At 35.8% G+C, this 72,089-nt stretch overlaps 2 protein-coding genes across 9 annotated transcripts; one reads left to right on the top strand and one right to left on the bottom strand.

Moving 5' to 3' along the window:
• The first annotated feature begins 26,234 nt into the window (after nucleotides 1-26,234).
• LOC114315526 (uncharacterized) lies at nucleotides 26,235-52,309 on the top strand. Of its 8 annotated transcripts, none has more exons than XM_082924471.1 (9): nucleotides 26,235-26,703; nucleotides 26,830-26,954; nucleotides 27,096-27,133; nucleotides 28,965-29,075; nucleotides 29,235-29,314; nucleotides 29,396-29,432; nucleotides 34,243-34,284; nucleotides 36,943-37,045; nucleotides 52,049-52,309. In XM_082924471.1, exons 1-8 carry the CDS (start codon nucleotides 26,323-26,325, stop codon nucleotides 37,011-37,013), a joined length of 885 nt encoding a protein of 294 aa, XP_082780597.1. In that variant the 5' UTR covers nucleotides 26,235-26,322; the 3' UTR covers nucleotides 37,014-37,045; nucleotides 52,049-52,309. The 8 variants fall into 8 exon arrangements, with proteins under 8 accessions (XP_082780597.1, XP_082780598.1, XP_082780599.1 ...); XM_082924472.1 differs by lacking the exon at nucleotides 52,049-52,309 and adding an exon at nucleotides 38,365-39,211; XM_082924473.1 differs by lacking the exon at nucleotides 52,049-52,309 and adding an exon at nucleotides 37,303-37,357.
• Nucleotides 38,416-39,034, bottom strand: LOC145823650 (receptor-like protein 34). The gene is made up of 2 exons (XM_082923142.1): nucleotides 38,685-39,034; nucleotides 38,416-38,593 (listed from the first exon to the last, which is right to left on the bottom strand). Exons 1-2 carry the CDS (start codon nucleotides 39,032-39,034, stop codon nucleotides 38,416-38,418), a joined length of 528 nt encoding a protein of 175 aa, XP_082779268.1.
• Nucleotides 52,310-72,089: the final 19,780 nt, after the last annotated feature.

Here is a 72,089-nt window from a genome sequence, read left to right as displayed (position 1 = left end):
AGTTGGTGAGCTTTCAACCTCTGCAAATGACTTTCAAGGTACTGGAATGGATGATGGAGGTGTGGTGCTAAGGGTTGTAGTGCAAATGGACCAAGAAAGTGAGGGTTTTGGAGCTTTGAGTAGTGACAATGGAGGAGGGAGGTTATGAGCCTTAAGCAAAAATGTTAACCAGCTGATATGAAGAGGAGGGCCTCTCTTATAGAGAAGAAAGGCCAAAGCTTCTCTTGGAAGCTTCAAAGATCCTCCATACACGTGTATGGAGGATGCACCAAATGATCTCCAGCTGGCACAGCTGGATTACACTTAAAGAGGGGAAAAGCAATAAGCAGGCTGGCCAGTTCAAGTGGCCGGCCAGCCACTCCCCCTGGTCGGCCGACCAGGGGTCAAAAGGTTCAAGAACAATTTCTGGTCGATCTACCCAGAAAGGTGGCCTCCTAGATGAGTAGAACACAGTCCTGTGGAGAAAAACCAGAAAATGTGACCCAGGAGTGAGAAAAACCAGCTTTTTGTCAGAAAAACCGACTTTTGGAGAGAGAAAATGAGAAAACAGGCTTTTCAGGGGAATAGGTGGCCGGCCACCATCCTATCACCTCCCTAACAATGAAAATAGGGTCCTCACCAAAAATGGACCAAAACAGATGCAAAACGAAGGTTCGGGGGCCAAAACGCGTGGTGCGGGGCCTCGAAAACAGGCTGTTAGGCACCGGAAGTGGCGTATGACCATGAAGGTGGTCTCCAGGGCCACAGTGTTCCTCTAAAGGGAGGAAATGAGATGTGTGCCAAAAACCGTAGCAAACGGAGGTAGTTAAGCGGTCCCGAGCCGAGGCACATGGGCGACGGCTCCGAAAGCTGGAAATCGGGCTCCAAACGGTGGAAATCGGGCTCCAAATGGGAAAAATGGCCTACGACCACGAAACGTAGCCTACGGCCACTGAGAAATGGTCTACGAGACCTCTCCCTCCCTTCGGGAAGAGAAAACGGAGAAAACAGGACTCGATTCGCAAACCGAGGCAAGGCACAAAAAGAGCCCTGAAGTCTGGAGGCAAGGCTCGCAGTCGAGACTCTGAAACCTCAGAACGAGCACAACATGCAACATCACCGAGCGCTCAACTGGTGACGTCTAAGTCTTAAGGTCGGTCAAAAATGGGGTGTCTACAGTGGTATGCTACCTGTACCTGAAAATGATGTCCCATATAGAGTGAGCCATAGCCCAGTAGAAATACACTAAACCAACTATCAACAATGACTAAAAGATTAGCAGTTGCTAGATGGTCAACTCATAGACATCCACTTATATCACATTACTGTTCTATGATAATCATGTCCATATTACAAATTCACTTTCCATTTCTTATTCAACTTTGTGTCTGAAAACAAGGCTCAGTACCCTGGCCAAAACATTTGATGCAATTATAGTTCATCACTAAAACATTTCCGAAATTTATGGTGGATACACATTGTAATGCTGTATCACAGTCAAACAAAACATTCTTATATTTCTCAAATGATATACATTGTAGTGCTATATCAAATCACCAAACAATTACATACTTCACGAATAATAATGATAAACATTTTAGTGCTATATCAAATCAAACAAACACTTCTAATTCGCAGCCTGATACACATTGTAGTGCTGTATCACTGTCACAAGAAAATACTTCTAATTCGCAGCCTGATACACATTGTAGTGTTGTATCACTGTCACAAGATTCGGTTTAGAGGTTCAGCCCCGTTCTTCCAATAAACCGTGGAGTACAGCCCGTTCTCCTCCCACACAATACAATGCATATAAACAATTATCATATACAAATTCAACCTATCAATACGAAATTTTGATGTATTGAACCAATTGTCATGTTCATTAGCACACTCATAGATTAGCTTTAGATTGCCTAATCATCACACTTTGCCTAGTATAATCAAGACTATCCTCCACTGATAGTCCAATACAGTTATTTCTAAACAGGAAATAAATGCACCAATTTGATATATTATCAACAGTTTAACTAGGTGAGCGACAAATGAGTCCAACTACACCCTTTAACCCCATATCTTTCTAATTTGAATATTTCCTATTCAATTTCTCAATTCCCAAAATTACTTATGCAAATTGATTTATCAATGTAATTAGGACTTTACCCATAATCTACATATAACACTAAGGTTCCATTTTCCTCAATAGTTCAACATTAGCCTCATTTCTCTATACCAGACATGCATATAGGTTTACATGTGACAAACCCCCATCTTTTGTAAAATTACAAAAAAAAACCCAAACTTTCGCAAAAATACCCAACAACCCCCAACATATCAAAATGCTAAAATTCATAGACAAAGCTCATAAGGAGGAGTAGGATATCCCTACCTCGAAGTTAGAGCTCAAACGGGAAAGTTGAAGAAAACCAAAATGCTCCAAACTCAAAGATCCACGGATCAAAATGGAGCCCTCGACGATCAACACACTTTTTACAAAGGCCGGAGGATAGGGAGACACTCTAACTAGATCAAACCCTAGAGAGAAGGGAGTTTCTAGAGAGAGGAGCTCTCAAAATATCTTTTTAGAAAGTAAGAGAGAGAGAGAGAATGTAAAAAGTGATTTTAAAATGCCCAGCTGCCAACTGATATACGACATTCCCGCTCGAGCGGAGAACACAACGCTCGAGCGTCAAGAACAAAAAACTAGGTACGCTCGAGCGCAAGAAGTCTCGCTCGAGCGTCAAGACACAAGAATAAAGTACATCCGCTCGAGCGCGAAAACCAGTCCGCTCGAGCGTAAATTTCCTCCTCCCAGAACTTACACCAAAAAGTACTACTCGCTCGAGCGCCAGAGTACCCGTTCGAGCGCGATCGCTTGAGCGTAAAGAAACCCGCTCGAGCGTAAAAATCACACCTGCAGAAGTTTTGCAGGGACACGAAATACTGGGAGTGTGCAATCTCCGCTCGAGCGGAACGACCAAAAACTTGGCAACAAGATTTTAGACCAAGGTTCAACCCACCTGTTCGAAACACGCCCAACACATCCTAAAACTCAAACATAGAGAATTAAAGGATGTCAACAAGATATATATCTACCTACTCCACGGAACCTAAGTCCGGAACACTGTACATAAAGGGGACAAACCCGGGATCGCTATAACCTCCCCCCCTTAAAGAATTTCGTCCCCGAAATTAAGAAAACAACACACTTACGAGGTCAACCGACCACAAAGCACTCAATCCCCGAGCACTTAGGTAAGAAATGATTCTCCCAACAACTTTGTAGTTAACTCTCACAACAGAAAAGGCTAACCAAGGAAACACGTTCCACAGACAACACTCAGGCACAAAAGACCTCAACAAAGCCAAACTCTCCCCGGGATAAATCACCAAAACACCCGACTAGCGCTCCCAGCTAAGTCACTTCTCAACAATTATAATTCCAAATAAAACAACCAACACAAATCTTTTGTATAAATATAAGGGAAATCATTCTCTTGCTCATGAGACATTTGTCAAAGTAAATCAAATTTTCAACGTTAGCACTCTGAAGATTTTTTTTTTTTTTTTTTTGGCAATTTCCATGCGAAACTTAAAAATTTTGCAAACACTTTTCATAAACACGATGTTACCCATAACACATAACCATCCACAATTTGTTTGGCAAAGACTTCACATTGAAATTTCTCAACAATATTACCATTCATATTCAACAACCTGACCCATTACCGGTCACTACATCTCTATTCAAGAGACAGCCTACAGTATACATTATAATATGTATTATCCTCATGCATTTCTTCTAAATCCAGCAATTTCCAATATACATGATTCACAATTTCATATCATAGTCAATGCTCATGATATATTTCTAATTCTACAATACATTCTACATATGCAATGTTACATTAAACTTTCATTTCAAGGCAAGTTTCAAAGTACTTCTGTGAACCACAAACATATGCAATGTTTTTTTTTTTTTTTTCAACTTAAGACATATTCAATGCTCTCTAAACTTTTAACAAAACAACTAGAATACAACACATGCCCAAACATCCACAAATAGATTCGGATATTTCTCCCGGACCTGAAATTCACTTACCCAAGTGGTTTTCCCCAACCCGTTATGTTTCCACAACACCTCACTTAATGAAAGGGTCCCGTCCTCCAAGACCCGATAACAATGATAATAGTAAGCCACATGTAACCACTACAGTGTTCTGAGACATCCACTACGTCTCGACTACAGATAATACTCGAACTAGTATTTAGTACTTACTACCCCAACATATGAAATATGAGATCATTTTTACACAAGGCTTCTAATCGACTTTCATAAAAACAGGAACGCAAGACGAAGCAGGGGTAAGGAACAACATTACGGCCCATTTACACCCGAAAATTTTAAGGTCCTGCCAAAAAAAACACATAGCATATAACCAGCAACTCAGGCTAGGTCGAATCTAACTTCTCATAAAATATTCAGGTTTATAATGCCATCACTAAAACACGTCATTTACAATTGGCCACAGCCGAACTCAATGATTTTTCTCAAATTACCTTCTCGAGAATAAGGGTAGCAAATTTCCGTTTTGATTCAAAATCATATTAGTTTATAAAGAGTACTTAATGTCCCTCAAGCGAATCACAACGCAACCAATCCACAAAACCCGCCATACTCACAGAGTCACAGCGATGACACAATACCCAAAAACAGAACCTTCAAGAAGGGATTCCTAAACATTTGAAGTTCCCAACAACGCAGCGAACTAAAGGATATCATTGCACACCCTCGTGCCTTACAACGCATGAACAAGGACCTAACAAATCAAAATGATTCTAACAGAGTGCCTCACTCACTCTTCACAACCTTACCACCTCACTTGTGTCACCACCATCCAAACTGGACGACGGGCACTTATAACTAAGTGACTTGGCTTAACCAAACATCCAACCTCTCAATTTTAGTCAAGAACCACACTACTGCCTTAACAAGGTATTCACCTGGGATTTCTAAGACTGATTCCCCTTCTACACATCATCTAATAACAACTTATGAACCACACACTATCACGTACCGTACTAAGCAAAACCTCCATACTTTACAAGCTATCTTGCTCCCATACCGAATCCCTCAATAACCCATAGGGTCCACTCTTTATTCCAAATCTTACTTGTCATTCATCCCTAGTGTACCATCAAGAGGCTCAACCTCCATGCCAAACTACTAGCCAATGCTACTGCTAGACAATCACCATGAACCAAACCCCGACACCGTCACATGTTGCCGACAAGGCTTTCAAAAATTCACCATTCTAACTTTCTAGAGGCGCAAAGTCCTCAACCTTCTCATTATCATCCCAAACCTTTCCTTGCAGAGACCATACCACAGTGACTCTACTCACGGGTCACACCCAAACCATGGGTTATATACTCGACCAGTCCTACCGCCGGTATCGCCTAGTTTACCCGGTATTAAGGCACAAACCTATCATATTCCACCATCATAAAGGAGCCTGGAAACTTAAGAGGCACCAATTATACCACCACTCAGGACATAACACTAGCTGTTTACCACACACCACCCCCAATACCGACAACCACTATCTTACGTAGGGTCTCACACTTCCTCTGATAAAACTACCAATCGGTACACATGCAAATTTGGCGACGTTACCTATCATGAAGGGATAAGTCTGGTCCTAACGAAACTGTGCACTATGTCTCCGTACAACATCACGTTAAATATATACAACACCAAGTATTAATCACACACTTCACATCCCCTCGAGGAGTTCTCCCGACAAAAGATCAAAAATCTCTACCGAACACTTAGGATTACAAAAGTAGCACCCAAGAAGTTCCGTACACCCGGCAAGTATACCTACTCTAGCCCCATAATAGCCTTGATTAGGATACGCATCCCTCGATAATACTTCCAAATTTGAACGCATGGCTTCTCAGCCCTCATTTTCCCAAACCAAGTTACACGCATATAAATACATTATTACCAAAAATTTTATGGTCACACAACTACTTATTACATTAATAAAACTTTAGTGCTACAACGAGCTTCAATCCACCCAATCCAAGGAAGTTAACAAACAAAGCATATTGATAAATATAAACATACGGTTCAGATGTTTCAACAATCCCAAAACACATTGGTTACACAACAGAACCCAATGATTACAAAATGATAAACCACCGATTACAAAACGGACTAGTCAAAAAAAAATCAACCCATCGGTACTACCACTACTGCCGTCCCTCACTGGACCGTCAAAGTTGGTCATCCCCAAACATAAGATAACCTACGAGCTCACAAGCCACGGACAAGAACTACTGATGTGCCCCAACTGGCCACACCTGGAACAACTGCGGACTTCCCCAAGTGGGACTTGGGAACTCGACTCTCCTGAGGCCCTCGAAATCTGGCCAGATTGTCCCCCAAAACGATATTGCCCTTGTCCAATCAAATAAGGCTGGACCCGACTAGGTTGTAAAACCCTCAAAGACGCCCCTCGCTGAGTACAGAAAAGACTGATATGACCTGGCTGATTACACACCCAACAAATAAACGGCTCCTTACCACAAGACTGGTTCAAAGTCTGAGCTGATGAGGACCCCAACGACTGCTTCCCTACCAAACATTCGATCGGCCCAAAACCCGGCTGATTAGATGATTCTGATGGTACAACTACTGGTCGGACTGCCAACCCTGCTCTCTTCTTCTGTGGGCAAGCTAGGGACTTGTGGCCCAGCTGACCACATTTGAAACAAGTGACAACCTTACGTTCACTCTTTCCCAAACCTAGACTCGGCACTGGGAAAGTAGAGCCAGGCTGAGCTCTCTGAAATTGTTGTGGATTAAAACCCTTCTACCTCTTAAAAGGCCTACCAACACTCTGAATCACAGGAGTCGCCGAAGTGGCCTCCTCCCTAACCCGACCAACACTCAAAACCGTGGCTTCTCCCCTATTTTGCCCCAGAGTTAGCACCGCTGCCTCCACATGAGTTGCAACACGGACAAGCACACTATAACTCCTATGCCAAGACCCCGCAATCCTTTCACGGATGTCGTCACACAACCTACTCTCAAATTCTGAACAACGTAATTCCTTTGTCTCCATCAATTCTGGAGCAAACCTCGACAGGTTAGCAAACCATCTTTCAAACTGCACCAAGGGTATAGTACCTTGGCGTAACTCCACAAACTGTCTCCTCAACTCTTCCCGTGCGGAAGGGGGGAAATCACAACTCCCTCGTCTAGGCATCCTAGTAAAAGTAACAAAGGTATTAGTACAACAACAAGGGTGCCGAAACTATCTCACTAGCGTCCTAACACGATGGACGACTTTAATTCATTCCACGTAAGCACATAACCACATAAGCACTTACGAATTTCATTTCCGGATAATGATAGTTCCGAGGCGTTACTAGAGTTCCGGTTAGAAACAGCATTGATCAAGTGCTTTTCTAACAAGACTCACAGAAACCCAAAGATCCAATCACCATCCCGGAAACTAAATCCCATACCCAAGTAGTCACATAAACATGTTATCACATAAGCACATAACATTACATCTAAGTCTCTAACAAGCGAGACAAACCCATTGTGATACTAATCACTTCCTACGTACCCAAAGTATTCGAACCCGGTACACTCTGATACCAAGTTGTAACGCCCTCGAAAAATTAACATTAAACCCACCAACATTGACATGCATTGATATAAAAGATAACATCCTTCTGTTCATCAGAGTAAATCATTAAAAAAAAATATTACATGCTAGTAACCAAAGCAAATGCCCTACGGGCTTACAGCTTTCCAAGTTAACACTTGGTTACAAAAGAGAGTACTAACTCAAATACACATTAAGCCATTGGCTTGATTTTACAGGTAATACAACAAAGGATAACACAACAACAAAAGTTTGTCTGCCTCTAGCCTCCCAAGCTATGTCCTTGGAGGTGGCATGCTACCTGTACCTGAAAATGATGTCCCATATAGAGTGAGCCACAGCCCAGTAGAAATACACTAAACCAACTATCAACAATGACTAAAAGATTAGCAGTTACTAGATGGTCAACTCATAGACATCCACTTATATCACATTACTGTTCCATGATAATCATGTCCATATTACAAATTCACTTTCCATTTCTTATTCAACTTTGAGTCTGAAAACAAGGCTCAGTACCCTGGCCAAAACATTTGATGCAATTATAGTTCATCACTAAAACATTTCCGAAATTTATGGTGGATACACATTGTAATGCTGTATCACAGTCAAACAAAACATTCCTATATTTCTCAAATGATATACATTGTAGTGCTATATCAAATCACCAAACAATTACATACTTCACGAATGATAATGATAAACATTTTAGTGCTATATCAAATCAAACAAACACTTCTAATTCGCAGCCTGATACACATTGTAATGTTGTATCACTGTCACAAGATTCGGTGTAACGCCCTCAAAATAATAACATTAAAACCATCAATATAGGCATGCATTGATATATAAAAGTTCCACAATTCTACTATTCATCAGAGTTTCATTACATAAAGTATTACATGTTAACAACAAAAGCAAATGCCCTAAAGGCTTACAGCTTTCCAAGTTAACACTTGGTTACAACAAAAGAGTACTAACTCATTTACACATTAAGCCCTTGGCTTGAATTTACATGTAATACATAAAAAGAGAAGAGACAACAAAAGTCCGTCAGCCTCCAGCCTCCCAAGCTATGTCCTTGGAGGTGGCATGCTACCTGTACCTGAAATGATGTTCCCATATAGGGTGAGCCACAGCCCAGTACAAATACACTAAACCAAATATGGACAATGACAAAAATTTAGCAGTTTGATAGATGGCCAACACTGATACTTTCTCTTATCACACTTTACAGTTTCATGACGTACATGTCCATGTTACAATACGTTTCCCAATTTCTTTAGATTTTCAGTTTATAACCCTGGCTCAGAACCTGGCCAAACAACTCATATGAGACAATAACTCATATTAAACACTTTCTCATTTCACAATAGATAAGCATACTAGCTATATCATACACTAACAGATAAGCATACAAGCTATATCATCACTTCCATAGATATGCATAAGAGCACTATCACATTTCCAATGACAAGCATATGAGCTCTGTCAACACACTAATAGATAAGCATATGAGCTCTATCTATGGAGTCCATCCCCTATCTCCTCCCAACAACATCCGGTTTAGAGGTCCATCCCCTATCTTCCCCTAAACCGTGGAGTACATCCCCTATCTCCTCCAACACAACCTAATGCATATAAACAATAATTATACACATCATCACACAATACATAAATTTAATGTATTCTTTCAACCGTCATTCTCAATGACACATTCCAGTGATTAGTTTCAGTTTGCCTAATCATCATGCATTGTCTACAACAATCAAGACTATCCTCCACCGATAGCCCAAAGCAGTTATTTCTATACAGAAAAATAAATGCAACGAATGGATATACAAAATCAACATTTCCAACTAGGTGAGCGATATAAAATCCAACTACACCCTTTAATCCCATACATTCCCAATCTCAACATTTCCGCTTCCATTTCTCATTCCTCACAATTAATTTTACAAATTAATTAACCAATGTAATTAGGGCATTTTCCATAATTAACATTACAACCCTTAGGTTCCATTTTCATCAATGCCTCAACATTTATATCATTTCTCCATGCCAACCATGCATCTAGGTTTATCATAATTGAAAACCCAACTTTTATAAATTTACATAAGAGTCCCAAACTTTCACAAAATTACCAAACCAACCCCAACATCTCAAAATACCAAAATTTAAAGACAAAACCCATAGTAAGGAGTAGGTTATCCCTACCTCAAAGAATGACACCCAACCAAGAAGATGATGAAATGAAAATGCTCCAAACCACGAACTATTCGGATCAAAAGATAGCCCTCGACGATCAACAACTTTTTTGTAAAGGCCAAAGGTGAGGAAATCACTCCTACTAGATCAATACCTAGAGAGAAGGTAGAGCTCTAGAGTGAGAGGCTCAACAATGGTGTTTTTGAAAAAGTAAGAGAGAGAAGAGAAGTGGAAAAAGTGATTTAAAAGATCAAAACACGGAGCTTTAACCCAGTCGCCCCGCTCGAGCGTCCAACGCCTCGCTCGAGCGTCACTCACAGACTCCCGCTCGAGCGTCAACAATCCCGCTTGAGCGGCAGATACACACTTCCAGAACTTTTACAGAACCAGGTCTCCGCTCGAGCGTCAACTCTCCCGCTCGAGCGTCACACACAACATCCCGCTCGAGCGTCAAAAATCCCGTTCGAGCGTACAACACTACAGAGGAGATACTGGAAGATGGAAAACTACGCTCGAGCGTCGAAAACCCCGCTCGAGCGAACAGACAACAACGAAGGGCCCGCTCGACCGTCAAAATCCCCGCTCGAGCGTGAAGGCCAAAATCTGGGCAACTACTCTTGGTTTTCAAGTTCAACCAACCTGTTTCAAACCTTCCCAACACAACCCAAGACTTGAACACAAGAAGTAAGGGATGTAAATAAGACGCACACAGCAACTAACTCCACGGAACCTAAGTCCGGATACAACAATTTAAGAAAAGGGAAACTGGGATCGCTATATTCGGTTTAGAGGTTCAGCCCCATTCTTCCAATAAACCGTGGAGTACAGCCCGTTCTCCTCCCACACAATACAATGCATATAAACAATTATCATATACAAATTCAACCTATCAATACGAAATTTTGATGTATTGAACCAATTGTCATGTTCATTAGCACACTCAATAGATTAGCTTTAGATTGCCTAATCATCACACTTTGCCTACTATAATCAAGACTATCCTCCACCGATAGTCCAATACAGTTATTTCTAAACAGGAAATAAATGCACCAATTTGATATATTATCAACAGTTTAACTAGGTGAGTGACAAATGAGTCCAACTACACCCTTTAACCCCATATCTTTCTAATTTGAATATTTCCTATTCAATTTCTCAATTCCCTAAATTACTTATGCAAATTAATTTATCAATGTAATTAGGACTTTACCCATAATCTACATACAACACAAAGGTTCCATTTTCCTCAATAGTTCAACATTAGCCTCATTTCTCTATACCGGACATGCATATAGGTTTACATGTGACAAACCCCCATCTTTTGTAAAATTACAAAAAAAAAAATCCAAACTTTCTCAAAAATACCCAACAACGCCCAACATATCAAAATGCTAAAATTCATAGACAAAGCTCATAAGGAGGAGTAGGATATCCCTACCTCGAAGTTAGAGCTCAAACGGGAAAGTTGAAGAAAACCAAAATGCTCCAAACTCAAAGATCCACGGATCAAAATGGAGCCCTCGACGATCAACACACTTTTTACAAAGGCCGGAGGATAGAGAGACACTCTAACTAGATCAAACCCTAGAGAGAAGGGAGTTGCTAGAGAGAGGAGCTCTCAAAATATCTTTTTAGAAAGTAAGAGAGAGAGAGAGAGAGAGAGAATGTAAAAAGTGATTTTAAAATGCCCAGCTGCCAACTGATATACGACATTCCTGCTTGAGCGGAGAACACAACGGTCGAGCGTCAAAAACAAAAAACTAGGTACACTCGAGCGTAAGAAGTCCCGCTCGAGCGCCAAGACACAAGAATAAAGTACATTTGCTCGAGCGCGAAAACCAGTCCGCTCGAGCGTAGATTTCCTCCTCCCAGAACTTACACCAAAAAGTACTACCCGCTCAAGCGCGACCGCTCGAGTGTAAAAATCACACTTGCAGAAGTTTTGCAGGGACACGAAATACTGGGAGTGTGCAATCTTCGCTCGAGCGCAACAAGGCCTGCTAGAGAGGAACGACCAAAAACCTGGCAACAAGATTTTAGACCAAGGTTCAACCCACCTGATCGAAACACGCCCAACACATCCTAAAACTCAAACATAGAGAATTAAAGGATGTCAATAAGATATATATCTACCTGCTCCACGGAACCTAAGTCCGGAACACTGTACATAAAGGGGACAAACCCGGGATCGCTATAGTTTCTCATGTGTGAGCACACCGACATTGTGGAACCTGACCGACGTGATGTGTCACCTAGGTTTTGTCGGTGGAACATTAGCAAACTTGTTGGGAAGCTCAAAGGTGTGGACTTGCCGATGGATGGTTCCGTAGAGGTATGAAAGATGAATTGGTGGTGTTATGTTGTATACGTTTGATTTATTTGTTTGTTTTGATTTCTTTGAGGTGTTGATTATAGGTTAACTGTGGGAAAATTTTCTAGACTATTGTCGAACGTTATTTTGTGCAGGTCATATTAGACGGCCATGTGCCTATCAAGCATGATGAAAAGGTATTAGATGTTGGGTCGGTGAATGTATGGGATGGGCGGCGTGTTGATATGGGGGGTGAGGATGTGAACATTGTAGAGCCGAGTTTGGATTGTTGGCAACCAAATTCGCCGAATGGCGGTGAGGTTGAAATGACATTGGACAACAAAAGTGAAATAATGCCCCAAGCACAGCCACATAGTAATGTAAAAGAGGGTGGAAAGATGTTATCAGTGGGGGAAGCATGACCCGTGTTGTTCTCCAATCTCCTAGACCTGTCAAGCACACTATATGGTGCAGCCGGTAGTAACAACACAGAAGACAGCAAAACAGTTGAATAAGGCTACGAACAGAATTAATGAGTTGGAAGGCAAAGTTCAGGCGAGGACTAAACGTGTGTGTGAGCTCGATAATAAGGTTGAATCCATAGAATGGTTGATTGGCTCACAAGCAAACAACCTGTTTATAGGCTTTGAAAGCGTGATTGTGGCAAAGGACGTTGAAATTGCTCGTCTAAACACGCTAATGGCGCAGTTGAAAAACAAAATAACAACATTGGAGTACGAGGTTGATGACCATAAAGTTCACATAGTGACCCAGTCAGTTGCAGATGGCAGCGTGAGCCGGATGACGGCATTGGATAATTGTTCGGGAAAAAATAATACGTCAGGAAATAGGACCAGTAACGATAGTGTGCAACGTTCTTTTCGAGACAGGACAAAAGCATCCTAACTGTCCAGATTACGACAGATTATGTTGATGGTATAGATTGGGTAGAAGATTCTAACGTGAAACATGATGACGTTCACAGTAGTGATCAGGCTGTGATGCTAAGGGACATTGCAATACCTTATGTTTTGGACAAAGTGGATTGCACTGTCATAGTGGAGGATAATTGTGGTGTACGAACTGGGAAAAAAAGATTTTATAGCCTCGGATAGGATATAACGTCATTGATTAGACGCGTGAAGAACAAAACATGCTGCGAATTTCGATTATTCGATTACGAGTATCTCATGGTTGGTGGACATGGGAAACAAAATTACAAAATGACTACTGGGAAGGAAGTCGGCCCTGAAGTAATCTACACCGTGGACAATGTTGGTGTTGAACGTAAGACATGGCACGACTTTGGGATGAACAAGAAACATGCTATATAGAACATGTCAGAATACAATGAGATAAAGATCTTGGAGAAAGTGTACAGTTTAGATGGTGATGGGTAAGCATTAACATTGTTCTTTTCATATTGATTATCAACTGTTTGTCTGTCCAAGTGGCGTAACATTTAATGATCATGTTTTGTTAACACGTTGCACAATAGATTGCAGCTCAGTAATCTGGGATGGTGGTGACAGTGGTGTACAAGTTATATTCACGGATGTTCGTGATTTGGTACAGTAGTCATCAATTCAGGGCAATGTAAGTACGATGTGCATTATGTAATAAATGTGTGTGTGTGTTGAAATTGTTGCAAGGTGGCAATGTTTTTTAGTGTTGTTTCGGTTCACATTAGGAGTGGTATCATGGAATTGTGTAGGTAATTGACGCATATGCAACCATACTAATGGATTTGCAAAGAAACACCGCCGAGGGAATTGAGAATATGGACACATCATATGTGTATAGTAGCATGTGTTCGATATGTTCTTTTAATTTGAACCAACACACTGATGCACACCTCTCCCCTCACAACTGTGCTATGCATTTACTAATATGGTATCAGATTGGAGTTGGTGTTGAACATTGTGGCATGATGTGATAAGGAATCGAAGTGCCCTTTCGCGGACAAAGCATTTGAACGTGAACTTCAAAGCCGCAAAAGGTCACAGATACACACATTACCCAGTATACCATTCTAACCACTAGACTGTCATGGTGTACGACTCGGACACTAGCACTTGGAAACACTATAGCTCTGTGAGACCGAGACAAGGGATACTGGATGACCATTATAACGAAACGTTGAAAGTGGTAAGAATGTGACATAAATTAACGTGTAAACGCGTATCAATATTTATTATTCATTTGACATTAGTGGGCGAGGTCAACTATTTTTTTTTGTGTGCATATGGTGTTACGCCCCATATTTTATTACTCGGATAACATTACCAATATTCATTAATTAAGTCCATTTGCAAATAACATTTCATCTTTGGATGAAATGATGAATAATTAAATATACATATTTCCTCTCGTTATGCAACAATGACATTTACATACAAATAAAAGAAATGCCCTAAGACTTACAATAAAAGAAAGGACGCTACTCTTTACAAAAAAATAACACTCAGCCAAACAACAAATAAAGTAGTACAATCCATCACTACATTACACTTATGAAATGGTAAAACCCATTGTTTGATCTTTGAATCCGAAAAGCTCCCTGCATACATGTACAGGAAGGGGGTGAGCAACCACTAGCTCACCAAACAATCTCATATCAAAACATTAGAAGATATGCGAGTACCAAAATACTTATACATATACGTGAAATCATATCGTGTCAAAACCATATGATTTTATTACATAATCTCTTAAATCCAATTTATTTAATTAACCACAACAAGTTAACTTAAATAAATAAACATGTTTCAATAGCAATAGGACATCCTTTTCAATTCATTCAATTATCTCATTATCAATTAAATCAAATAATTAAACAATTCATCAAATCCATTTTATATAGTCTTATGAGATGAATGCATATGCCATGTCATGTTCAAAATATTTTTCTCATCTTTTGAAAATCTTACGCACAATGCCAATTTGAAAACACATTAATCCAACAATTTCAATAAAATTCCAAGATGGTAAATACAACTCAGGTAATCCCTAGGCTGGTGTCTGCAAGTAGACTATACAAGTACTACCAAATTGTCATTTTTACCAGCATTAACTGGAAGGCTCGATACCTGTAATCTGTCATTTTTACTAGTATTAACTGGAAGGCTCGACACCTATCATCTACACCACCTTTCAAGACTTATCACCGTATTTACCCCAAATCATTTCATGAAAACTTGTTTCCCATCACTCCTTTCTCAATGCAAAGTTTTAAAATCAAATTTCAAAACTCATCATTATCAAATGAATTGATATGCTAATGCAATAATTAATAATACAATGCAATATTTCTTCCACTTTCAATACTTCCACGCAATATTCCCACTGTGATCAAAATTCTCATTTCTCATTTCAACATAATTTCTCAAGATGAATATAAATACTTTTATTTCAATTCATCCATGGGACAACAAAATTCCCACACTTAGAGTAATCTCAACCATTTAGTCACTGCAAGACTACATCAACATTTTGAACAACAATTTTCAAAACTTCAACAATTCTCATATTCCATAAAAACCAATGATTTATATGTAAACAAATAAACAAATTTTCAAACATCATTTATTTTGGCACACAAAATAAATATAACAATATCTTCAAAGATTGTCATCATCTTTCTTAAAAACTCAAAATTTCTAGGTTTTTCACCAAACCACTCATCTTCTTTTATTGAAAGAAAGTGACCAAAAACATCTCTCTTCAATCCTCATTGTTCAAAACCCTTAATTTTTATTTTAAAAGGAACAAGAAAGTAAACCCACTTTCAAAAAAAATCTCTCATCTTCTTGAATCAACAATCAATTTTCAAAACAAATCAAAGGATGATTTTGAAAATCATCTAGATCTTGCAAAAATATATATATAACTCAAAGGGAATCCCTTCTTATTAAATATTACCACTTCCATCCTACTATGTCAAAAGTTATAGTATAATCTTAATAACACACTTTTAATCATAACGGATATAACCTTTTAACCAAAACTAATTTAATCCATTAAATTAGTAAGTTTATTATATTCAAAAAATTTCAAATTAATAATGCCAAGCCTAACTTCACATGTCTCATCCCTCAAACATAACTATATTTCAACATAACCATTTTTCATGCCAAACTATTTAAAGAGATAATATTTTTACCAAATTCTCTACCAATAACAATTTTTCTAAAATAACTTAACTAACATGATATTTACATAAAAAATTATGAAGTATGCCCAAGAGTAACATTTTCAAGGTTATGACTTTGAAAATCCACATTTCACATTTTTATTTTCATAAAAATGAACACAACTTAATCATCAACATATCATCTTTTATAAAATATCATGAATATAACACTTTTAAAGTTTTTAATCCCAAAACAATTCTATAATTCCTACTTAAGCATTTACTCTATATTCCTCAACATTAATTTATTTTTTTCAAAAATAAATTCCAAATCAAAGATAAAAAAAAAAAATTCAACTTTATATTTCTCAAAATAAATCATCTAATCATAACATCATGTAGACACAATCCATACAACTATTAAATTTTATTTTTGGATTTCTTTTGCAAATTAACAAAACAAAATGATTTTCCCAAAATCAATCTCAAAATGCCAACATTCTTAACATTTTAACATAATTTTTCTTCCAAAAATTACCAAACAAAAATCTAAAAAATATATATATGCAATACCTCTTATAATGATATATTTTCTCAAAATAACTCTAACATAGCTTTAATATAAAAATATGAAGAAAGTCCCTACCTCAAATAATGAAAAAGAGTAGATCTAAAAGGCAAATCTTGCCCGATCATGAATCCGAGACTACTATTGCGAAGATCAAAACGAGCTTTCCGACTTTCATTTACAAAACTTTTGTAAAATTTTACTCTAAGGACTCCCATTCTAAGCTTAAAGCTTGAATATCCATGGAGGAAAGAGAAAGTGAGAGAGACGGACATAGAGGGACTCTGTCAAAACCAAAATAAGGAAAAAGAAATGAAAATGAAGAGAAAGAAGGCATAAGGAAATGGAGAGGGGGGCAGCCCCATGTGGTTGCCCTTTTCAAGAATTGGTTTCTCCCAATAAAAATATATAATATAATTTTTATAATAATATTTCAAAATTTTATAATATAAATTATAAAATGATATAATTTTTCTCACCACAAAATATAATATTTTTGTACACCACAAAATATAATATTTTGCTCACCACGAAATATACACCCATTTTACACACTATAAAAATATATAATTTTTCACCATATGGTACACACCATAAAATTAACCATTAAATATTTATTATAATCCTATATAATAAATAATAACAACTCCCAAGGTAGTTATTATCAATCACATAATCAAAAAGAACCAAAGAGTTAAACATGGGTAATTAAATAAACTCAAATTAAATTAAATCTAAATCATGAGTCCCACCCATAAGCCAAACATGATCCAAATATATACCAAAATAGACCCAACAAATTTATCTCAAATCCTGATCCGAACACCCAAAACTCAATTTCATATTATGCTATAAATTAAACTGAACACCAATCAGTCCGTGAATTTTCATAAAATAAATACTCATCATTTAATTCTGAAATGTTTATCCTATGTGCTAGACTCATATGGGAACAACATATAAAAATTTCATAATTTTCTAATATCGGGAATTATTTTTAAAAAATATAAAACCGAATTATTTTCGCACATAATTTACATAGAAATTAAATTCAAAAATTTGCTCAATTAAATTATGTGCTGGCTATTTTAAAAAAAATATATGGGTCATTACATATGGTGTTGTAGGTTGTGGGTTTGCGGCGTGTGATGTGTGTTATTGTTTAATGTACATATGTCATTCATTTTGCAGAAACAATGGGTGGTGGATCACTACACTAGTTTTCTCAAACCAATGTTGGCATCCGATAATGTGAAGACGACAGATTTTGATGGGCTGCTCATTTCGGTCATGGACTGCTCGCAATAGAGTCCCGGTACGTAAGTGGTGACTATAGTTTTGTTCCATGTTTCATTATTATTTCCTAGGAAGACTATGTTTGATTTTGTATTTTTGCGGTTACGTTGCAGGCCGGACTGTGTTATTTTCGTTTGTTTCATCGTAAGGCAGTACATCCACGAAATTGAAATTGACAATGCGGTAGATGGTTTGACTCTATGTGGTCTACGTGCAACAATAGTGAAAATGTTTTTGAACAACCCGATAAAAGGATTATATGCTAAAATGGATTGATATCACTGTCCCCCACATTTCAATTGTTACGTTTATTAAGCTTTGTGAAAATTGTTTTTTTGATTCATTGTTTAATGGTTGGATAGTCAGAACTTACGTGATATTGCATTACTTTGTTTTCGAGCGAATCAGGCAGTTTTTTATGTAGTGTTTATGGCATTGTGTAAAGTGAACGATGTTAGTTTTCTGACTGATGTCGATATCGATGTTTTGTCACGTGCGTTATTATTTGGGAATAATAGATAGTGAATTTCATTCAAATTTGTGTGCACTGATGAAACCGATTGGAATGCATAATATGATCATAGTTGTTAACACGTAGTGAACTTCGTAATATGGTGGCCTGTTACCATCGTATACGCAACCGTATATACGATAGTGAACTGCCCCATATAGGAAGTTGTTGTGTTGGTGGTCACCGTAAGTGGGCAAATTGGGCATTGTTGTTATGTGAATTGCTAATTGTAAGTCGGCTCGTCATTGTGTTAGCCACCCCGTTCTGGTTTATGGTGATGTTGTAATTATTACAAACGTGGGAACACGTACGTGACACTTACCTACACCAATTTTGGTTAGAAATTGTATGTTATTGGTGTCACAATGAGTGACGTCAATGTATATGGCTTTATGAATGTGAAAGCAAACACCTATTTGGATTTAAAACTACCATCACACTTGCGAAAAGAAGATTACATCCATAATGTAATTGACAGCAAAAATCATAACACAGGAAATGGTGATGACAGATAAGCATGTAAGCCAACATATTGGTATATAAGTCTAGTGGCCCACATTTATGGTTTGTAGAAACCAAAATTTAGTGAAACCATGGTATGCTTCTGGAATGTGTTTGTCAACGAGGGACAAAGTGAATATGAAATAATGTAATTAATTTGTAAGAACAACAATCAATAGAAAATGCATGAACGGTATTGTTATTATTACATAGATGCCACGAATCGAATGTAAATGTCATAAATATATAAGTTTTCATATTGTTGTAATACTGGATGTAACGATGATGTTACACTAGGGAATATAGATGCACATCATTAATGAGTTACCGTAGGTAACTTTTATTTTCAAATTTAGCAAAGTTGTAAATGAAAAATATGGCAACTGCACTACATTGGTTCCTTGTATGTTTTTCTATTGTGGTTGCCCATTTTGCCACAACACCCACATCGAATGCATTAAACAACCTCACTCATTGACGAAATTCTCTTACGTTTGGGCCGGCCAGGCGGTCGCTCATAAATTGGTGGCACAATGAGGTAGTTCGACGTTTTGAACTTGGGTTTCTCAATAGTAGGAATTGGGTGGATAGACCCAGAGTATGATGCCCTATATTTTTCTATGTGATAAAATGGTTCTACAAATTTGTAAATGTCCCTGCTATTGTTGCAAAAAGCAATAACTGCGTGGGAGCAAGGGAACCCATTCAATTGCCACTGGAAACACGAGCATGAACGCCTACCAACATCGACTAACACCGATGGGTGCGAACGAACCTTGAAAATGTCAACATCAGCTTAACTAACAATCCACAACCTACTATCTTCAAACGTCAATACCAAACTATTTTTCATTTTTTGACAAAGTTCACCAATCTAACCGCTAGATTTAGCTTGTTGCTTCGCCATTTGTTCTATGATTTTTCGCCTAATTGTATCAATCAACTGAGTGATGAGAAGATGACGAGCTTCTCGAATCTAGTTGTTGAATGATTTGACAGCGTTGGACCACATCTTGCTGTACCTGCGGCCCCTATAATAATAAAAAATAGCTAATCAACTGCATTTAGATAGACCCTAATAAAATACAAATTGTGGGTATGTAACATTACGAAAAGTTACTTGAAATACGCGTTCGGCCAATGTTGTGGATGCAAATCTTTCAAAAAATTGCCAACTACTGTTGGGTTACACTACTTTAGAATTTCGATCTTCTGATTGAAGGATGTTACTATAGGTGCGTAAGCACATTCTCGTAACTTGCTCATGCGACCGATCTTGTGTTCAACGTTAATGCATTTCATCCAGTCTCGGAGATTCATTTGAAGATGTAATAAGCAAAACGCATGGTGTGCCGATGGGAATACGTTAGGCATTGATTGTAATAAACCATCGTTACAATCAGTTATGAATGTTAATGTCTTAGAATCATCCACAACTTCCAACAATTGATGCAAGAACCACTCCCAGTTGAATGAATTTTTTGAATCAACAATAGCAAAAACGACAGGAAACAAACCTGCACACATTTGTATGTGGAATTATGTACAAGTCAAATGTTTATTCACAGATAACGAAAAATAAAAGCATGAAATAAAGATGAATGTGAATCAAAATTTGTGTTGTGTGCTAAATGTACCATAATCCTCTAAATGAACCAAGAAGCATTAAATATGTTGAGCATACCCTGGTTGCCATCCTTAGCGGTAGCCGTGAGCAATGTATCCTTGAACCTCCCCTTCAAAAACGTACCATCCAGGAACAAATGCGGGCGACAATGGTTGAACCCATCTATGCATGCACAAAAAGATATGAAATACCTTACAAACCTTCCAGTTTGTTGGTCGAAATCCAAATTAATGTAACTGTGCGGGTTGTTTTCCATAACGACATCACTATACCACCTGAGTTGGTCAAATGACATGGAATGATCTCCATATACTTCTTCTCTCGCTTTCTCCATCCCCAACCAAGCAACCCGGTAACTAATGTCCAATCCGTAGCTATCTTTCATATCGAACACCACATCCGTAGGGCGGGTGAGTGGTTGTACCCGCATACGGTTCATGATAACATCATACACCAAATCCGACCCAGTACGTGGGTTTTTGAAATTTCGTACAGCGGCGCTACAAGAATGCACGCTATTGAACCTTTTCAAGCGCAATACCCCGTTCAACGTAGAGACCCTTGCATGAACCAACCACGCACACCAGATGATGTTGCAAACTTACATACAATGGTTATACGCACTGAATCATTTTTAATGTATTTAAATTGAAACCCGCATTTGATTGCATACTTGCAGAGTACTGTCTGGAATTCATGTGCACTGCTCCCAAAAGATTGACCGACATGTGTAATACTGAATGCCCACCCAGCAGACAAAAATATCTTCGATTTATGAGGACAATATGATGATAACAAATTTGTCCAGTATTCAATATCGCACATCGACCCATCTATGGTGTCATACACTCCATCCGTAGGGGACCCTGCAACGCCACATTCAACGCCCAACCTATGACTCTGCATTTGAATTGACGCGTCCATATGGTGAAGACCAAATGACTTTGCAAGAGACAACATGTTTTGAACATCGTCATCACAATCAACCTTAAACTTACTTTATCCACAAATAGTGAAAAAGAAATACACGAATCTAGGGTCCAAGCTATCAAACTTGTCATAGACACCATGGACCAACTGTGCAAATGTCAAGGTTTGATGAAGACGAAACACTACATTTGTCAGCTCGAAAGTACACAACAACAGCACTGCGAACTCCATACCTACAGATAGGAAAGAAAAAAAGAAAAAAAAAAAAGAACAAACAAAACAACATTACATGTGTATGATAATGGATAAAGAACAACTATGCAGATGGAAATGAACATTGGCAACTTCTGAATGTCAACTAAACACTGCACGGTCACAACATTACCATGTCGTGTAAAACATTACCATTGTCAAAAAAATGCAATTGCTCAATGGGGTATAGTTGACATCATTTACACATGGGTTGGGGGGATGATGGTGTTTGGTGTATAGCGTTAAACATTGCACGGTTATACCATCCCCATGTCGCACTATTGCATACGCATGGAATTTATCAAAATGACAACCGAAATCGCCCAAGACAACATCATACCAATACCATACCCATGTTGGCATATCTTCAAAATCCATTGTTTTATGTTTGAAATTGAAAAACGATCCCAACTAAACAAATAAAACGAAACATGAACATCATGGAAAGACGATGTTAGAAACACCTAACTGTTGGAAAATCGTATATACGTTCCAACCATAACATGGAACAATAAATAACAAATCAAACTAAAAGCACATCCACTATAAACATCATACACCCAATGATGCAACAAACACCTCAAATCAAAATCCGAAAATCCATCACAAAGAAAAACAGAACAATGGAATAACACCAACTTGAGAGACAGCTGCACAGCAAGTCAAACCAATAAACACCAACAAATCTGTTTGAAATCACAAATACACACCAAAACCACATTAGGAACAAAACATCAACTAAGGAAACATCAACACTCCCAAACAAAGTCATGTAATTCCCTCTCCCCAGAAAATAGTAATGTTAAACCATGCCTTATCCACACAACAACAACAAAAATTTGTTTGAAATCAAAACAAAGGGCAAACAAGTAAACTACAGCTCAATAATACAAACAAAATAGCATACCAAAAATATAAAGGGACTAAATGGTTCAACAAAAAACACCCAGGACTAAATGGAGCAACATTTCCCTAAATGGGATTTATGAGTAATTTTCCCTTAGTTTTAAGGACACTAATCTATTTTTTGAAAAAAAAACTATCCTTAATCAAGCTTTATTATTCCACCACCTTCAACCAAATCTGCCACAGCTACTTTAAGATCTAGATGACAGTACTAGTCAATTTAGAAACAACAGTAGCAAATTTGAAAGAGACAACAATGAGTTTGTAGTTGTGAATGACACTTTAGTTCAAATATGGAATGTGACTGTGAATAGTGGCAAATTGTTTTAGATTTGGACTGTGGTTATAAACGGCAACAGTAGCAGTGGTGGCAATGAAAAGATGGTTGAAGCGGTATAGAGAGAGATACCCATGGAGGCGTAATATAAAATTTATTATAGTATTTTTAGAGTTTAAGGGTAGTTCTAACCATTTATTTCAAAACGTTTTCATTATCTTATTAAAATTTGAAATTCAGAGACTTTAACTAATATGTAGTCTTTTAATATTTTTAACTCTTATAGAAATATGTAGAGGAATTTATCTTTACTTTTTTCCTTTATATAAGGGTGTTTTGGAAAGAAGGAAATAAGTAGTTTTTTTTGTTTATTTTATGGATTTTTGGCTGTTTTACAAATGCATTTGGGAAGTGCTAAATAAGCATTTTTTTTTTTTGCTTTTTTGAAAATTATTATTATAATATGGTATCACATGCATTTGTTAAAATTCTAAAATTCACATTTTACCCTTGTGCATATTTTTGAAATTACCATTTTTCCTTCCACTAACATTTTTCAAATGGAGGGCATTTCGGTAATGTCACAAGTTGGCTTATATCATTATTCTGGGAGCCTCTATTTACATCCCCAAAAGTAGGTTGGGCACCTCATTACTTTGAGCACCCCGATAATGAATTTAAAATTTTATTTATTTGTTTAGACACCCAAATAATACCTATCCTAACCCTAAAAATCCTAAACCCTATTCAAATATACTTTGTGCACCCCATTACCAATAAATAGAGGAACAAAAATCTCATTTGGGGTCTCTGGAAATCCAAACGACGAATAGAGATTTTGAGTTCATCCGAGACGAAAAAGGATTTTGCTCCTCTGCACAATCCTTCCATTTTGAGTTCTAGTTGTTTAATATGGATATTCAGTGCTGAATAAAATATATTTCTCCATATACTTAATTCCAAACATGTGAAGCTTGTTTAGATACTTGGTGCCGAACACAAGAAAGTTGGTTCCAATTGTTTCATATGGATACTCAATACCGAACAAAATATATTTGTCCGGATATTTAATTCCAAACATGCGAATTTTGTTCAAATACTCACTGCTAGAGGTGGGCATCGGTTCGCTGGCCCACCTAGCCCAGCCCAGCCCTATTTTTTAAGGCTTGGTAATATAATTTTAGCCCATAGACGGAGCTAGGTTGATATTTTCAGCCCGATTAATAAATGGGCTAGATTTGGGAATTGTACTTCTGGCAAAGCTCGGCCCGCTACATATTTAATTTAATAAATTAATTAAATTTATATATTATATTAAAAATATAAACCCTTTTAATTGTATATTTTTCTTAATTTGTTTTTTTTATTTCATGTTAATAATTTATTTGTTGATAATGTAGGAACTTAGTATCATCGGAAACAATGGTTAATGGTGATTCTAACTCTTTAGAAGATGATAATGAAATAGAAGAACAAGTTTGAAATTTAAACAATGGAATTTTTTTTATTAGTTTGATGTATTACTAACAGTTTGGCTTTTAAAACTCTGAACTTTATAGAATTATAGGTGTGTTTGGTTTAAAAAATTTTATGATGTTTTAATTAATATGGTATTGAATATTTAACTATTAATTGCTCGATAGGTCTTTGTTTATTTATGAAAAAATAATAGGTATTATAATGTTTAGTTTTTTTTTTAATAGCTTATATATATAGCCCGATTGACGGGCTTGAGAATTATGATTTATATTACAACTAGGCTTTGAGAGGATTATATAGGCTAGATGTTTGGGCTGGATGGGCTTGGATAGATATAAAGTCCCTTATTAAGTAGTGTTAGCCTGGCTCGAATTCGGCGAATGATCACCCTTACTTAGTGTCGAATTAATTCGGAAAACTAACTTACAAAAAATGATGAACAACAATTTAAAACTTACTTTCTTCTTAGAAAATTGTTTGGAAACATTTTTTTTATTGTCCATTATTGATTTTAATATGAAATAGAATGCAAGAATGATGAATTGAAGCAAATAGGGTTAGTTCAAAAAAAAAAAAAAAAAACAAATAGTGTTGGGTTAGGATTAGGTATGAAAATGCAAAGTGGTGAAAGTAGAAAGAGTAGAGAGAAAATAAATATTAAATGGCTAAACTACTTTTATTTACATATTTTTTTAAAGTCAAGTATTTTTTTATCATTTTAAATAGAGACTTGATAGTAATAAAAAAATATCATTAAATTAGAATGCCCAACCTACTTTTTGAAAGTGCAAATAGAAGCTCCCCATCTTCCCAAGTGGCTTTTTGCTCAGCTTATATCTATCTTCCTAAAATATCCCTTAATATTATACTAATACAATTTTAAAATTAGACTTAAAATTGACCTCTAAAAATCCGACACAAACCCAAACTCAAACCCAAACCCAAACCTTGATGCACCACTATGAAAGGATATACGAATCTTTTGTTTTCATTGTTCAATTATTTATAAGAGCTTGTTTGGGTGCACTATATAAGCATATTTTTTAGAATTATATTAGGAATTTCAAATCAATTATTAAATATTTTATCAAATTTCTCACATGGGTATAGGACCTATACAAATCACATGTGTATGAGCCCCACACTCATGTGAGAGGTTGGTAGAATATTTAGTAATTTATTTGGGGTTTATAACATTTTTCCATTTTTTTTCTTTTTATATTTTTTAAATTACATCATTTTTTTTATTTTTTTTTTACATATTTTTCCATAAAAAATCAACAAATACGCTTAGGGGTCGTTTGACATTGGCTAATATAATTAACTTTTTTGTGTTGGGATTTTTTTAAACTTGTTTGTTTATTGTTTTAAATTTTTTTTGAATTTTATGAAAGAAAAAGTGTAATAATTATAAATAAAAATAATATTTTATCTTATTAATTTATATAATCTATTTTATTTTTTTTAATACTTTTTTAACCCCAATAAAAAAATCAAACCAGACTTATTTAAATGATTCCAAACAAACTCTAAATAAATAAACAAGAAGCAAAGTGAACATTATTTTCTGAAGAGATAAATCGAAAAAGACAAGAAAAAGAAATACTAAAAAAGAAAAGGAAAAAATGAGCAGTGGGAGTCGAGTGTTCTGTAAAGGAAAATGTTTGAAAGTCACAATTTTTGTGGTCATAATGGCTCAAAATTGTTAAAACGACATCGTTTTGATATGTTTTACACCCAAAATAACATCATTTTGACAATTTTGAGCCATTGTGACCACAAAAATTGTGACCGTCTAGCATTGTTCTGTAAATCTTTCTTGGTACCTTCACTCGGTTCGACTGAACTCATTCGATTCAAGTTTTTCAGAGCTCGAACTTCCTCATCCAACCCTTCTAGGGTTTTTCGAATGGCCACCGAGCCTCCTTCTTCATCCTCATCATCACCACCACACTCCGCTTCAGCTTCCTCTAATGGCGATTCATCCTCAGTCCCCGCTTCTTCTGCCATCGATTTTCTCTCTCTCTGTCACCGTCTCAAGGTATTTTTGCGTAGATATGTATATATGTATGATTCATTTGAGTGTTGATTGTTTTGGACTCGAATATCATTTCCTAAATTTGTGATTTTGTTTTTTGGGTTTGGGGGTTTTTTGGGGTTTGATCAGACGACGAAGAGAACGGGATGGGTGCAAAGGGATGTTGAGAATCCAGAGTCCATAGCCGATCATATGTATCGAATGGGGTTGATGGCTCTCATTGCTTCTGACATTCCTGGAGTCGATCGAGACAAGTTAGGGTTTCTGTTACTTTTAGTTTTTTTTGTGTTCCATCTGGGTTATTTGTTATGTTGCATTTTCTAAAGATTTAACATATTTTGTTTTTGTTTTTGTTTTTGTTTTTTTGTATTTTTTTTGTTTTTTCCAAATGTCAGGTGTATAAAAATGGCAATTGTCCATGATATTGCAGAAGGTAATAGCTTTGCATTTAAATTTTTATTATTTAAAAGGTTTCTTATATGTATCCTTTGGCTGATAAAGTATGCTTGATAAAAGAAAAAGGGTTAATTACACTTTTATCTCCTTAACTATCACCATTTTTTTTAGTTTGTCAGTAAACTATGGTGATTTGAGCTCTTGTAGTCCAATTGAAGATGATTGTAAAAATTAGTAATGGTAAAATTCTAACCTCATGAGAAAAAAGTCATTTCTACATTTTAAAAAATCTAAACCAAACCAAACATCCATCTTCTTACTTACATTATATTGGACAATCTACTCCCTGCAACCAAACAACCATCTTCTTCCCCACCCCCTCCCCCCACTGTTTTTCTCTCCTGCGCTCCTCCCTCACCTGATAACCTCCCCTACCACCGCTATTGAACCCCTGCCCGTAATCCATCATCAAATAGGAAGATATGTATGGCTTGTGCTTATGAGTGGAAAATTTCCCTCATTTAACCCTAATATGAGAAGAAGAATCAAGGAACAATTAACTTCAGTATCAATCCTACCTCCTGCGCTGTCTCTATCACCTAGTAATTTAACCGGCTGTCAAAGTAAAAAAATGTTGAAAGTGCAGAGAAGTTCACTTGTTGAATTCTTCTTTTATGCTTAGAATTTTCTTTCTTAGAAGTGGAAAATTTTCAATTTGCTACTGATCAGTTGCCAATTATGAAATATATGGTACTTACCTGTTATGGGTACATGTATCGGTATGAATACGATGCATATCGGGAACACGAAATATGTATTCGGTACGTGAAACACTTTTGATACGACATGGGTACTTGTCGGGTATGACATGTTTATGGGTTGGGTATGAGATGGCTACGTTTTGGGTACTATTGTGTGCATGTTAGGGCATAAATGTCAAATTTTAAAAATATAGAAGCATTGGAACAATTATATTGAATCTATTTTTATAAACTTAAAAAATATAGGGTATTTTTGCAACGATAACGAATATAAAAGTACTTGGTGTGTTTCTGTTTTTTTTTTTTTACCTTTACAAAAATATTTTTAATTACTTTTTGAATTTTCTTTTTTAATTGTTATATATCATGTACTATTACAAACTATAAATAAATATTTTTTACGGATGTACCCGTATCCTACTTTTTAAAGTTATGCCATATTAGTGCCGTACCCACATCCGTACCTGCCCCATGCATCTTAGGTTGCTAACATTTCTGATGTTGAGCTTTTCGGGTGGCCATGTCTCCTGTATAAATTATCCTTTCAATAGTGGAGATTGTCATTTCAATCCAATTCATTGAGCAGATTTATAAGGGATTTCAAACAGATAATTTGTTAACAAGCTGAACGCATTTTATTCAGTTACTAATAAATCATATTTGGTATTAGCTCTACAATTTAGATTTTGAGTGCGTAGAGTATATGTAAGTAATAAATAGAACTCGAGTATATGTAAGTAATAAATAGAACTCGTAATACTAGTAAGCAGTATAAAAAGTGAGTATTGTAATTTTTATTATGCGTTATCTATAATAGTTTTTAGTATTTGATCTCTATCATTCTTGTTCATTAATAGGAGAGGACTCATTCTCTTTACAGTGTACTTACTTGTAGTGTTGTTCTCTATATATAATGTTGTTATTAGAACTTGTAACTTCTTAATTTGCATTACCTCCTAGTCTGGTTGTATATGCTTCTATACTTAGTACCTTCTCTCTTTATACCTTTTACTCCTTGTTCTCTGTATTTCTACTACTTACTTGCGCAGTTTTTTTCTTCCTTCAGAAGTTTGATTGGTTTTTGTACCTTCTTAATTGTTTGAATAGCCATTGTTGGGGACATCACTCCTTCTGATGGGGTTCCAAAACATGAAAAGAGTCGGCGCGAGCAGGAGGCGCTAGACCACATGTGCAAATTACTTGGTGGAGGGCAGAGAGGTACTTCTCTGTGTGTGGAAATTTTCATGTTTATTGTTTAGTTTCTAGGTTGCCATTGTGTGTGCACACATGCACTCATTGAATTTGTATACTTTCCAAATTGAAATTGTTTCATCATTCTCCAATTCTGGGTTGCTAAAACCGAGCTGCTTATTGCAGCCCAGGAAATTGGTCAGTTGTGGATGGAGTATGAAGAAAATTTGTCCCTAGAAGCTAAGGTTGTGAAGGATTTCGACAAGGTATGTATTATGTCTAGACATATCTAAGCAGTACATTTTATCCTGGCCATGCTAATGCTGGTAATGCTTTGTCCTTTTCAGGTGGAAATGATACTTCAAGCCTTGGAATATGAAACTGGTAGGGCTTCAATGTTTGGATAGTTCTGTCTCATATCATATGTGTGAAGCCTAGAACGTGTTTCTAAGATTTGCTTCCCAAAATTATCTCCACATTGAATTTGAGAGCTTTACCATGCTAGATGTAGAATAACAATCAAATACACATAGTCCCTTGAAAAGATTTTTTTTAAAAAATATTTAATTATTTCTCTTTCCTTCCCTCACTCATTCGGTTGACAACTCTATTTGTTCTTAATATTTGTTTTTCATTTTTCTCTTTAGTCTTTCCCTCTTTTATTTACAAGAGGGCAATGGCACACTCTCTTACTACTAGAAAAAGTTATGAGCTTTTGTGGTGTTACTTATGAACCGTTGTGTTTATGTTATGAAAGGGCACATCATTAGAAAAGTTGAAGTTACGAATCCTTACAATATGCATTTTTTGGAGTGTGTATCATAGTTTTTTCCCTACACTTAAAAACTATTTTCCTATTTCAATCATGTATGAGACAACTTCAAAAATCTGTGTACCTAGTGCAATTTGTAATCCATTACCATTCATTACTAGGTGAATTATGTGATATTACTTTTGATTTGTATTTGTAGTGGTGAATATTGAAGAGTTTATCTTTAATAATAATTTACTTTAATAATTCTGAGTTGTTTAAACCTGACCCGACCCGACTGCTTGACTTGCCAATACCTTGCTTTTGGTCCCCCTAATAACTGAACCTGGTGGACCCCTGCATAGGTGCACATTTGACCATATACACATGCATGCGGACATAGTTTCACGTGGCCATATAGCCATGTAGGCACATATAAGCATATATAGGCAGTTATAAATGTGATATATGTGCTTGTATAAGCTTATATAGGAGATATAGTTGTATACATTCATCCATACCTATGCATAATGTACAAACATACATGTTTATATGTATGCTTGTTTGTATCTGTACACTTTAGACTGCTTAAACTATGACCAATATCACTTCAAAAAATTAATTGTTAGTTATTATAAAATTTATTGAAAAATAAAAATAGATGATGGAAAAATGTATTTTCCCCCATCAAAGAGATCCTTCAAGAAGAACAAATAGGCTATTGCTTTTTAGGAAATTAGACTAAGGCTCCTTATAATAGTTCCATGCGACATGCAGTCCTATTAGGCTTCGTTTGGTCAGACTTTCGAACTATGATTTGAGAAAATGAGTTGTATTTTGAGTTTGTGTATTTTGAAATTATGATTTGAGTGTAGAAAATTTGTTTGGTTATGATTTTTGAATAGAGTGTTGAATTGAGTGTGAAATTGAGTTTTGAAAGTTTGATTTGACATGTGAAGTAAAAAAATTTGTTTGGTTATGATTTTTGAATAGAGTGTTGAATTGAGTGTGAAATTGAGTTTTGAAAGTTTGATTTGACATGTGAAGTAAAAAAATTTGTTTGGTTATGAGTTTTGGAAAGAGTTTTCAAAACTTAATTCAAATTGTTATGACTCACAACAAAACATACTACTTTCACATTATTGAAAATTCTGATCAACACTCGTAATCAAACTCTTTTTAAAATTCAATTAATTTTTTTTATTATGAACAGAAAATAACATTAATCAATTTTTTAATTGAAAATACTACAAAGGAAATAATTTTTTTCCAAAATAAATATTCAAAAAATTTAAATCATAAATATTTAAGTAATTTAAATAATGTAAAAAATTTAATAAGTAAAAAATTAAAATAAATATTCAAAAAATTTAAATCGTAAAAATTTAAATATTCAAAAAATTTAAATAATTTAAAATTCTAATATTTTAAATTTAAAAACAACTCTACACTCAAATCGTAACCAAACACATAAAACAAACCTCAATTAAGAAATTATTTTTAAAACTCATAACCAAACATATAACTCGAAATTTCATACTACTTTCACAACTCTACACTCAAATCGTAACCAAATACATAACAACAAAAATTAAAATATTTAAAAATATTTTTATAAAATAGAGTTTGAATTTATTTTTATAAAATATTTAAAAATTTAAAAATTTAAAATCGTAATATTTAAAAATATTCAAAAAATTAAAAAATTAAAAAAATCGTAGCATATTTAAATTTTAAAATATTTAAAATCTTAACAAAATTAAAATAATTTTAAAATATTTAAATATTTAAAATGTTTAAATATTTAAAATATTTAAAAAATTAAAATATTGATTTGAATTGAGTTTTGAAAAGAGTTGTGAATTATGTGTTTGGTTATGAGTTTTGAAAAGTAATGATTATGCTTTGAATTGAGTTTTGAGAAATGGGTGTATAATTATGATTTGAAAAGTCAAAACAAACACTACACTCAAATCAATGGGTGGAACTATAATTTGAGATGCTTGCCAAACGGAGCCTTAGTTTTTTGACGCACAAGGTCCCTAAAAATAGTGTGTTTTTGGGATGTAGGGTCCACGTTTTTGTTGGCAATCATTTTTTGAGATAAATTGGCCCTTGCATAGTAAAGATGCCAAAAATTTATGCAACATTCCGTAGTTGTATTATCCATAACCATAAAATTCGAATTATTATTTTATTATTATTATTTTAAAAATATTTTAGTTATGGTTTGAATGCTTGCAATAGTTGTTTCCTTTTTGTCAGTTGTAACCTTAGTAGTTGAATTGGAAGCCTTTAAGTGGCATTTGTGTTAAGTTGTTTTAATCTTGGACATGAATGTAACAAATGGTTTCTTAAACGGCTCATTCCTTTTCTACTATCCCTAACAAAATCAACCCCATGGGGTTGGCCTGGTGGCAATTCCTTGGGTCTTGGGGGTGTACTCCTCCAAGGATCGAGGATCGAAAGCTCTTAGGTGCTAACAATTTCCTGCGGCCATCTTATTGGAGGAAAACTTTTGAATTAACTGTCGTGCATTTGGGGGAAACACTTTGCCAAGGACTTGTGCACTCCTGGGAATTAGTTAGGTTTTGATCAGGACACCCCATTGCCAATCAAAAAAAAAAAAAAAAAACTATCACCTAACAAAATCTTTCTTGCAATGCTTACATCTAGCTGTGTCCATTCAATCATTTAAAATTTTCAAAGTCATTACATACTTTGATGTTAATTTTCGGCTCCTCTTTGTAGCTTCTTGAGATGCATCCTCACCCAACTGGGCCACATCATCCTTGCCACAATTAAGTTCACTACAATCCTTAAAAACGTTTTTCAGCTCATGAAATCAAATATGCAATGCCCAAGAAGTCAAACACAAAGTCCTTGCACGAGTTTACATTCAGTAAACATTTGGATTTGGGTTGCTATGATTGGATCTGTTAATTTCGGATTCTGATAGATGACTAATTGATTGGATTTTTTTGGATCCAACCTGTAGAATAAAGGATAAAGTGTGGAATAAGGTTTGGAGGATTATTTCTATCCTTTGGATGTCAGGAGGAAGATAATTTTGAGGTTGATATTATTTATTCTAGGGGGTGATAAACCCCCTACTTTGGCCAACCTATCATGGGACTGTGAGGGGGACAAGGGGGAGAAAATGAGGGACATGTGGGTCACTTACTTAACCACCTCCTAATCCCCCCTTATCTTGGCAAACAAAGGCAGCCTCTAAGGATTTCATAATTATCTTGATGGTTATTTTGGGTTTTAGTGTCTTGGCTACATGTTGTACCTATGTATACTTCATACTTGGGTTGCACCCTCTCTTTGGCATTCGTTCAATAAATTTGCTTTTCAATTTAAAATGTTTTTGATATTTTAACTCGTGTTTGTTTATGGCTTTGTTGTTTTAAATAAAATTCTATGTTAACTTGTGGGCTTACAGTTAACTAGGCCAAATTTATGATCTATTAAATATATTGGTTTCCGAGGGATCAAAAAGTTATTTGACATTTTGAACATTCCTATATGATTATCAGTAAACGTCTTGGTATCAATGATTAAGAATGGCATAAAGACTAATATGGCCGAATTTTCATAAGAAACAAAGTTAACAAGTGGCCTAAACTTGTGTAAAAAAGTACGAACGGCTACCCTTCGGGAGAGAAATAAAGTTAATGTCTAAATGTTGATTTCTACGTCATGCACTTGCATTTACAAAACTAATTATAGCATAATAGAAAATTTATGGGTGCATCGGTGATGGGACAAAGAGTACTTAAATTTGAAACTTCTTGTTGACTTCATTTCAGCTGTGAAGTGTGGTTAAGAATGTAGTTGTCCCTCTCTGACCCTTGCATAGGCATTGTATGAGTGTGAATTAATCATAGATGGCTGTCTCTAATAATCAATTCAAATTTTAGAGGTTATGTTCACATATAACGTGAATCTGTTTTTCTTAATATGCACTAATGAGGAAGCAATAACCTGAAATGGTCCAACAATCAAAAGTGCATAAGCATACTCTCTTTTTTGGAATAAGTAAAAATGGTCCCCATTTTTGAGTCCAAACTAGTTTGAGATCTGCACTAACCAAGTGTTAAATATTCAAGGAAGATATCCGACAGACATACTAAAATTTTTTTTAGAAGACTGAAAATTCTCCTATAGAGGTCTTCTTGTGAGTTGTGAGATTTGATGTCACTGATAGTTTTAGCTGGCCTGCTTCATTTGTATGTCACATTGGTTTTTTTAAAGGGAAAGTAAATTCAAGAATCAAAAGGAGTCAATTGAAATATTAATGCCAGAAGCTTGTGGAGCATTTATTTTATGACATTATAGTTTTATTTGGAAGTTAGTACACAAGTTTACCATGCTATATTTTTCTTTCAGTTATAAATTCTTATTATGAAAACTGAGATTGTATTTTTCTATATGCAGAGCAAGGCAAAAATTTGGATGAGTTTTTCCTGTCAACAGCTGGTATGATTTTTGACCCATCTAATTGATTTCTGTCTGCCTATACAAAAATCTGAACCTTCAAAATACTAATTTGCTTGTACATATTTGGAAGCGTTATAGAACTAAAGGAAAGTTCAACTTACTGTAAATTATGCAAAAAAAAAAAAAAGGTGACTGGGTAACTTTTTAACCTAGTCATGAGAGCTAGTGACCCGTCTGTCTTTATGAAAACTTGAACCTTCAAATGACTTCGTTGCTGTTGACTTTCTTTTCTTTTCTATATATATATATATATCTATATTTCTTTTCCATATTTTTCACATAGTATTTCACACAAAAGATGTTAATTGGAAATGGTTATTCCTTCCGGGGGTGATGATTATGGTTTGAGTGGATCACTATTTTTGCATCTGGCCAAATGATATTCTGCATTACGTAGTGAACAAGAATGACATGGAAAATTTTGATGTCCCGGACTTTCATAAATATTCGCTCACCTAGTCTCTGTTGCTGTAGACTAAAGGTGATACCTGTTGAGGCCCAGCTATATAAGACTGGATGAATCAAATATGCATTTGGATATGCTTGGTTCTCTAATAAGACTTCATTTCATGCGTCAAATATCATATAGTTATGGTGTACTGGTTCAAATGCTAAAGATATTATGAAGTTCATGTGATACTAAAGTGCCTGAACATGATAATGTGACGTATATTGTCATATTCACCAATAGCTGTGAACATTTCTCCATCAGGATACATTTAATCCAAGATACAACTCTTCCGTTCTTGAATAAGAATTTGTTATGTTTTATGTCTTGTCCATTTTCTTAAAAGAACCTTATTATATGTTATGAATTAGTAATCAAACCAAACCAAACCTAGTCTTAAGTCCCATCAAATGGGATCGGCTGCATGAATTCTTCTTTTCCACTCGACTCTATCCAAGGCCATTTTGTTAGTCAAATTAAAGAGATTTATATCTCTATTTACTACGCTAGTACACGTCAATCTAGGCCTACCTCCTCCCCTAAAACTACCATCTACCGTCACTGTATTGCATCTCTTCAATACTGTCTCTGTTGGTCTTTGTTGTATATGACCAAACCATTTCAATCTATTCTCTCTCAATTTATCTTCTATCGGTACTACTCCTATCCATTCTCGAATATACTCATTCCTAACTCTGTTTTTTCTGGTCTTGCCACATATCCATCTTAGCATCCTCATCTCAGCAACACATGTTACGTAGCCGACAACCAACACGTAAAAAAGCGGCTCGGATCCTTTATGACATGTTATGAATTAGTAATAAATAATAATGTTTAAACTATTTATTACAGGAAACATTTGACATTTATATATATAAATAGTATTGAATAAGTTGGTTATGCTATACATTATCGTATATGATAGTTTGACATATATTTATAACTAAAGTGGACTTCAAGAAAGTTCAGAGAAATGAGACCTAGATTGTGTATCTATGTTATCAGCTAGTAGAGGATGTGGTTTTCAATAACTTGTATGACTTTTTGTGCTCTTTAAAATTGGTTTTAAAATGTACTTCTGAAGGGGAGTAACTGCATTTTTATCATTGAAGAATTTCATTACCAAAAAAAGAAAGAATTTGTAATGAGAATTGTTATTTTGGTAATGAGAATTTAGTATACTTTTGTTTAACAGTTTACGTGGTAGTGGAATGTAAACATTACCATGTATATTACAACCAAACAACAAATTATTTCTTCAATATATATTTATATATAAAATACATCAACGCTTCCCTAGGCGCCTTCAATCTTAGACTATTTTTTGTGTCCCCACTTCTGCCCCCGCTTTCATGCAACTAAGTATTGCCCTATTAATGCTCTTAATTTTTCTAAACAAGATTTTCAGAAATGGTTTCAATCAATTAATTAGCTGTTTTATCTAATTGTAATGACCAGGTCATTGGTCATAAGGGTAGAGCTTTTGATCTCCCTTTGCATAATCTTTTCCCACGGTAAATTTTAGCTGATTATGCATGTCAATTCGACTGCTGTTTTCCACTTGGTACATAAAACTCTTGATAAAATATGGCTCGACTTCCAACCCCTGTTTCTTCTTTTCTGGGTTGAAATAGAGCTTTGTTGTTGTATCATTGAGTGCTCCATGGTTGGTTTAAAAATGCAGGGCATTGCTACTTGGCCAAACCTGTAATGTTATAAAATTGATATACTGAGTCTTATGTTATACAATTGATGTATTTTGAGTGTATCTCCATGATGCAGTGCATGTATATATTTCAGTACCAAAACCAAGTAATGTTTCATTGCTACGGGCATCGAGAAATCATTTGGGTTGGTTGGTCACACAATGTTTATCACAATGAACTTTGCTTGTTTTGGTGAGGCATATTTAGCCACCTATTCCTGGGAATATATCCACAAAAAATTAATAAATAAAAAACAAGTAATGTGAAAATTTGCTTGTTTTGGTGTATTATCATAAGTTCTCATCAATTGGGTTCTCTTTTTCATGTTGCAAAATTATACAGGGATGTTCATTTGATATTGTTTTTGCTACCCATTTCTCAACTAACATGAGATTTATTTTTAGGTTAAATGAAATATCTACTTTAAACAAAAACATTGTATGTTGATCTGTTACTTACCAATGCTTGATATACTTTCTATAGGGAAGTTCCAGACTGAACTGGGCAAGTCTTGGGCCTCTGAAATTGCATCAAGAAGAAAAACAAAATGTTAGTTTCTTGTTGAAAATTGAAGCTACACTTTTTGGTGACTTCTTGCTCCCTGCTCTTCTATATTTTTTTCCTTCTTTTCCTGTAGAGTCAATTCAATGCAGAATAGTTTTAATTAGCAATTGGAACATGCTTTGATTTGTTACTCATTTTAACAAGTCACTGAGCATAATGATTCTGTTGAGTTGTCAATTCTCCTGATCCTACATCTCTAACTTTATGTTGTTGACAGTGTATATAAAGCAGGACATCTAAATGGAATTATTTCTAAAACTTGATCTTCTTGCTTTCCAGCATCTGGTGTAATTATGATACATGATGAATAATTTTCTCCTAAGTTTTCCCTCCATGTTTTGTGCTCTGCAGTCCTAAAAAATAATGGCAATAATTGAAGTCGATTAAACTTTTTCTTTCTCTTCGCCATTTGAGGACCTGGTAATTTATTTAGAGAATAACATTTCAGTGATGACTGAAGTGTTGCTTCATATTCTTATTTAGAAAACAAAGAAACCAAGGGACTGAAGTGACTTTAGGCCATATTAGGAGCAATTTCATGATAAAATGTTTTGGATATTTGATGTATTCTTGGTAGGGCATTGCCATTTATTTCCCACAATGTTTTGATCTATATATAATTGGATTGTCTGATATTTTCAAGCTATTAATTCTTGGAATGCAGTTATATTCGTTCACCACTTTTCCGGGAATAAACATTTAAGAATTGTAATCCATTTGTGAGTTTTTCTGTTTTTTGAGAAAAAAGAGAAATAAAATCAATAGTCGAAGTTGATCCAAACAGGAACATAACGTGCATTGGAAAGGTTAGGGTTTGGTCTCATGATGCATGAACATGGTATTTTCAGTGGCAATCAATGTATTGTGTATAATGTTGTTTCGTTAAACCAGTTTGTGTATTATCATTATAGCATTATACTTCATTAATAGTACACAACGTTCATTCACTAATTAAAATAGAGTTATTATTTGGCTTTGTTTCCAAATCAATCTAGTAACTCTATGCATTTACCTTTCATAGTAACCATGATGTTACTTTAATTACCTTGTGCAAAGCTTGCATTTCCTGCTGCTATATCAGTAAGCTTATTTGAAGTTACTCAAGTGAATGACGACTTTTTTTGCACAAATCTTACTTTTTTGTAGCGTGGTACAATGTGAGAAACATCACTTAACCTCTCTTACCATTATAAAATAGAAATTCTATATTCATCTCACAATGAAAAACAAGAGGCAAAGCATTACATACCTGACATGACATTTGTGTTTACTACTTTCTTCTTCCATTGTGTTTGTTACCACATTTGTGTAACCTTTTCCTTTTCTTATGTTCTCCTTCAGCAATTCTTACAAACCACTTTGGTTTTCCAATTAAGAACACAAGATATCCCTTTACCCCAATACCATTCCACATCTGTACCCCAGCCGTACCACTTTCCAATTAAATGCACTTGCAAAAGTTGGATCATCCTCCTTGTGCAACATAGGCGTTGGATGTTGTTGTATCTGATTATCTTCACATTCCTTTGTTAGTGGAAATCCACATAATGCCAAGTTGCTATCATACGAGCTATTATAATTCCAAGAAATGTCAATCTTGTCAATTGGTTATGAATGTTACCAGAAAGTTGGTTTGAAGAGGTCCAACGATTCAAGCAAACATAGATTTCCCAATGATGAAGGGATATTGCCAACAAGGTTGTGAGATAAGCAATCGATGTGGATGAATCTTTCCAGTGACGTTTGGAATCTCTCCTCCAAATTTGTTGTGTGATAAGTCAATTGTCGTGAAAATTGTTAGAATTCTTGGTAATTCAATCTCAAGACCCTTTATCACGATTGTCACTGAATCTTGATAATAGTAATCGTCCATGTATTGCCCCACATTTTCATTGATGCCCCTCGTAGCTTTGAAATGCTGGAAATATGTTGGCAAAAAGCCACTGAACTCGTGAGAGAGGTCCAATATTTGAAGCTTAGGAAAGAGAAGTTTCGTTTCGGAAGAGCTCATGGGACCATGAAATTTATTGGATTGAAAGACAAGGACTTGCAACTTTGGAAGAGTTTTCAACCAGTAGGGAAATGTGTAATTTATCTTCTTGTTTCCAAAGTCTAGAACCTGAGAGTGTCTACATGTTTCCAAATGATTTCCATTTAAATCAATATTCGTCTACTTGTTTCCCTTTGCAAATGATGCCAGAATGTTGCCGTGAAAGTTACTCATTCTAAGATCTAACACTGAGTACATTGCTGAAATTTCCTAGACATTGTGGAATTACACTATACTATTGTGAGACAAATCAAAGATCTCAAGGGAACTAACATTGCAAATCGCTGAAGGGATCGCTCCAATGAATTTATTGTTCAAGATTAAAAAATAAATCGCTACTAGTCGTGGGATGGGGCCACGTAGTTCATTGTTGCACAAATCTAACAATTCCAATGAATTATTTTTTAATTCTTGGAGTTGACCAGTGAGTTGATTAACATCAAGAGTTGACTACGACAATAACGAAATAGTAAACAACCCAGGTGGAATTGGACCTGTAACATTTGAAAAGTTTAAATAAACAAGTGATGATTGAATTTGTTTCATGATAAATCCAAATAAACATTCTGTTGGAATATATATATATATATATATATATTTTGGGAATGTGGCCTTCCTTTGAAACATTTAGAAGAATCATCGTTCAAAATTGTTCTAGGATAAGTCCTTATAAGCATCTGCATAAGGTTCTCAAGAGACTCATGTATGTACCTAGAAAATGTGCAATGTCATGATTTTCGCATGTCTTGTCAAGAAGATAGGTATAAGAAAGAATTGTGCGCAATTTGAAAATATGTTGATGTTGAAAATACAGTTCTCATAATCGTTGTAAGATTTTGAGGGCACATGATCTATAAATGCTTTTTGATTTTACCATTTTTCGTACAACATTTGTTTTATTTTTTATTTGGGTGTTGTTATGATGTGCACTCTTACTAAGGGGCATCCTGTATGCACCTATCATAATATATGCAACATAGTCACAATATTTCATAACTAATACCAAAATATGTCGTAACTTTTCTCATCATAATAGTTTGTAACTATCACATTGTTCATAACATAATCACAATGGTTTGCAATTTTCACTTTACATAATTTCTCTCAGTAGTGACTTTTATGAACATAATTAACGCTACAAAGTAGCGTAATAATTATTGTTCCCATTTAAGGGTATACATCATAGAATTCTCGGTACATTTACATTGATTAGATATTAGGTACATTTACATTGACTAGATATTAGATGACACATGTGAGATCCATTACATCAACAGTTATGTGATAAGCAAAATATGTTTAAAAAAATGATAAATGTAGCATTGTTATAATAAACTATGGTAGTATTGACATGCTTGGTTGAGTTTTCAAAATTTGTTTATCCTTAAATAAAAAAAAAAAAAAAAAAAATCCTAAAATCTACTTTTGTTAAAAAACTAAGTTAAAAAAAAAAAACACTCATCATTTGCTTTTTAGGGGGTAAAAATAAATTTTAATAACCTCAAAAATATTTTTTTGGATTTTTTTTCTAGCTAGCTTCTACTTAAAAAAGAAAAAAAAAAAAAATTGGATTTTCTTTAGTTGGCCATCTAACTTGAGAGAGTAGTTGCGCTTAGTGAGCCCATTTTGGGGTCGGCCTTGATGATCAGAACTGTTCACTTTTTAAGGCTCATTGAGAGATTTTGGCCTCAAAATAAATCCACCAAACCACAAACTATTCTCTTAGGTTGGCCATGCAACTTGACAAAGCAATTGGGCTTATTGATCCTGTTTTTGGGTGGAACTTGATTTTTAGGTGGAACTTGATTATCCGAACCATTCACTTTATAATGACTTGGAGAATCAACCAAACATGATAACATTCAAACTCCCAACGTTTTGACTCAAAATGTTCAACAATTTGAGGGAAGTAAAAAGAAATGTGTGTGGGTTGTGATAATCTTAACATGTTTCCAGCCATTTACATTTTGGATGATTTAAACTGTTTCGTAGACTAAGTGTCTCGTTTCGATATTTTAAATTATTAATTTTGTAAGGCTCTTAGTCTATGCCATCAATGGAAAAAATTAAGTTGATGTGATAATCGTAAATTTGTTTTTTAAAAAATAGACGATAAATATGCTTTATAAAATACACCATTTTTTTTTTTTGAGACAAATACAATAGAATAAAAAAGTTACGATTTGATTGACTTAAATTTTTTTTTTATGAATAATATATATAAAATTTTTTACGAAATGAACTGTTTGGATCATCAAAGCAAAATTTATGATGGGCCTCACAAGCCTTTATAAAATTGAGAGAAATCGTACCCTATATTTTCATGTATGCCCAGTTAGTTAGTTGATTGACTTGCAATTCAAGCTCTTCAAGATGGGAAAGCCAAAAGCCCAATAGTAGTTCGAAGACTTCCCAAAGAAAGACATTTTAGAATTAAAGTAAATTTTAATGATTGTAGAAGAATACTAATAAAAAATTGTAGGAGGTTATCGAACCTCTGAGATGATTAGAGTTCAAGGAAAACATCTTTAGATTAGGAAGTTGTCTAATTCAGTTGGAATTCTTCCATGAATGTTGTTTTGTGCTAATTTAAACCATTGTATGCTTGAAGTGTTGCCAAAGGAATGTGGAATGGTGCCATGTTTGGTGCTAAGATTGCTTGCACAAAAGAGGTAGTACAGAGAAAGAAGCCTACGGATTGTCATTTAAGAGAGGAGGTGGACACAGTGGTTGAGGAGACAACTTGCATTGGAGGCTCTAGCAAAGGAGGAGCGTGTATAGAGGAGCCTTTGATGGATAAGACTGCACATAGCTCAAAAAGTAATCATGATAGCCAAAGGCGTGCTGAACAAGTTTATACACCTGGTTTTATTCAAAGCCTCAATGAGTCCAGTGCAGGAGTTGGACCTGGTATCAATTTGGAAGTGGACTTGGCCTAGTTACCAAGTCAGAATTTCTTTAGTGGCCGCCAAACATGCCCAATGAGTCTAATGGCATCAGTCCAAGTAATACAAATGTTCTAGCCCCTTCTCATACAAAGAAGCATTATTGTGGGCCTCCACTCAGTAATGGTCCTATTAGAAGGAATCTCTTGTCCCACCTTCAATCAAGCCAAGATGTAACATCTACCTCCACCCCAGAACATCTCCGAATTGAAAGGAAAAAAGGAAAAATGAAGGCACAGATTGAGGGGTTCACTAGCTTTGCTAGAATTCATGCATACACTACCAATGCAACCAAGAAGCACTCCACTAAGCCTGTTGTTTTTAGACCTGCAGCTACTGCTATAGCACACTTTGATTTATTAGAGGAAGACTCTTCTTTGAGGAATCATTTAATCACAGAAGCTACAACCACTATACAATTGGGGAAAACTCTTGGTATCAATTATAATGGGAAAGAAGATGATGGCCTTGTTTGGTAGAGCTGTGGGAAAGTGATTATGACCTTGTTTGGTAGAGCTGTGAGAAAGTGATTATAACTTATAGCCTAACAGCTTATAGCTTATAGCTGTGAACATAAGCTGATTTTTGACTTATAAATTAAGCTTCTCCTCCCCCACTCAAAGAATAAGTTGATTTTTGACTTACAAAAAGCTATAAGCTGTATTGTTAAGCTGAACCAAACACATCAAAATAGCTTAAATTAAGCTAAAAGCTGAAATAAGCTGGAAATAAGCCTTACCAAACAGGGCCTATAGCTTATAGCCTAACAGCTTATAGCTTATAGATGTGAACATAAGCTGATTTTTGACTTATAAATTAAGCTTCTCCTCCCCCACTCAAAGAATAAGTTAATTTTTGACTTACAAAAAGCTATAAACTGTATTGTTAAGCTGAACCAAACACATCAAAATACCTTAAATTAAGCTAAAAGCTGAAATAAGCTGGAAATAAGCCCTACCAAACAGGGCTGATGTCCTTAGCAAAATTATTGGTTTGGAGCTCAAGGGCAAGGAGAGAATTGACAAAGAGGGAAATGCACAGCAGTAAATGGCTGTAGATGGGCGGTTTGAGTGTATCAATTGGTTTTCTATGAAGTTATTATCTTGGAATATCAGGGGTATGGGAACGGCAGAAAAGCAAGGAAGAATAAAAAAACTCATAAACGATAGACACATAGATGTTTTTTTTCAAGAGACCAAAAAGGCAGTACTATCAAATATTGATGTTCGCAGGCTATGGGGGAATAAAAACATGGAGTTTATGTCTGTTGATCCTGAAGGAACAGCTGGAGGGCTATTATGTATCTGGGACCCTGCTGTCTTCACTCTCTCTGGCTGCTGCTGCAATAGGAGGTATATTTTACTTTTTGGTTCTTTATACAATTCCTTTGAATGTGTTTTGCTCAACATTTATGCACCTAATGATGTTAGCACCAGATCCACCTTTTGGGATAATCTCTTAAAGCTGAAAGCTTATTTCCCTAATCCTTGGTGCATGGGTGGAGATTTCAATGAAATTAGGCATATGAGTGAAATGATAGGATGCTCCAGGAGGGATAGGGGAATGAAATATTTAAATGAGTTCATTGGCAAAACTGAGCTTCATGATTTACCTCTCCATGGAAGGAAATCCACCTGGTGTAATGCACAAGAATTAGAGAAATGGAGCAGAATTGATAGAATCTTGCTTAGTCCTGAGTGGATAAGTAATTTCACTATGAAACTTTGGGGATTGCCCAAGTTAGTTTCAGACCACTGTCCTTTGCTGATGATGGAGGATGATAGAGATTAGGGGCCCAATCCTTTCAGGTTCCTCAATGCTTGGACTCTCCATCCCAATTTTTCTCAGCTTTTTGTTACCTTTTGGACAAATACTACCTTTGCGGGCTAGTCTGGATTCATACTTCTACAAAAGCTCAAGCATCTTAAGTTGAATCTAAAATCTTGGAATATTGAGGTGTTTGGTAATACTCATTCCAAAATCGAGTCATTGGAGTAAGAGTTACATGCATTGTACATCATTGCAAAGGAAAGGTCACTGGTTGATTCAGAAAAGGCAAGAAGAAGAATGGTTAGAGGTGAGATGTGGAAACTCTACAGAATGATAGAGTGGATATGCCATCAAAAATCTAGACTGAACTGAACTGTCAATGGGAATAAAACACTAAGTTCTTCCACGTTGTTGCTAGTACCAGGCAGAGTAGAAATCTGATTACATTTATTTCAGTTAATGGTGTGTCTTTTGAGGAACCTATTAGGGTCAGGCAGCAAGTTTTACACCATTTCAAGACTCAATTCACCGAATCATGGGTTAAGAGACCTACTTTGGGAGGGTTGTTTAGTACTATTGAAACAGATTATATTTCTCAACATTTGATAGCTGAGTTCAGTGCAGCTGAAGTCCTAGCAGCAGTTAAAGATTGTAACAACAACAAAGCTCTAGGTCCTGATGGTTTCAATCTATTGTGCTACCAGAAATTTTGGAAAGTTATGAAGCCAGACATAATGCAATTTTTCAAGGAATTTCACTCCAACAGTAGGCTTACTTATGGCATTAATAGCACATTTATAACTCTCATTCCCAAGCTAGAAAATCCAGTTGGTTTATCTGACTATAGACCTATAAGTCTAGTGGGATCCATCTACAAAATCTTGGCTAAAGTTCTCTCACACAGCTTGAAATTAGTGTTTCCCTTAATCATTGGTGAAACTTAAACTGCATTTATAGGAGGGAGAAATATTCTTGATGGGGTGTTCATTGCTAATGAAGTGGTGGATGGTTGGAAGAAGGCCAAAAAACAAGGATTGATTCTTAAATTGGACTTTGAGAAAGCATTTGATTCTATCAATTGGGAATTCCTTTTCTCCTTGATGACCGGTTTTGGCTTTAGGGATAAATGGATCTCTTTGATGAAAGCTTGTGTTTCTATAGCAAGAATCTCCATTCTAGTGAATGGATCACCTACTGAGGAATTCTCTCCCCAAAGAGGTCTTAGGCAGGGTGATCCACTCTCACCTTTCCTTTTCAACATAGTGTCTGAAGGGCTTAACATTCTTCTAGTCAAAGCACGTAATCTTGGTATTCTTAATGGTGTGGAAGTTGGGACTAATAATGTTCTTATATCTCATTTGCAATTTGTCGATGATTCCATCCTCTTTTGTGAAGCTAATTGGGATCAATTGGCATCTATCAAAAGAATTCTCAGATGTTTTAAAGTACTATCGGGTCTCAAAATTAACTACCACAAAAGTGTTGTGTGTGGCGTTGGCGTGGCTGAAGATATTATGATCTCCTTTGCCAATCTTCTCAACTGCAAGGTGCAGGGCCTTCCTTTAAAATTTCTGCGGTTGCCTTTAGGTGCTAATCTTGGCTAGAAATCTACTTGGAAGCCTGTTATTGACAAAATCAAATCTAGGCTGTCTGGGTGGAAGAGAAAATTTCTATCCTTTCCAGGTAGATTAACTTTGATCAAATCTACCCTGTCCATCTTACTTGTTTACTTTCTTTCTTTATTTAAAATGCCTGAAGGAGTGGCTAGAGAAATAGAAAAGATTGAGGCTGCATTCTTATGGGGTGGTAGTGATCTCAAAAGGAAAGTTCACTTAGTGAAATGGGAGGAGGTCACAAAGAGTTTTGATCAAGGGAGTTTAGGCATCAGAAGGGTCAGGGATGTCAATGATTGTTTACTACTCAAATGGTGGTGGAAATTTGGAATCCAAGTCAATGCACTTTGAAGGAGAGCTATTTGCAGTAAATATAAGATTAAAGAAAATTCTTGGCATCCTCCAATGAAGTCCTCTTACTAGCACTCTAGAATATGGGGTGACATCTTATCCATTGGAGCTACTAACAGGCCTATTTTCAATTTCTTTTTGGACAATTGCAACATCAAAGTGGGGAACGGTCATAGAATTAGTTTTTGGTCTGATAGGTAGGTTGGAGCCCTCTGCCTGAAATCTGCTTTTCCTATCTTTTTTAATCTTTCAACTGATCAAGAAGACTCTCTCTACCAATATTTTGTTAGGAAATCAAGCCGTAGTGATTGGAATTTTCCCCCATAGAAGAGAGCTGTATTCTTGGGAATTGGCTGAAGAAGCTAGACTCAATGCTGTATTATCCTCAGCTCCTTCTCTGTGTATGGATTTTGTAGATTGCCTGGTTTGGTCTAATGCTTTTGCAGGCCAGTTCTTTGTCTCTGCTCTTTACTCACATAGCTCTTCTCTCTTTAGTCCCCATATCAGAATCTATAAGTTTATCTAGAACTTTGTATTGCCCTCTAGAGTTTCATTCTTCTGTTGGTTGGCTTGGAAAAATAGGGTTAAATGTTCAAACTTTTTGCTCAAGATTGGTATTCTTGACATCAATGTCTCATCCCTCTGTTCATTCTGCAGTTCTGAATTAGAATCTGCCACTCATGTCCTGATTTATTGTCCCTTCTCTTGGTTAATTTGGTCTGCAATGATTGAAGATTGGGGATTTCATTGGTGTATTCCTAAATCAGTTGATAGTCTACTTACTTGGTGGATGGGTGGTAAATTTAAGAAGCTTGAAATGTCAATTTGGAGAGCCATCCCATTAATTGTTCTTTGGTCACTTTAGAAGCACATAAATGATTGTAAATTTTCTAATGCTCAACCCAACTCATCTGGTTTACTTCAACTCATCAAATTCAAAACTGCCATTTGGCTCAAAGCTTCTATTAAGAATTTCCCCTACACAGTTGATGATCTAGTTTTCAAATAGAGTCAGATTAGGAGAAGTGCTTGAATTTCCAATTAATATATTGAATGTTACTGCTCTCATCCTTCTTATCTCTTATATGGTTGGAGCTTGCTCAGATTTTGGTGCTGTTTATTTTGCTACCTGTTGTTGTTAGATTCTGGTGTTTCAAGCAGAGGTGTGTGTTTCAAACAGAGGTGTTGCCACATAGTCTTGGTCCTATCTGTTGGTCTGCTTTACATAGAGTTGTTTTGCTGTTTGATCAGATTGCTACTGCTACTGCTCTCATCCTCCTTATCTCTTATGTGGTTGGAGCTTGCTCAGATTTTGGTGCTGTTTGTTTCAATCAGAGTTGTTTTGTTGTTTCTTTACACAGAGTTGTTTTGTTGTTTTGCTGTTTGGTCTGCTTTTAGCAGAGTTGTCTTTGTTTTGCTTTGTTCATTGGTTTCTCACCAACGAGGAGGTTGGAGCTTCTTCTAGCTCCAAGCTTCTCTTTATTGATGTAATTCGTATGTGTTTCATCAATAAAATTTTCTTTGCCGATCAAAAAAAAAAAAAAAAAAAGGAATGTGGAATGGTACCTATAAAGTTATTTTGTTCCGGTACAAGAGTTCTCAAAAAGAGTAAGGTACTCAACTCTTTTGGTATGCCACCTGTGTCCAATTTTGATTTTATTTACACCTTGGAAGAGTGTGCGAACAATACACATTTTAATTGGTGTAAAATGATAGAGCCTACCATTTTGGGTCGGGTTATTACACTTTTTGGGTGTGAAGTTTACATATTTAAGCCAATCATATTGTGTATTGTTCACACAAAAGATGCATGGACAAATTCATTTTCGTATGCCACCACTAAAATTATTAGCTTTAAAAGATATGACATCAAGCGTTAGACACCGGTGCAAACCCACAGTGATGAAAACAAATACAAATAAGGAGTAGACACAGAAATAAATAAGGAGAAATATATAATTCAGTGTGAAATAAATGACAATTTTACTTTTTCATCCATACGATTAATGATTTATTAATGAAAATGAGGCAATATGCGATGTCAATTAAAATCTTATGAGTGTTCAATATAATTATGTTAAAGTTGTGGAGCTCGATGTATTTTCTTTAAACCTCAAAGAAGGTTAGTGTAATTTTTCATTTTTTTTCAAAAAAAAAAAAAAAAAAGAAAAAAAAGGAAAAAGAAGAAGAAGAAAAAATTATGAAAATCAACTAAACAAGGTAAATAACTTTCAGACTCCCAAGATTTTGATGAATGAGGGAAATAAAAATGTCACGACCCCAAACCGCCCCTACTAGTTTGGTGCCGTGATGGCCAGTAATCCGGGATTACCGAAGGCCAACCTCCAAAATTCACACACAATCAGAGTATAAATATATATATGGGGCTCACAAGTGCGGAAGCAATAATCTAAAATACAAGTGGTCCATAAGAGCAGTGCCTAAGTCAAATGGAATGGCATACATCTTTACATGGCTTTACAACTTGAATACAAATAGAAATGAAGTACAAAAATACATATTACATCTTGGAAGAAGGCTTCTCAAGCCGACATGTTCAAAATACATAAACTTCAAGATTGCCGACATCCTTATAGCCGACATAACATGCACACAAAACACACATCTCGGCGTAGCCGACTTCTTGGTTGTTACCTACATACATACATAGGGAGGGTGAGCTTGGATACTCAGTGAATGGTACAAGTAATAAAGGGGTTAAATGAATGATACCCGAGATCCTTTCAAAACAATACATAGTATATCTTGTCAAAACCATACATAACATAACTTAGCTGGCTTGAAATAAAACATCATTCGAATCTTGGTCTTTCAAAACTTGCTTACTTACTTAACATACGTCAAATCTTAAAACATGGGGTGATGACATTCCGGGCAAAACAAAAGCATAACCTCGGCATCGAGCACACCCGTTCATAGTCCGTCGGCGGCTGATATCTTAACAAGGGTGCTACTTAGGCTTAACGTCCCCTAGCACGAAAGGACGGTGCTACCTAGGCTTAAAGTCCCCTAGCACGGAAGGACTATGTTACATAGGCTTAACATCCCCTAACACGAAAGGACGTTGTTACTTAGGCTTAACGTCCCCTAACACGAAAGGACTATGCTACATAGGCTTAAAGTCCCCTAGCACGGAAGGACTATGCTACATAGGCTTAAAGTCCCTTAGCACTGAAGGACTATGCTACATAGGCTTAAAGTCCCCTAGCACGGAAGGACTATGTTACATAGGCTTAACGTCCCCTAACACGAAAGGACGGTGTTACTTAGGCTTAACGTCCCTTAACATGAAAGGATGGTTCCAAGAATGTCATCCAAAACAAAGTTTATACTTGATACATAAAATAGGGATATCATTCATGCTTAACAAACACTTTTATCAAAACAAGGCAAAACTTTATTATAACGTGATAACATAACTTTATTAGAAATATCACTCACATAGCTCTTGGGACGTCGGGGTCAAGGCAAAGGTCCAGGTCCTACAAACACATGACAAAGCATACTGAATGCACTTCTCAAAACAGGTCTCACATGCATGCAAATGATCTCGGGAAAACATGCTGGAAGTCAAAACACTGTTTTACATGTCAGGAAGACATGCTGGGTACCAACCAGGTCTTTGCCGAGGTCCCACATCTTCTGGCCGAGGTGTGGCTACCTAGGCTTCGGCATGCGGTTGCATGCCGAGGTGCGCACAAGACATACTAAAGATGTAAGTGATCATGCAAGGTAGGCCAAGGTAAGATACGATGCTTGGCCTAAGTGTGAGGTCTAGGTAAGAGTGATCTCGGCGACTACACCTCGGGAAGTGAGGTCTGGAGATCTGGGTTTCCACCCGTGAAGAACATGAAGAACATGAACATGAAGATTATAAAGAACATGAATGCTAAAATCATAACTCCTTTATTTACAAAATCTGGGATTTCATGCTATGAGTTCGAAAACATGGACCTGAGTACCCATACTTGAAAATCATATGAAAACAAACACAAAAACATGAATCTAGGCAAGAACTTTCGAATCAAAACATGACTTTTCTTGAAGAACACATGAATGCTATTTTCTCTTTCTAAAACCGAACTTCAAAGCAATGCATAGCTTACAAATCATATTCAATCATGCAATGCAACAACATAAACATAAAGAACGATAAGAGCAGATTAAGAATCTAACCTTAGAACACGGATCTAACGGTTCAATCTCAAGGAATCAAGCTTAGAAGTCCACTCTCTCTTAAGAACTCTTCTTCCTCTCCTAGAGCTTCTTTCTCTTCTTCAAAATAAGTATACAACAAAATGATGGGTTTTCTCTCTCTATCGGCTGACTTAGTTCTCAGCTCGGACACGTGGCAACGGCTGGTTGGTTCTCCTAAAAAAAGTGATAGATTGACAAGACAAGACTATGACAAAGCGTATCTAACAAGCTACTCGGTATGGCACTCCGGCAAGTGGTGACATCGGCTAAGGAGAAAGCTTCGGCAACTAAGGTGACAATGACCTCGGCTGGAAGGACAACACTTGACTAAGTTGTGCCACACCTTGGCCTAGATGTGCCACACCTCGGTCTAGGTCATACCACTCCAAGACAAGATCATTCAGGTGCAAAGGTAACATCTCGGCCTAGATGATACACATCTCGGCCTTGGTGATTCACACCTCGGCCTAGACAATGACATCTCGGCCAATATGCCAGGGCGAAGGTGGAGGTCAAACAAAGGGGTTCTAAGATACTTTCAGACTGAAGATGACCTTGGCTTGGAATGATCTAGGCGTAACATAACCTAGGCTTCGCATGACTTCGGCTAAACATAATTTAGGCTTGGGGTACCAAGGAAGGAACAAAGCAAGCACACAACACTTAGACAAATCACATAGACATCAAAACAAGGCATGGATCTTACTTAGGCAAAACAAGTCATAAACATGCAAATGCGAGCTTAACGAGTCATAATCATACCAATGTTCATGAACATGACTAAGACATAAATGTGGGTTGTTACAAAAAAAGAAATATGTGTAAGCTATCAAGACCTTAATTTGTTTCCAGCCATTTAAATTTCATTTGTGATTAGTTAGGTGATTGACTGGTAATTTGAGCTGTGCAAGATGAGAAAGCCAAAGCCTAATGGTCGTTGGAAGATTTCCATATGAAAAGCATAAGATTTCAAGTAAATTTCAATTAGTGAAAGATGCTAGTTAAAAATCGTAGGAGGTACCTGTGAGATGATTGGAGCTTAAGAAAATCATCTTTAGCTTTGGAAGATGTCCTAATTTAGTTGGAATCAAAATAGTAGAAAGGTCATTTCCTTTTTTATTTTGTTATTTGTATCAGAGTTTGGTGAAAAACTTTTGAAAACAAGATCAAGCTATGAAAGTATTTCTATCTATGTATTAATTTTAATATATATAAGTGTGTATGGTGTGTTTAATGATTTAAAAGTGTTTAAAATCAGAAAAATATTATTAGTCAAGTTTAGTCTTTAATACGATTAGAGATTTATGCAAGAAATTGTCCATGAAAAGGTAAAAAAAGGCCATTTGGAGGCAGAAAGGACATATCATCAGTAAACCTCTAATGCAACAGACTTTTTGTGGCAACCTCATCTAGGAAATATATGCTTTCGGCTTCATAGAGATGTACCAACTGTAGAAATAAGAGTTATGGCTGGTAGTGAATAAAGTGCATTCACAAAATTACCATATAGCAAAAGGCTACATATATTTTTAATTAGCTTAAGCCTCCGAAAAAATGTTTTCAGAAAATCCTGTCAATCATATGGACTTACAATTGATAGAATTTTAGACTTCAGCCTAGAAAAGACACTACAACTCAGAATGGCTCTTTAAAAAATGGTGTGACTTCTAAGTTTAAAATAGCTCGAGCCAGCAACAAAACACCACCTTTTCCACATAGTTCATGAAATAGTAACAAAAACAGACATTTCTTTAAAGAATAATAAAAAGAAGCCATATTTGAGTAAAGACCACAGATGAAAAAGTCCTGGGATAAGGCCAATGTGGTTGGTATTAAAACTAGACGACAAACAACATTGGAAATGATGATATTGATAGAATTGTAATATTGATTAGATATATACATATGAATGTTGTTGTTTTATTTACAAAATGGTATAGACAGTCATTTAATTTATTCATGTTACCTTTCCTTTCCATGGACATTTTTCATTTTTTATCCAATTTTACAATCATTTGATGTGCAAATATTTTCATAAAAAAATTACTTGACATTATTTATCTTTTTCTTTGGTACAGATGGATGAACTTGTGTACGAAGCTGAATTGTACAAGACTAGTCGACACTTGTTACATTTTTTGGAGGAGTATATATTTTTGGATAGATGTGTATGGAAAATATTTGGCTAGACGAGTATTTATATTTTTGGATAGACTAATAGTTATATTTTTGGATGGATGTGTATGGAAAATATTTGGGTAGACTACTAGTTACATTTTTTGATAGATACGCATGGATAGAAATTTAAAACATAATAACAAGTACTTGTTATGTTTTAATTTTTTATGCTAGATGGATATGAATTGGATGATTATATAGATTACAAGCGGATTTTTAATTGAAGGAATATACAGTTTGGAATCACTTGTGGATGAAAACTTATAAAAGTTGATGATTTTAATTAAACATGTTCAGAATTTGATGATTTATGTATTTTGTTGAATGTTCATAATTAAATTGATTTTGTTGGTTTGAATGATTGTTGCAAATTACAAATTATATTGAATGGAATGGATGGATTATTATAAATTATAGGTTTATTTTGTTGGATGTTGGTGGCCAAATTTTGGTTTTGTTTTTCCTCTTCTAGTGACCAAGTGATTAGTCGGGAAATATAAGTAATGTTTTGCTGACTAAATAAGGTAGTTGGTGTATCACCACTCACATTTGGCGACCAAAATGTTGGTAGGCAAGAGGGTACATTTGGCGACTAAAAAATTAGTCAGTAAAATTGTTAATTTTAGCAACCAAAGAGTTTGGTCGCTAATAGGTTTATTGCCGACTAAAGTTTTGGTTGTGCAAGCATTACTTTTGGCGACTAACATGTTTTGTCATGGCCTGTGACTTTTGGCGAGTAACATGTTTTGTTGTGGATTGTAACAATTGGTGACTAACATGTTTCATTGTGGAATGTGACAATTGACAACTAACATATTTAGTCGGGAAAATATCACTTTTGGTGACTAGAGTGTTTTAGCTACAAAATGGATTAGTCGCGGTAATTACATATTCAGTGACCAAAATTTAGTCGGTAAATAGAACCTTTTTGCCGACTAAAAAAATTTTTAGTCGCTAATTACTTTTCCCGACCTTGTATTGGCAACCAAAAAAATTAGTTGCGGAAAACTTTTGCCGACTAAAAATGGACTTTTGCCGACTAAATTTTTAATCGGCAAAAGTGCAATTTGAATTTATTTTCTCCTCAATCACTAAAAACGAACATTCCCCCCCCAAGGAATTCTCTTTGTTCTTGTCAATTTGAATTTGTTGGTGTATGAACATATGAATTGTGTAGAGAAAATTGCAAATCAGTGGTACAATGAAAAAATATTTATGTTTTTGTGGTGGTGCAAATTTTCTATGTGTGTAGTGCAAGTCCTTCTTGTGTTTGGTGCAAATAATTTCTCTATGTCGAAATTGCATCATAATACTATAATTATTTTTCCACTGTTCTATCGATTTGTATTTTTTCCAATTTTGTTTGATCATAATAATTTCCTCCATATTGTTGGTGTGTGAACTTATGAATTTTATGTATGTAGTAATTGTTTATTTCTTTCTAATTTTAGGATTGATGAATTTTTATTTTCTAGCTAGTGTTGGATTTTTACTTATCATATTTATAAGGGAAAATTTCAAATCAGAGTAAAACATAAAGAAGTATTTACAAATTAGTGACAAACTTTATCAATATTAATAATTAAAACTACAATTTTTTTTTTCAATCACATGTAATAACTTTCTCACATTATTTTTGATTCATAATTTCTTCTATTTATAATTACTCATCGAGATGAGTCCAACGCAAAAAATTGCGTCGAAATCGGAGCTAAAATGAAGCCATACAAGTCGATCAAAAATTATCTAGAAAGTTAATTGTTTCGTCGGAGAAGATGAACCAGACCGCCAATGAAGAAATTTTCCTATGCTTCGTTGATGAGTTGCCATCGGTTGATCTGAAACATCTAATCTATTTTGGCCAAATCTAAGCCGTTAGGAGTCCAATCACAACGATCCAATAGTTGTTTCCAGCTATTTTGTTCATTTTGGGCACATCCGTGTGGTCCAAATTTCCAAATTCAACTCAAAAAAGTTGCATATTTTATTTGTTGACCAGCAATAAAAAATGAGTACAAAACGAGCGAAATTGATTTCACCTCGCATCTCACAAAGCATTCTACTTTGTCTCGGCTTTAGTTCGATATCACCCCGGTGAAGAACAGGGGCAAGTAATCCGCTTCAAAAATTTATTATTAGCTTACTCCTCAACAATTTTGGCCAAAGTCCAATCTGAATTCCTTTCAAATAACAACTATCATTTGAAAACAATGGAGAAAATATACATTGTATACAATGCATGACTACCTCACTCAGACTTGGCACAACCACAACTCATACTAGCTTAAGGGCAAAAAATCAACTTAACAATCTGCTTCACTCTGCTTCCAAAATTCACTTGGCAATTCCTTAGAACATAGCAATGCTATTTTTTAATGCTCTACCATTGGTGTAAATTTTTCATCTTTCCACTTTTTTGTGCTTAACAAGTCCACATCGTTTGGTACAAGCAATCAATGACACGGGATGTACTTTTCACAATCCTTGCAATTTTGAAATTGATCACCACTTAAAATCAACAAAAGTCTCAGAATACGAAGCAATCTCTGTGCTCGGCAGAGAGTGCAATCAGCAAAAGCCTCTGAATTCGAAGCAAAACCCTAATTTCCTAGACATACACACATTTATACATACATTCATAGATATATGCATTAATACAGTCATTCATTCATTCATTTATTTTATTCATCTATCAAAGGTGTTCTTTAGTAAGAGACCTAACATTTATTTGAACAGCATAGCTCAGCAATAAAAACTCCCATTCCATCTACTGAAGAAAATGAAAATTTTGAAGCAATTGTGGTAGCCCAAAAAAATATCAGCTTATTGGGAGTAATCTAAACAAGTCCTAACAATGGGACTAGCCCAAGCAAAGAAACTCATCAAGCCACGTCTATAAAAGGAAAGCATCTCATAGAAGAATGGGGGACTTTATCTCTGCAAGAGACACACAGGGTAAACTCTTTACAAGTTCTTCATCTTTTCTCTTTGTTTGAAGTATTCTAACTTTATCATTGGAGTGTCCTCAGCCGCTAACCCCAGTTGGATGGCGCCAACCATGTTTATCTTTGTAGATCTACAAGATAAATCTCTTTTTTTCGTTGGATCTCTTCAACAACAACAATAACAAATATTTGTTCAACCAAAAAAAAAAAAAAAAAAGAAAAAAGAAAAAAAGAGTCTATTCTTAGTGTATCTAGAGATCTAACAAGGTCACATTCATGACCCAGACGTTCATGTCTTTTAGAGAAGCAACAAATCTGCAACCATAATAAGATATGACTTAGTCACCACACATTTCCAGTGTTCATAGTCTATAGTGAAATCCTCACCACACGTTTCCAGTGTTTGGAGACCTCTGGATCGCTTGCCGATATCGGAGTAAAGACCTGGACCTTTCCCGATCTCTGATGTAGTGAAAAAAAGGAGAGAGAAAGACAAAGTTGTAAAGAGAGAGAGAGAGAGAGTTGGAGAGAGAAATGGGATTTGTGTATATATACATGTGTGTGTGTGTGTCGGTGAGTTTTAGATCTGAGGAAGAGCACGATGAGGACGATGATGGCTTTGGATCTTGCAGCGGTGGTGGTAGATCTAGATTTCAAGGCTAGCGGCGACGAAGTTATGGTGCTTTGATCTTGAGAGAGAAGGTGGGGAGTGACATAGGGGTTCACGTCGGTGATAGAGAGGAAGAGTGAGATGGATAACACCGCCGTAGAGAACGGAGGTACGACAGTGACAGCGGTGGTGGAGATGAGGGAACGTTGGAGGCACAGAGGAGAGAAGGCAGGGATGGCGGTGGTAGAGGTGGTGGTGGTCTAGGGTATGCAGAACTAGGGAGACAGTGATGAGGTATGATAGATACGAGGGACGACGGAGGCGATCTTAGGAATAACGTAGTGGTCGGCGGCAGTGGGAGTTGCTGCAATGCGATGGTCGATGCTCTGGTGTTGTGCTTCACTGCTAGAGCAATGCAGTGCAGAGGCGGATGAAAATGATGATGGAAAAAGGAGGAGTGGAGTTTTGCAAGAAGGTGGCAGAGGCAGCGGCAGCGATAGCGACAGTGGCGGCGGCAGAGGTGGTGGCGATGGAGGGTGAGGAGAAGTGATGGGGAGAGAGAGAGAGAGAGAGGGAGACAAAGGCTGTGTTTGGTATAACTTTCCAATTATAATTCTACCTCTTCACGTGAACACAGTGTTTGGATGGGATTTTCAAAAATTAATTCCACCACACATTTCAAAATACATTTTTGTTTCACGTTTGGCAGAGCTCATTCCAAAACAAATTTCCAATGCAAAACTCTTACATTTTCATACAATTTTTGAATTTTTTGAGTCTACAGGACATCCCCCTGAATGTCTGGCCAGGTGAGTACTATAGTGGCTTCTCTTTTTTTTGGGATCTCTTTCATACATATATACATGTGTTTGTGCTATTATAAACTAATTTTATGTTGAAAGCGAATAAAAAATTTTGAATAAAATTGAATTGTGTGCGGTAAACTGTGTAGATGCTAACAAAATAATATTCTAATTTTTGTTTGACTCCCACATAGATAATACCTGATAAATTTTTTAGCCATTTATTTGAAAATAACAATACAATAAATAGCAAACAATTTGTGACAGTAATTATTAAAAATATAAAAATATTTTAACTGAAAAATATTTTAAAAAAAATTCAAACCAAATATACAATCAAAAGTTATTTTAAATCAGTAATTGAATATTTATTTTGAAAAAAAAATTATTGCCTTTGTAATATTTTCAATTAAAAAAATTGATTAATATTATTTTCTGTTAATAATTAACTTTTTTAATTGAATTTTAAAAAGAGTTTGCTTATTGATCAGAATTTTCAATAGAGTTTTGAGTAGTGTTTTTGGTTATGAGTTATAACAATTTGAATTAAGTTTTGAAAATTCTTTCTAAAACTCATAACCAAACAGATTTTCTTATTTCACATGTCACATCAAACATTAAAAACTCAATTCAAAACTTAACTCAAAACTCAATTCAAAACTCATAACCAAACAAATTTTATACATTCAAATCATAATTTCAAAACTCACAAACTCAAAATACAACTCTATTCTCAAATCATATTTAGAAAACTCTACCAAACGCTACCAAAATGATTTAGGGACCTAGGGTTTGATTGGGGAACCACATATATATATATATATATATGTATACAGTGATATTTTCATCATTTCACAAAGGCTTGTCCTTATGGACCTAAGAATGTAGTGCCCGGACCTTTGTGTAAGAAAAATTCAAAATTAGATTTATCGCCTAAGTAGCCTAAGTTTCATGGGTTACATATTTATCAAAATACCCTTAATAATAATAGGGTGAAGCACACATTAATGTTCACATTATTAGTGTGAATTTTCTATAATATGAACATTCAAACTATCAATGTGAATATTCATACTATCAAATTTATTTAATGTGAATGTTCACATCACCAAGCTGCTAAAAGTTCAAAAAATATTTGTAAGAGCAAAATTGTCTATAAAATATATCTTAAATATGAGAATTAAAATCTGGTGAATTAAGTGTTTAAAATAATAGAATTTATTAAAACATAAGAATATTTTATGAATTAATTGAAATATAAATATTTAAAAGTGGATTTTTTTAAAAAATTTCCTTACTAAATTGACTCTATTTTTAATTTGTCTACTAAATTGATTTTATATTAATAAAGAAATAAGAAAAGTTAAAATATCTCAAATGAAATATTATACATTTAAGACTCCAAAATGTACGTTTAGTCCATTATGCGTGTTACTTGACGAATTGATGCCTTCCTGTATACTTCGATAAATAGGTTACACCAGTCGATTAAGCATTGGTGTGTCGACCCAACTAGTTAGTCCTAATCTCTTTCTTTTCACCACTAGGGTGGTGGCGTGGTGGTAAGCCAATACCTCACTCAGTAGGAGGTTTTAGAATCGACACTCGAGGTGCGTTTGTAAACTCCTGCCGCATAATAGTTTGGGACGCTTGTTGTGGTAGGATAGTGGTCACCAACCAGTGTTCCAGTAGAAGGTCGCTTCCTATGAGTTAGATTAAATTTGGCTGGCAACCGGTTATCCCAAGATAGGACTTGTGGAAATAATGATGCCCTCAAGGAGCTTCCTTTTTTTTTTTTTTGATAAAAAAAAATCTTTCTTTTTGTTGAATTTTTTCATTTACACTAGACAAGATTTTTATAATTTCAAAAATATTTGTCTCACTCTTTGCTTATTTGCACCTTTTTTTTTATTTCTCTTCTTCCTCTTGAAAAATAAAATAAAATAAAATAAATATGCTTGAAAACATAAAAAAATAAATAAATAGAGTGAGCGGTGAAGTTAGGCCAGGACCAACAGGCTAGTAATTATAAAAGACTTTGACTCTCCAGTCTTCAAAATAAAATCAAGTGGATGACTTGACTCCCCAGTCTTGAACACAAAATGTATTTGATAGAAACCATTAATGAAAATGGAAAACCACTGGATATTAGAGTGTCTTTATGGAAAAAAGTTTTGTATATTAATAAGTTATCAAGTGACATTATCTTTTTACTAATCACAAATACATATACCTTCTAATATTTCTCAAACACCTAATAATATGGCTTATATTTCATTATTTTCCACTAATCATAATAGTAAGAGAACCATATGGATATCCTATCTACATACAAAAATCACTCATCATTATGTCATGCGATCTTGAATTTGTGCTAAACTTTTCTCAATACTAAATTTTTTCATTTATTTTTGTATTATTGTGTCGTTTTATTTTTAGTTCAAATTTTATTTGTGTCATGTTAATGTGTAATATCAAAAAAAATTTAAATTTTAAAAATACCAACATTGACTTTTTTCTTTTATTTTTTCATGTTATTGCCTCGTGTCTTTGAGTCGTGAGAAAAAATAAGAGAGAGACGAGTGAGACAAAGGGCAATTCCAAGTGTGTCGAGTTTATATACTCATATAAACTCTGTTATTATTTCAGTGTAGGACAATACAGAATAACCCATATTGTCTCTTCAACTTTTAACATCACAAAACTAAAAATGATGTCAACTTCCCACTCATTCATAAGTTGTTTTGACAAACCGACTTTAAGGTCTGACTTATCATGCGGTAAGGAACATGTCACCACTCAAATCTACTTCAAACAATGTGTGGGTCCTACTAGAACTTGGGCTCAAAGTTGACCCAAATTATGCTTATAAAAAACCAAATTGCAAAAAATCTTTCCATTGATATGTTATTATTCACCCCCAAACACCATTGATATGTGATTTGGCCTATTTAAGATCCTTAATAATCCCTATCAAATTACTATTTTCTTAGGTGCTATATAACATTGCTCTTTCCATGTCAAATTTGACATGCGAGGGAAGGGATTATTTATTTATTTTTTACGTTTTTCAATGTGTGAAACCCACAATAAAGAGTAATTAATCAACAATTCTACAATACCATGAGGCATTGGTCATGTGGTGCTTTTAATTAATGATATAGCGAAAATTTTTAAGAAAATTACGTAACAAGGGTGCATATGGTACTTACCTTTTGAGAGAGTGTACCACAGTATTACCCTAAATTGCCACATAAATGTTCAAAAAAAAAATAAAAAAAATTGACACCTTCAAATTGAAAATTTTGATTGAAGATTAGCAAATTGCACAACTATAGCTTAGGAACCAATAAGCTGGACATTTGATTAACGTCCATGGCATATCCCATATTGAAGATACATTACAATCCGAGGCTGAGGCTAATTTTGAGATACATGCTTCTTCCATCTTGTGATGTTTGTAGAAATAGGAAATCTTATGAGTAAGTGACACTTATAATTCTCTAGTTGCCTCTTGTGTTAATTTGGTATTGTGATTTTAATTATATCAATTTTATTTTTGAAATTTTCACATTTAAACAATTTAGTCCAATTAATAACACATTTTTTAGAAAATCAGAAGGCAAAATAGTTCATAAACTCTACACTCATAGGTTGTATACTTTGTCACTTGTGGCAATTTGGTATTTGCAGTTATAATTGTATCATTTCTACCCTTAAATTTTGTGCATGTAGGCAATATGATCCAATTGAAATTGTCCATTTAGAAGTTGGACCGAAATCAAGGAGAAAAATAATCGGTCCACTCTTCTCAAAGTAATTGAAGGGTTGATGTCTAATTTGAAATGATTCATTCTCTTTTGAATGAAACATTTTGTTGTTAATTTTTGTTCAATTTCTGAACGGTTGTTATCAATTTGACTAAACTCACACAATGTAAAAAAAACAAAGGGAACAATCGATAAAACAATTGGTATCAAATTGACAAGTGACAAATTACAAGAACCATGTATATAATTTATCCAAATATTATTAATTGTAACAAAGAGTTTCTTAAAAAATATATATATAATTATTAGAGCATTGAACACTAAGGGTGGGTATCGGCCCGCTGGCCTGCCCAACCTAGCTTTAGTTTTTTAGGACTTGGGAATATTATTTTAGACCATGGGCTGGGTGAGGCTGATATTTTTAGCCCGATAAATTAATAGGTTGGGTTTGGGACATACATTTCTAGCTCGGCCCGGCCGGGCCCGGCCCGCTACATATTTTATTTAATTAATGAATTAATTTATATAGTATATTGAAAATAGATATACCTTTTATTGTTGCCATTAGGGTTGTTCTAAAAAAAATGTCTCTAAAACAATTTTGTATGTGTATCAGTGGCTGCATTGATGTCTGTGTATATCACTTGGAACATGGCTCGTTGATCTCCGGAGGGCTTTGTGTGTGTAATTTTTCCAATTGATTTCTTAAATTAGTTACCAATTATTGAATTCATTTATTTACTAAATTCATCTTTTAATCAATGTTTATTTTTAACTGTGTATACAGCTTCTTGTTTTATAGGCCTTTAATAGATACTAGATGTTTAGGGGTTTTTTAAAAATATTTTTTAATAGTTAATTTATATGGCCTGATGGACGGGCTTAGGAATTATAATTTATTTAGAATTGGACTTGGGTAGATTATAGAGGCCTGATGTTAAGACCGGATGGCTTTGAACAGATACAAAATCCTTTATTAAATAATGCAAGTCCAATCTGAACCTAACCTGACCCGGTGAATGATGACTCCTACTATACATTAATATGCTAACTAAACTTTAAATAAAATATATAGGCTTAAGAAGTTCAAACATAGAAGTAACAATTTATGACAAGTCATAAAGCATCAAATAAAATACATGCCACTAGAAGATAATAACGTGATCTGAAACATCTCTTGATAGAGAGAGCAACGGTAATAGCTAAAAATATGTTGGGGTTGATTGAATTTGATTGGTTTCTATTAAAAATTTTGTAATCTTCAAAATAACAACAAATCATTATTTTTGTACTAAACACTATTAGAAGTTGTATCATTTCATTTTAACTAAAAACCAGGACAAAAAAAAAAAAATCACAATATGTCGGACATGATAGTTTTAAAAATTGTATGAATCGTAAAAAGTGAATCGAATCGTGAGTCGATTATGAATTATGCAATTCACTAGAGATTCGCCTCTAAAATAGATTCGTTCATGGATTCATATCAATTTTGTAAAAATTGTGAATCAAATCATAAATCAAATCGTGAATTGTAAGATTTTAATGACAGAGATTTTTTGACACGCAAGATCCCCCAAAATAGTGTGCTTGGGATGTAGAGTCCATGTTTTTTGTGGCAATCATTTTTTGAGACAAATATGCTCTTGCACTATAAAGATGCCGAAAATTTATGCAACATTCCATAGCCGTATTATCTATAACCATAAAATTTGAATTATTATTTAATTATTATTAGTTTTTAAATATTTTTGTTAAGGTTTGAATGCTTGCTAGAGTTGTTTCCTTTTTGTCAGTTGTAACCTTAGTAACTGAATTGGAAGCCTTTTAGTGACATTCGTGTTAAGTTGTTTTAATTCCGGACATGAATGTAACATGTGGTTTTTTAAACGGCTTGCTCCTTTCCTACTGTCCTAACAAAATCTTCATGCAATGCTTACATGTAGCTATGTGTCCATTCATTCATTTAAATTTTTCAATGTCATTCCATACTTTGACATTGATATTCGACTCCTCTTTGTAGCTTCTTGAGATGCACCCTCAACCAACTCGACCACATTATCCTTGCCAAAAAAAAGTTCACTACAATCCTTAAAACATTTTTCAGCTCAAGAAATCAAATATGCAATGCCCAAGAAGTCAAACACAAAGCCCTTGAATGAGTTTACATTCAGTAAACATTTGGATTCGGGTTACTACGTACAAAGTGATTTAGATTGTAATTTCATGATTGATAAATCAACACAAGAGATTTAACATGGAAAAACCACAATTGGAGCTCCTCCAATTGTGATAAAAATTCACGAGCAAAGGCCACCAAACAATCCACTATGAAGATAATGAAATTACACAAGAGTACAAACAATTACCCAACTCACTCTAGGATTGTCTTCCATTCCTTGTGCCACTTTCACTAACACCTTCATCTCGGGATTGAATAACACGGTGTTGTGTTAGGTTTTTTTCTTGGTAACCTCGTTTGACAAAACTCCTTTTAGTTGTATTTGCTTTCGCACTTTTATTTCAGTGAGTCTATGAGTTTTTTAGATGCGAATCCAACCCGAATCGTGCCTTTGTCAATTTCCATGGATCAAAATCGAGGTTGTAAGAGGATCAAGTTTTCCAGATTTTCCAATTTTGGTCGTCCCGCTCAAGCGGGACAAGGGACGCTCGAGCGGGGATTGCAAGCTCACAGCATCTCTATTTCGCCTGAAAAAGTACTGGATGGTGTGATTCGACGCTCGAGCATGGAAACTTCCGCTCGAGCGTGAAGCCTATATGAATCACACAATTTTGAAGCCTCCGCTCGAGCGGGCATTCCCACGCTCGAGCAGACCGCGCGAACACAGATTCGTGGATTTCTATAAGGAATTGGTTTTCTTCCCAAATTAGGATTACTTTGGTTTTCTATAAGTAGTTGGTTTTCTCCCAAAACTTGAACAAGTCGTCCAGATCTTCTTTTTGGATTCTAAGGTTTATATCTGGGGATATTTTGCTAGTTTTCTTTGATATTTTCATTGAGTATTCAACTCATGGTTTAAGAAGCATACATCAAAGGTTTGTTTGTTTATTCTACACAAAAGAGAGAGTTGTTCTTTCGGTGGATTCTGAAGAATTCGAGCCTGAAGCTTTGGTGGATTCCAAAGTGGCTCATCGTCAAGGCAATTCCAAGGTGAAGACGGGGTTGGAAGAGACACATAGAGGTTGGTTCAATTCGGGCGTGGATTCGCTAGGTAATTGAGAGTATACTTGTGTAATTCTTTTATATCTTCTTAGTGGATTGTTTTGTGGCAGTTGCCCATGGTTTTTTTTATCACAATTGGAGGTGTCCAATTGTGATTTTTCTACGTAAAATCATTGTATCGATTTGTCTTGATTGTTTGATTGGGATTGTTATATATTGCTTAAAATTGATACATAATCACAAATCAATATCTAGGGGATTTCTAGATTTTTCAATTGGTATCAGAGCGGGTCGTTCAATTTTTTTTTTAAAAAAATTCTTTTAGAATGAGATCTTGTTTGATTTGTGATAATGGATTCAATTCATGAGGGAAATTCTATGGTTCGACCACCCCTACTTGACGGATCCAATTATTCTTTTTGGAAAGCTCGGATGAGATCGGTTTTGAAATCAATAGATGAAAAAGTTTGGCAATCTGTCATGAATGGGTGGATTGAACCAACAATTACCATTGATGGAGTAACCTTCCCCAAACCAATTGAAAAGTGAGACACAATTGATTACCAAAATAGTAGCTGGAATAGTAAAGCTATCAATTCTCTCTTTTGCGCTGTCACACCTGAAGAGTTTACTCGTATTTGTAATTGTGAAGTTGCAAAAGAGGCTTGGGACATCTTACAAATTGTTCATGAGGGCACTCCTTCTATGAAACGCTCAAAACTTCAAAGGCTCACATCTAGTTTCGAAAACCTTTCAATGAAAGATAGCGAGACCTTTGTTGAATTTTATGCGAAGTTGAGTGACATAGTAAATTCCAGCTTCAATTTAGGTGAAAAAATACCAGAATCCAAAGTTGTGGGAAAAATTTTGAGATTCTTGCCCGATCGGTTCCAACCAAAAGTTACGACTATTGAGGAGGCTCAAGATGTTGACAACCTCAAGCTGGATCAGTTGGTTGGAAATCTCCAAACTTACGAGGCACATAGGAATTTCAAAAGAAAGCCCTCGCTATCACTTGGGATAATGAATTAGAATCTGATAAAGATGAAAGTGACAATGAAGATCAAGGCGAAGAGGGGCATAAACAATTTCTTGCTTTCATGGCGGCTTCCAAAACTGAAGGACAAACAGAGTCTTCGAAGAGGTCAGTTGAGAATACCACTGATGATGAATCCTCGGAGAGTGATCATGAAGAGCTTGAGCAAGCTTATGAAAATTTGTATAAGGAGTCTCTTAACTTATTCAAATTGAATGACAAACTCACAAAGAAACTCAAAGCATGTGAAAGTGAGAATGTCAAACTTAAGGAGGAGATTTCCAAGGCCAGGATTGATGCCATCAAGATAGCTGATGATCAACAAGCTCTTTGTGCAAAACTATTGACTTGTGAGACAGAGAGGAATGAGCTACTGGAAACTCATGCCATGGATGAAGAAAAGATTGAATCTCTCGAGATGTCACAAGTTGCTTTGGAAGAACTATTGATCAAGAAAGAGGAAGAGCTCAAGTGTGCTATGGCTACCATTGGTCTTTGGAACAAAGGATCAAAGACTTTGGAGGATATCATTGGGTCTCAACAAATGAGTTGTGACAAGAGTGGCATTGTCTTTGGTGATAACAAAGAGCAAAAACAGAGTGCATCTACATCTCATGATACAAGAACTCAAGGAAAAGGAGAACAAAAAATTCAACATGAGGATGGACTTCTCAAACTTTCTAGAGTTGGTAAGATAAAAGAAAAGAAGGTACACCATGTACACCATGTTTTTATTTGTCATCATTGTGGTATGCTTGGTCATATTTGCCCTTATTGTTATAAGTTGCATGGGAGAGTGTATTTGCCTAGACCTAAAAATGGGATGTTGGAAACCAAGTCGAGACGGGTTCCCATTAAAAGCAAAGGGAATCACAACATCAAGACACCACCCAAGAACCGCAATGCTCACAACTTTGTTTAGTTGTATTTGTTTTCGCACTTTTATTTCAGTGAGTTTATGAGTTTTTTAGATGCGAATCCAACCCGAATCGTGCCTTTGTCAATTTCCATGGATCAAAACCGAGGTTGTAAGAGGATCAAGTTTTCCAGATTTTCCAATTTTGGTCGTCCTGCTCGAGCGGGACAAGGGACGCTCGAGCGGGGATTGCAAGCTCACAGCATCTCTGTTTTGCCTGAAAAAGTACTGGATGGTGTGATTCGACGCTCGAGCGTGGAAACTTCCGCTCGAGCGTGAAGCCTATATGAATCACACAATTTTGAAGCCTCTGCTCAAGCGGGCATTCCCACGCTCGAGCAGACCGCGCAAACACAGATTCGTGGATTTCTATAAGGAATTGGTTTTCTTCCCAAACTAGGATTACTTTGGTTTTCTATAAGTAGTTGGTTTTCTCCCAAAACTTGAACAAGTCCTCCAGATCTTCTTTTTGGATCCTAAGGTTTATATCTGGGGATATTTTGCTAGTTTTCTTTGATGTTTTCATTGAGTATTCAACTTATGGTTTAAGAAGCATACATCAAAGGTTTGTTTGTTTATTCTGCACAAAAGAGAGAGTTGTTCTTCGGTGGATTCTGAAGAATTCGAGCCTAAAGCTTTGGTGGATTCCAGAGTGGCTCATCGTCAAGACAATTCCAAGGTGAAGACGGGGTTGGAAGAGACACATAGAGGTTGGTTCAATTCGGGCGTGGATTCGCTAGGTAATTGAGAGTATACCTGTGTAATTCTTTTATATCTTCTTAGTGGATTGTTTTGTGGCTGTTGCCCGTGGTTTTTTTTATCACAATTGGAGGTGTCCAATTGTGATTTTTCCACGTAAAATCGTTGTATCGATTTGTCTTGATTGTTTGATTGGGATTGTTATATTATAGCGATCCCGGATTTACCCTTGTTGTATAGTGATCCGGACATGTGTCCGTGGATGTTGGTAGTTGTTCATTATCTTGTTTACATCCTTTCTTACGTTGTATTTGAGTTATAGGATGTGTTGAGTGGGTTTGTTACAGGTTGGTTGAGTTTAGAAACCAAAACTAGTTGCCCAGATTTTTGGCCTGTATGCTCGAGCGGAGGTGTTGGCGCTCGAGCGTAGATTACGTCCATCCAGTATCTTGTTGTGCAGTGTTGTGAGCTCGAGCATAGGGTTGGGAGCTCGAGCGGAGTCCTGGTTCTGCAAAAGTGCTGGGCGAGTGCATTCTGCGCTCGAGCGGGAGGTTGGCCGCTCGAGCGGACGTCTGTGAGTGGACGCTCGAGCGGGGTGTTTTACGCTCGAGCGGAAGACTGGGTTTAAGTCCCGAAATTGTGACTTTTCAAATCACTTTTTGCTTTCTCTTCTCTCTCTTACTTTTCCAAAATCACCATTGTTGAGCCTCTCACTCTAGATACTACCTTCTCTCTAGGTTTTGATCTAGTAGGAGTGATTTACTCACCTTTGGCCTTTACAAAAAGGTTGTTGATCGTCGAGGGCTTCTTTTTAATCTGAAAATCTCGGGTTTTGGAGCACGTTGGGTTTTGTCGTCTTCTCCTTTGGGACTCCGAATTTGAGGTAGGGATATCCTACTCCTCTCTATGGGTTTTGTCTTTAAATATTGGTATTTTGAGATGTTGGGCTTGGTGTGGTAATTTTGTGAAAGTTTGGGGCTTTTGTGCAATTATCCAAAAGTTGGGGTTTCATTCATAATAAACCTAGATGCATGTTTGGCATAGAAAAATGGAATGATTGTTGAATCATTGATGAAAATGGGACCTAAGGGTTGAAATAGTAATTATGGAAAATGGCCTAATTACATTGTTTAATTAATTGGGATAATTAATTGGTGAGAAATGAGGAAATGAAATGTTGATTGAATATCCATTTGTGCATTTATTTTCTGTTTTAGAAATAACTGCTTTGGGCTATCGGTGGAGGATAGTCGTGATTGTTGTAGACAATGTATGTTGATTAGGCAAACTGAAACTAATCAATGGAATGTGTTATGGAACTTGACAGTTGCTAGAATACATCAATTGTTTGTATTGTGTGATTGTATATAGAACCAATGTGTTTATATACGTTATGTGTAGAGGAGGAGATAGGGGATGTACTCCGCGGTTTAGGGGAAGATAGGGGATGTACCTCTAAACCGGATAGGTATTTGGAGGAGATAGGGGATGTACTCCGTAGACAGAGCTCATATGCTTGTCTAGAGAAGTGAAGATAGAGCTCATATGCTTATCTTTGTGAAGTGAAGTGTGGATACAGCTTGTATGCTTATCTGTGGATATTGTTGATATACATATCTGTTGTAGAGTGTGGATACAGCTTGTATGCTTATCTGTGGATATTGTTGATATACATATCTGTTGAGATTGTGGATATAGCTTTTATGCTTATCTGAATGTGAGATATAGTTTTTATACATATCTGTGGAAATGATGATAGAGCTAGCATGCTTATCTGTTGAAAAAGGGAAAATGAAGAGTAATTGGGACTTGTAAGTCGTTGACATAAATATGTAATTTATGTGATTGTATCAGTGTTGACCAACTATCAATTGCTAGTGTTTTAGTCATTGTCCATGGTTGGTTTAGTGTATTTCTACTGGGCTGTGGCTCACCCTATATGGGAATATCATTTTCAGGTACAGGAAGCATGCCACCTCCAAGGACATAGCTGGGAGGCTAGTGGCGGGCATAGTTTTGTCGTTTTACTTTTGATGTATTATATGTAATTTCAAGCCAAGGGCTTAATGTGTAACGAGTTAGAACTCTTTGTTGTAACCAAGTGTTAACTTGGAAAGCTGTAAGCCCGTAGGGCATTTTGTTATGATGTTAACATGTAATACTTATGTCTTGGAATTCTAATGAATGAAAGGAATGAGGTTAGTTTATATGTAGATGCGTGTCTTATCTGATGGGTTTAATGTTATTATTTTGAGGGCGTTACATATATACTGCTTAAAATTGATACATAATCACAAATCAACATCTAGGGGATTTCTAGATTTTTCATGTTGAATCCACAACACTCAAGTTGAATCCACAACAATGAGTAGCTTTGAACTCCTTCAAAGCATTCAAGCTCAACTCCTCGGAATCCATCAATGAACACTCTAGATGGTTGAATGGTAGCAAGCTCCTTGATGTATACAAATGAATCCAAATGAGATAGCAATCTCACAATGACATTAAGGAAAACAATAGCAAAGCTCCCAAGCAGATTGCTCAAGAGCACTTGAGGCTGTAAACTCATATATGGGAGATGCAACCCTAAAAGACAGCATAAGATGCCTTTTATAGCAGTCTGGGTCACACAGATCGCTTGAACGAAGGAATGGTCGCTTGGGCGGTGAGCCTAGAACGCACGCACATATGAGTGCCTTCGCTCGAGCCATCGAATGTGTGCTCAAGCAAATAATGTGAGCTCATAAAAATTTTGCAAAGGGCCTGAAGTACTAAGAGCATAACATTTTCCCTCGAGCGATAAACTGGTCGCTCGAGTGGTCTAAGAGCAAACAGAGGACAAACACATAAGTACCTTCACTCGAGCCACCGAATATGTGCTCGAGCGAAGAATGCGAGCTCTCAAAAGATTTATAGAGGGCCTGAAATACTGAGAGCAAGAATTCTTCACTCGAGTGACGAATTGGTCGCTCGAGCAGCCCAAGAGCAAACAGAGGACAAATATTACATTTGAAAAGTGATTGTTCGTGGAATTGACAACACAAGGGACCTAACAATCTCCCAATTTGTCAATTCCTGGACAAAACACGTCTAACATGTTGTCCTAACAAACACACACTCTAGACACAAACAAACAACCTAACCATTCTAAAACGCCGTGCAAAGAGAACCTCCTGCAAAGATCACAAAAAAAGCACAAACACTAGAATGGAGAGATAAATGATTAGAATCAAGATATAGTCTAAATTAAAGCCCAAAAACACAAGCATGCATGCTATCATCACTAGCATATGCTATTTCATCATTGTGCTAGTTCATCATCATAACATACTCCCCTTTTTGTTTGGGATAGATAAATGGAGAAAAGAACTAAAACTAAAAAATGCCAATATATGTGAATGAATAGGGCCCCAAATAAGTACCTAACAACAAAATTTGGCCCACAAGCGGAGATAAAACGACATGAAAGACATATCCATCGAATAAGAAGAAAATAAAAAGAAATAATAAAGAAAATATGTCCAAGAGAGAGATAAAAACAACATCACTAAAATGGCAGTGGAGGTGAAGGATGCTGCATCTGGAAAAGGGATAAGATCTGAGCAAGCTGCAAAGATGACTGATCAACAGTATGCTCAATATGGCCAGTAGAGGCCTCCAAAGCAGAGAGTCACGCATCGGTGGAGGACTCTAAGTCCGTGATGCGAGCATCATAAATGTCCATTTGTGTGTCTAATCGATCAAAGCGCTGGGCCATAGACTGCTCAAACTAATGTAGTTGGCTTCGAATAGCCCGTCGACAGACATCACGCTCATCCTTACTGGTGGTCGCAGCGTTGAGCTCAGCTTTCTCGACCAACTTGTCATCATTTGCATCAGAAGAACCTGCTCCGAAAGAGTCCCCTTTAACATGTGCCCGACTCTAGGGACAACCTTTTTGGTAAACGGTTTGATGGGGGTGGCATACTTATAATCATTGGAAGATGGAGTCTCAAGGGAGCTGAGAAGGTGATTAATGAAGCAACCATAAGGAAGACCTAAAGATTTTTTACCCTTAAAGACAGCTATCATTTTTTGGATGATGAGAGTTGCGAGATTGATGGATAGTTGGTAGTCGATGTAGTAGAGAACATAGCCTTGTTCTTGGGTAATATCAGAACTATGGGTGGTAACAATGAGGTTAGCACAGACAATCAGGTTAAGTAGCCGAAATCGAGGAAGGAGCTCATTTTGTTTGATCAAAGCCCCTTTAACCCAAACTTTTGGTGTACCACACAAATCAGAGGCTACCAAGTTGAAATCACAGGTGGGAGTAGCAGGGAAGAGATAATTGCAGTTCTGAACTAGTGGAAGATCTAGCAAGTCACAAATCTTGTCTTGGTCAATTTTAATTTCATTGGATTGGACCCAAGTACAAAAGGAGGTATTGATATCGTCGACTATGTGGATATTGTAGTAGAACTCCCTTACCCAATCTAGGTTTTGACTGCCTGAGAAAGAAAGCACCTTGTCCCCACTCAAAGCTTCAAAAATAGGTCGAATGGGAATAGATTCAAAGGAATTTGGTTGGACATTTCACTCTAGGTGAATGGTCCTAGACTCGTAAAAGTCTCTAAACAACTTGGCCTTCTCTTTAGATGGAAATTTGTCAGTATTATAACTTGGGTGATTGCCGGTGGACTTACGATGCTTGGATGAAGATGACATGGCAACACCTAGAGACCAACCATCCCCAAGACAACCCCAATCCAAACACCAAACCCAAATCCAAGATAGAACCAAACATACACAGAGAAACCCTACCAATTACACACCTAGAAACTCCAATAACAATCCATCAAAAACAGTTCAAAAACATCACAATATAACCACATTAGTACCAATAAATGATGTGAATCAAGAACAAACAACATCAATTATATACAGGTGACAGACAGTAAATTTTGTTTGTTTGTTTGTTTGTTTTTGTTTTTGTTTTGCTTTTTTTTTTTTTTTTAATATGAACAAGATAAAATCTAATAAAAATAAAATGCAACATACATTGCAGTGTAAACATGAAATGAACACAGAAAAATAGATAAGACTAAAGCCTTAGAAAAAAATGAAAAAATAAAAAAATAAAAGAAACACAAAAAGAAAAATAGAAATCCTAGAATATAAACATAACCAAGCAAGAGAGCAAGAGAGCAAGAGACTAGCACTAAGACAAAAAAACCAAGAAACAACAAGAAGTAAACAAACAAAAAGAAAGAAAGTGAAAAAAGAAACAAGCCAAGAAAGTGATAAACTGAAAAAAAAAAAGAGAGAAAAAAAGAGAGAGGAAAATAGGAAAAACATACCTTAGTGTGAAGGAAATCACAAACAGAGAGGTGAAACACAGAGAAATCAAGAAGAAAGGGATTGAAATGGATGGTGAGGCAGAGCACTAGGAGAGAGAACAAATTTGGGGGGGAAAATGGAGAGAGAGAAGACGGACAAAACAATTAAACCAGAATCGACCACTTGACCAACCACTTTGTTGCTCGAGCGAACCCACTTACACGCAAACCACCGTTCGAGCCACGAAACCATCGCTCGAAAGTAGAACACACCTCTCAGAAGTTTGAAACCTTCAAAAAAAATACTGGGAGGAGTGTATTACTGCTCAAGTACAAGAAGCATCGCTCGAGCAGTGTCAACAAAACAAGAGGCTTCTCTTTGTCCTAAGACTTAGGCGCTTCACTCTGAACAATCGATGATGAAATGTTACGTTATGCAATCGTTCGAATCTTCAGCAAAAGAATTCAGTTTTGAGCTTCAAACCCAAACCTTACACCCCATTTTGACCAAATTATTTTAGACCTTTAAAAATCCTCTTTTTTAAAATTAGGATCCGACCGTGTTTATTTGGGCCGGGCCGTGGGTATTTGGGGTCAGTCGGCCGGCCCCCAGTAGCAACAACACCAAAATTGGATTGGCAGGCCACTTTTTTGGGCCGA

This window comes from Camellia sinensis, chromosome 4 (assembly GCF_055761805.1).
Source record: "Camellia sinensis isolate YWXY chromosome 4, ASM5576180v1, whole genome shotgun sequence".
NCBI lineage: Eukaryota > Viridiplantae > Streptophyta > Magnoliopsida > Ericales > Theaceae > Camellia > Camellia sinensis.
This window is presented reverse-complemented; position numbering and strand designations above follow the sequence as displayed.

Bases quoted from the DNA above. Each gene is read 5' to 3' on its own strand.
- LOC114315526 (XM_082924471.1), top strand. From the start codon at position 26,323: ATGTTTGAAAGTCACAATTTTTGTGGTCATAATGGCTCAAAATTGTTA. The intron at 27,134-28,964 runs GTAATAGCTTTG...TTGTTTGAATAG, and splicing joins TGTCCATGATATTGCAGAAG to CCATTGTTGGGGACATCACT. The intron at 29,315-29,395 runs GTATGTATTATG...TGTCCTTTTCAG, and splicing joins TTGTGAAGGATTTCGACAAG to GTGGAAATGATACTTCAAGC.
- LOC145823650 (XM_082923142.1), bottom strand. From the start codon at position 39,034: ATGAGCTCTTCCGAAACGAAACTTCTCTTTCCTAAGCTTCAAATATTG. The intron at 38,594-38,684 runs GTTTGCTTGAAT...GAATTATAATAG, and splicing joins TTCATCATTGGGAAATCTAT to CTCGTATGATAGCAACTTGG.